We start from the raw sequence: 70,067 nt of genomic DNA on the forward strand, positions 1-70,067 counted from the left end.
TGTTATTTGACTGGCAGAATGTTTTTAAAAACTTTGAATCCCTGCCAGCTTTCAAAAATCAAGATATTTCACACACAAATGCAGACCTTTGGCTTCTTTTGAGAAATCCAGACCCGGGACACTGGACTTACCTGTCCACATGACACCACTTGGCTGGAGCCATTAGTATCAGCCCCTTTAGAAAAAACCCAGCCCCTGCAAGCGTTTAAGCTTGTGAAAGTTGGTTGGGAAGAAACAAGAATTAGATGGTCAGAGGCAGGGGACAGAGGCGCACATCCAAGGGGAGCTGAGCAGGGCGACCTGGCCCAACGCCAGGACTGGGGTGCGTCCTCATGGGCAGGCAAGCCTGGCACGGCACCACCAACAGCTAGCTCATCACCAGGACTCTGTCCAGACCTCTGGGGAAAAGATTTCATCAAGACAAGTGTGTTCATGCTTCATGATCTGGTAAAAGGAAACTGGGGGAGAAAAGGGTACACATTTTGTGGAAGAAAAAGTTAACAGAAAAAAAAAAATTAAGTCTTTTTTTGCATTTGGATTTGTGGGTAAGGGAAGTGATAACTGATGTTTTATGTACATTTTAAAGCTTATAGTCTCTGAATGTACAGGACACCTTTAAAGAAAAGCTGCTAAGCTTGGCTGTGCTTTGTTTACATCAGTGCATTCCAATTTTGAGCCATCTGTCGTATTTCCTCATAACAACCACTGTTATAGAGCTTACAAGATTTAAAGTCTTTCACTCACACGTGAACCAGCCAAATCTTTTCACGTGTCTCTATACGTGTAAAGAAGACGTAACCAGCTAGGTTTTTTTCCCTAACATGAGAATTCTTATTGTCTTCTCTCCTGTTTTCAGAGTCAGGGTTTTTCCAAAGAAATAGTTGTTTCAGTCAAAGAAAGAAATGCCCTTGTCTTGAAACATTTTCTCAGCTTCAGATCCATCATGCAAGCCCCAACTGATCGGAATCAATCAGTCCCTTCTTAAAAGGGCAAAGGCACATGGCTCAGCCATGGTTAGATTCTTTCCATTCACTACTCCACGGATGTTCCACCTGCATTAGGGAAACTAAGTCCAGCTCAAGTGGGGGAATGGTGTATGTTCTCACCTTGTACACTTGGCTGCTGTACCCTGGGCCTGCCCCCTGGTAGGCCTTGGTCACTGTTCACCAAATGGCGAGTGCAATCACGTGAAGGCACATCAGCTTTGAGTATTATGCTGCTGTTGAAATGCACCATTTTGACAATTACATAGCAAGTGTGTAGAGTACTTTTTTTTTTTTTTTTAAGATTTATTTATTTTTATTGATTAATTGATTGATTGATTGATTGCTATGTTGGGTCTTCGTTTCTGTGCTAGGGCTTTCTCTAGTCGCGGCAAGCGGGGGCCACTCTTCATCGCGGTGCGCGGGCCTCTCACTGTCACGGCCTCTCTTGTTGCGGAGCACAGGCTCCAGACGCGCAGGCTCAGTAATTGTGGCTCACGGGCCCAGCCGCTCCGCGGCATGTGGGATCTTCCCAGACCAGGGCTCGAACCCGTGTCCCCTGCATTAGCAGGCAGATTCTCAACCACTGCGCCACCAGGGAAGCCCTGTGTAGAGTACTTTTAAAATGTTCAAGTGTCTAGCCTGTGATGTTTCTTACTACCATGCACTAAATACTGGCAACTGTTCAAGCCTGGGTCAGTGTGGCAAAATGTAAACTGCTCTTGTGTTTGAAGTTTTTGTGAATTTTTTCTGTTCTTTTTTTTTTTTTTTTTTTTTTTTTACTTTTTGGCCACGCCACACAGCATGTGGGATCCTAGTTCCCCAACCAGGGATCAAACCCACGCTCCCTGCAATGGAAGCGTGGAGTCTTAACCACTGGACCGCCAGGGAAGTCTCTCATTTCCATTTTTAACGTATTTTTAAACACGGGTTTGTTTTACAACAATAAAGTTTACAGTATTGTTACCAAACTGAACTCGTGTCTACTTGCCCTACGTGCCAATCTAATGACACCAGGTGTGGTGAAGAAAAGTGTAGTGTTTATTGCAGGGCGCCAAGCAAGGAGAACAGGCAGCTCATGCTCAAAAGACCTGAACTCCCCCTTGGCTTTCAGGGAAGGGTTTTTAAAGGCAACATTGGGGTAAGGGTTGCAGCTCATGGACTTTCTTCTGATTGGTTGGTGGCGAGGTAACAGGATGATGTTTTTGGAGTCAACATCATCAACCTTCTGGTTCCAACTGGCCTGGAGTCTATGTGCTTATGGTCAGCAGTTTCCATCTGATGGGAGTCTGGTTTCTCTAAAAACCACTTAGGAATGTAAGTCTGACATTGTTATCTATGTCCTTCAGGGAGGAACTAAAGGTCCTATGACTCTGCTATACGGCTGATTCATTATTTAAATTGTTACAAGTTCTCCAGCTGGACTTCTGTTCTTTGTCTCTGCTTGCTTTCACTCCTCTGATCATTAACCTTCAAGCCAGACTTTTTGAAGCCCCGGTAAGGTTCAGTGGACTAAAGTTTTTCTTTAAGCAAGAAATAGAGAACACAAAGGAGCCTGTTACCAAGAGAGCCCATCCAGGGATTGCTCCCTTTCACTCCTGAACCCTCTGCCAAAATTAGTCCCCCAGCCAATCACCCGCTGAGCGCCGGCGCCACGGTCATGAGGCTCCTCACACATCAGCGGGTAGGGAATACTTTTGACGGTGACACAGGTACAGGCGTCAGGACTCGAACTCCCGTCCTAGATGAATCCAACGGGAGGGGACAGATGTGCAGGGAGGCCGCGCGTGGCCCTCTGAGAGATGTAGTTCAGCGCCCTCCGCGCAGATGCGGTCCCGGCCCTTGGCGGTACAGCCTTCCTCCTCCATTCCATGGAGCGCAGCAAAAGGACGGCTCCGAGCCGCTCAGTCTCGCCCCGGGCGGGAGCGGGGCGACCAGGGAGATGACCGGAAGTGCACGCGGCGCCCTCTGGGAGATGTAGTTCGGCGCCCGCCCACCCAGGCGCAGTAGCGGCCCGTGGCGGGCGTGGCCTTCGTCCTCCATTCCAAGAAGGAGCTCGGCGTGGGAGGGTCCCAGGGTGGGAGAAAAGGCAGAGCTCAGTATTCGAACCCCTCAGCCTAGGCCCTGGGCGGGGGCGGGGCGCGCCAGAAGACGACCGGAAGGGCACGTGCTGCCTTCTGGGAGATGTAGTTAGGCGTCCCTGCGCAGGCGCAGGTTGGTTGGTGGCTGCCGTGGCCTTTGTCCTACAGTCCGGCGGGTAAGTGAGATTGGGGGTGGCCAGGGCGGCGGAGGCCGAGCCGGGAGCGGGTCCAAGGTCTTCTATGGGGCCCCGGCCCGGGTGTGTACCTAACGGCGCGCGTCTGTGTCTTGTCTCTTCTGCTGCTTTGGGCCCAGGGCGGGTCGCTGGGGGTAGTATGGGCGGGGCCGAGTGGGCGGGGCCCGGTTTGGGTAGTGGATTTGGGGGTGGTCTCAGGGTCCGAGAGGAGGGCTTGGGGCAGGGGTTGGGTACTGGCTTTGGTGCAAGGCATTGGGGTCTCTGGCTTCGAGAGCATAGTAAGAGATTGGCTGGCCGGACCCTTCAGAGCCTGGAGCCAGCCTGACCTGCATCCCTTCCCTATTTCGGTGGGACGTCCAGGGTTTGGAGAGTGGGTAAGGTCAAGGCCCCACCACAATGTCATCTCTGGAGCTTCACCTTCCTGAGGGACTTCTGTCTAAAGAATGAAGGTGAGGGAGAGCCAAAGCACCAGAGTTTGATCCTAGCCACCTGGGACCCAGGAAACAGACTCATTGTATTAAAATCTTATTGAGCACCGACTGCATGCCATGCACCATCCAGGCTCCTTCATTAATTCAACAAGCAGGTATTTATATGTCCTGGGTGCGAGGCCCATCTTATATCCTAGAGCCCCCCAATATTGTCTCCACACTGGATGCCGCAGGAGAGTCAGGGAGATGTTGATAAGCCCATAGAACATCACTAAACAAGATAACTCCCATCCAGGAAACTGCAACGAAGACAACGGAGCACAAGCTGGATGGGGCAGAATCAGGGGTGCATAGGTAGGGTCGTCAAGGGACAGTACAGAGAGAAGGGAAACACGTCCTACCTTTGGCCTGAGTTTCATTTTGGGCAATCAGCCAGGGAACGGCTTGTAAATCACTGGGAATTGGGCCGTGCATGTAGTAGATGCTACACAGATGCTGACTGAAGCAAGAGACTTCCCTCCCAGCAACAGTCGCCTTCCTGTGTATTCTGCTGCCTGCTGGGCTCCATTGCCAGCCGTTTTCACATTTTAATTCCCATAAGCTCTGTGCTGGGTCACCACCCTCATTTTATGAGAGGGAAGCTGCCGCACACCATACAGTGCCCAAGACCCCCGTACTGTCTGGCTTTCTGTCACAGTAAGTCATCACCCTGGAAATCATCTGGAGCACACCAGACTGTGCTCCTTGCCCACCTGGCGGTCAGTTTTCCTGTCTGGAATGGGTAAGGAAAATTTGAGCTCATACTTCTACAGTGCCTGGAATAGCACCTGGGTGCACAGCAGGAGCTCGGGAAATGCCAAGCTGAGGTTGCACTGCTGTTGAGTTTGGCCTGGGTGCTGAGCTCCTTCCACCTGCACACAGGGCTTCCAGGGCCTGGGGTTACTGGTCCAGTCTCTCACATCCCCTTTCCCCCTAGAACTGCCTGCCGAGGAGCTGGCTGTTCCTGCAAGAGGCCCGAGGAGGAGGGAATGACCGCCGGGCTCCTCACTGCCAGGGACCCGGTGAGTACACCACCACCTCACTCTCAGGCCTCCCAGGCTCTACCTGTGGTCCCCACCAGGCTCGTTCTGCCCTCAGGGCCTCTGCCCTCACCAGGAATGTGCTTTAATCAGCTCCATGTCCTCCTCCACATCTCACCTCACCACCTCCGAGAAGACCTCCTGGATTCCCCCCCGCCCCGTGCCACCCTGGCAGACATGGTTCATCCATCCACTGATGTGTCTGGCACTTTCTCAACACAGGGCTCTAGGTCTGTTCTCCCAGCTCACTCTCTTCATCCAGTCACTTGGCCAACCTGTACTGAGCACTGCCAATGAGCAGGCACCATTCCAGGCACCGTTCCAGGTACTCCAGGTAGAGGAACAGACAAAATGAGCAGAAATCTCCATCCCCGGGGGCTCACAGACCACATGAGGAATATAAACATGCCAAGTGTTGGGCAGGGAAATGAGGCCCAGAAGAGGGTGGGCTTGGGGACCAGGCATTAACCAGTACAGCCCAGGAGGCCTCTCTGAGGAAGTGGCCCCCAAACAGACCTGCAGGAAAGGAGAGGGTGAGGCCAGGGCCCACAGGGAGAATGTTCCAGGTGGAGGGAACAGCATGAGCAAAGGCCTGGAGGTGGGACCACGCCAGGCACCTAACATGAAGACCAGGCACACGTGTGGCAGGAGGACCGGGAACGAGGGCTCCTAGGCCGGCTGCAGGGGCCTGGGGCCTTGGGAAGCAGTTCTGGCCATTTTGGCCACGTGCAAAGGCCCGGCACACAGTAGGTGCACAGTGAATGGGTGAACAATGAATGTTCGGAACTCTGGTCAGTGCTGGACACATGTCACTCTGTTCAGCCCCCACATCAGTCCCACGAGGTGGGATGAGGAGGAGATCAAGGCACAGGGGCAAGTCACGCAACTGGGAGTGGCTGAGGCAGGCGTGAGCTCAGGACCCCTGGCCTGGCTCAGACCACCTGCCCCCTGAGGTCCCCAGTGCCCAGCACACATCCTGCTGCCTTCATGGCTCCTCCTCCAGATCCCTGTGTGGTTGCCCAACAACGTCCCCCCATTTTCTCCAGAGCACTGGCCTCTCCTGGGGTTTTCATTTTTGCCAGCTCCCCAACCCTGCAGCTAGCATACAAGCACCAGGAGGCGGGCTGTGTTTGTCCTGTTTCCACGGCCTCTGCAGTGCCTAGAACGGTGACTTGCACTCGGTAGGACTCCGCACATAACCACTGAGCGAGACCTAATGAGTCTGGAAGGTGTGGAGCAAGCAGGGAGGGTTGGTGAGAGAAAATAAAACCTCCCCGGGCCCCCCAGCACAGCTGTTTGAACGGTGGGTCCTCAGGTAAACCACCCACTATGCACCGGGCCAAGGGTACACACTTCCTGTGAATTCCCTCACTCCTCCCAACAGCCCTCAGGGAGCTCCCAGTAACTTACAGATGAGGGCAGGGAGGCCCAGCGCAGTTAAAAGAGAGCTGGTGCTGGAGTCTGAATCTCCATCATGTGGATCCAGGGCTGGGTCTTCACAGCGTCACCTCCCAGATGCCCAGTTCTGGTGGGAGAAATTCTAGCAGAGGCGGATTCTGCCTGGTAGACCAGGGTCCAGGATGTGGGCCACCTTGTGTCCCTGACTCCCGCCCACATGGCCAAAGTCTATAGACCTTGCATCTCCCCCACTAGCCATCCATAGCACTTGCTTCTGTGAGATGAAAATCCCTTTGTGGAGGATGTCTGCCCAAACCTCACGGGCCTTAAGGGAAATCATAAACTCCCCACTTGATCGCGGAAGAAACTGGCCTTGTTCTCTATATCTATGAGTCTGCTTTTGTTTTATTATATTCATTCATTTCATTATTTTTTTAGATTCCACATATAAGAGATAATACTCAGTATTTGTCTTTCTCTGTCTCACTTATTTCACTAAACATAGTATCCTGCAGGTCCATCCATGCCGTCACAAATGGCAAAATTTCATTTTTTTATGGCTGAGTAGTATTCCATTATATGTGTGTGTGTGTACATATATATATATATATATATATATATATATATATAGCACATCTTCTTTATCCATTCATCTGTTGATGGACACTTAGCTGCTATGAACACTGGGGTGCATGTGTCTTTTGGAATTACTGCTTTTGTTTTCTTCAGATATATACCCAGGAGTGGGATTGCTGGATCATATGGTAGTTCTGTTAACCCATTATCTAAATGTCCAAAGTTGAAGACTAGGAAACAGTCCTCAGGGGTCCTGCCACTGGAGACCCCCACCCATTTCATTTTCCTGGCCACTCTCCATTGGCTCTTTGTCTCCGCAGCCCCTCTTCTGTGTATTCAGGCGTCATTTATGCACAGCGTAGATTTATCTGAGTGTGCAGCCTGGCAACTACATGTATGGACACCAGTGGATGGTGCAGCTGAGGCACAGGAAGTTCCCAGCCTCCCTGGGGCTCCCTCGTGCCCCTCTCTCAGTTGCTGCTGCTGTGACATCTCAGGGGTCCTTGTTTGTCCAAGGAGGAACTGATAGGAGGGTGCGAGTTCCTTGCCGGCCCAGAACTTCCATTCTGACCCCCAGGGTGTGTTTTTCTCTCGCTTGTCTTTCAGGGAGGTGGTTCAGCCACATGGCCGGTAGGCGGACGCGCTGGACCCAGACTACCCAAGTTCAAATCCTGGCTCAGCCCTTTCTCCCTGGGTGATTTTGGGTGACTTCGTTGGCGTCCCCCCTGGGTGAACAGTGGTTGGATGTGGTCACCCGTGGCCTGGGGTTATTAAGTGAGCAATCCACGTGCATCTTTCAGCACCGTCTATGTGTTTGCTCTGAATTTTTTTTTTAAGGTTCACAAATGTAAAGTTCTTAATGTATCAAAACCCTGATATCTTTCATAGTGATTTCTAGGTTGATGAATTGGCTTATTTATTTTGTTAAGGCCACACAATCCCATAATGATAGTCTCATTATAAAAATGTCAAGCAGCACTTATAAAGTCCCCCTTGCACCGCAGCCCCGTCTCCCAGGCTTCCATCTAAAGTCGCCGCTGCTGTCACTTCCACGCGCCTCATTTTCCTGTGTTTATGTACACATTTTCAGACAAATATTAGAATTAGAGCTTTGTTTCCTTTTACACAAATAGCACTGGGCTGGCAACGTCCCACCATCCAGGATTTTTCCATCTGGAAGGTTATTCCCCAGCTGTGCGTATCAGTGCCCCCCGTCTTGTGCTTGGCTGCAGATTTTCCAGAACCTGACTTTGGCTGCTCTGCCACGATGGGCATCGAGGCCATTACCAGTTGCCTGTTATGACATTGCAGCAGGGGAGCAAGGTTCTTGGGGGAAGGGGGAGATGGAGGGGAAGTGGAATTGCTGGCGTAACAAGTGTATATATTTTTAAAAACCTGCCAATTGTGAAAGCAATCCATGCCTTGGAGCTAAGCCATCCTCTTCTCAGAAGGACCAGACTCTCTGTCCTCTTGTTTGCCTTTTACTTACTGATTTGTCAGCTCTTTGCATGTGCTGGCCACTAATCCTTTTCCTTCCATTTATGTTGCAAATATTCATTCTGCTGTCATGGGTCCTTGAAGTGGCTTGTAAAGACTTTGTCATCTAGAAGTCATGAATTTTGGTTGCTGAATGTATTATTTTCCTGTCGATTCTGTAACAAATCCTAACAAACTTAGTGGCTTAAAACCACACAATTTATTATTTTATGGTTCTGGAGGTCAGAAGTCTGTAGTACATTTCATTGGGCTAAAATCAATGTGTCAGCAGGGCTGTGTTCCTTCTGGCAGCTCTAAGAGAGAATCCACTTCCTTACCTTTTCCAGCTTCTAGAGGCCTCCCACATTCCTTGGCTCCTGACCTGCTTCTATCTTCAAAGCCAGCTTTGGCCATTTGAGTCTTCCTCACATACTGTTACTGTGAGGCTGACTTTTCTGCCTCTTCCCCATTGAAAGACCCTTGTGATTATATTGGGCTCACCAGGATATTCCAGGATAATCTCCTTATTTTAAGATCAGTGGACTAGCAACCTTAATACCATCTACCATCTTTTTTTTTTTTTTTTGGCCACACCATGGCATGTGGGATCTTAGTTCCCCGACCAGGGATCAAACCCATACCTCCTGCAGTGGAAGCACAGAGTCTTAACCACTGGACCGCTAGGGAAGTCCCGTCCATCTGCCATCTTAATTCCTCCTTGCCATGTAATCCAGGGATGGTAGTGACACAATTCTGCCTACCACACTCATTTTTCTTCTTTCTGACTTTTAGTGTTTTATATTTTATTTGTGAAGACTTTCTCTACCACCCATTTATTAAATTCATGGCCTATACTTTTCCAACTTTTTCCTTTTTTATATTCATCTCTTTAAGATTTCTGGAATTTATTTTTATTTATGGTGAGGTAGGGATCTACTGATTTTTCCCCCTAACAGAGGGCCAGTTGCCCTGGTGTGTCCATTGCTTTGAAATACTCCCACTACCACACTGATTTTCCACGTATACATGGATCTTCATGTACTTGAATTTAATTTACACATGAACAGATTCTTAATAAAGTCACCCAAATTCAATCCTTGGATTTGCTGCTTACTAGCTTTATAACTTTGGGCAAGACACTTAAGCTTTCCCAGTCTCCGTAAAATGTGCTCGTGGCAGCATGGACCCTCTCATCTCTTAAAGAGGGCTTTGTTTCATTCATTATGTATGCATCTTGGACCCATCAGGATGTTATTTTGGCCAAAGGGTGAGGCAGGGAGCCAACCTGACAGTTTTCAGATGCTCCTTCCTCGCTGCCCAGACCCAGCTGCTTCTCAGAGGGGCCACCCACTCAAGCACACTTCCTGTGAACCCAACACGCCAGGACCATCCTCCCCTTCATTGATGACGCATCAGCAGCATTTCTCATTTCAAGAGACTCTTCTCCAGCAGGGTCCCAGGCCCCACAGTAAAAACCTGATCCAAATCCCCAGACCCTCCCACCCACTTGGCCAAGGCCCCCGTTCACCAGATGCTGCCACTGGCAGCCACGCCGGGGACACTGAGGACGCTCATGTGTGACGTTTCAGGAGCAAGTGACTTTTGAGGACGTGGTCGTGGAGTTCACCTGGGAGGAGTGGGGGCAGCTGGAGCCGGCCCAGAGGACCCTGTACCGAGATGTGATGCTGGAGACCTTTGGGCTCCTTGCCTCTGTGGGTGAGGCCACCCCCGTGCCCCTGATGGTCTGCCTACAGTACAGATTCTAATTTTCCTGGGATAAAAGTGGGAGTAGATCTAGGCCAAAAAGCAAATACCTTAAAAGCAAATACTTGGCCTTCAGGGACCTGTTTCAGTGCAAGGAATGTAAATTAGGATGTTTTGGTTGCGAATGACAGACCCTAGCTAACAATGCCAGAAGCAGAAAGTCAAGGGGTAAGAGGGACATACCGGGTCCCGTGACCACAGAACCCCGGGTAGACCTGGATCTTCCTATGGTGCTGTCAGGACCCCTCTGCTGCCCGCCCCCATACCCCTTTCTGCCTCCTTTCGCAGACGGGCCCCTCTGAAGGTGACAAGACAGCTGAGAGGGTGCCTCTCCCAGGTTTGAGACCAGCAGAAGAGGCAGGCTCTGTGTCCCGGGCACCCATAGAAGGCCCCTGGGTTGTCTTGGTTTGGCAGCCAGGTCCCCTCCAGGCCGGTCATTGTTGCAGGCACGGGACGAAGCAGAGCTCTGATTGGCCACACAGGGGCCAAGGATGGGGTTGGGGACTGAGTGAGGGGAGGAGGTCCCTAAGGAATGTCAGAGGCTGTTACCACACCATGGCCTCCTGGAACCCCAGCCACTTGGGTCCTGGGAGACTGAGGGTGGAGTGGGCAGAGGGCTGGGGAGGGTCCTGGGACACAGATGCTCACTCCATGGGTTTCTCCCTGAGCAGGACACTGGCTCCCAAAGCCGGACGTCATCTCCCTGCTGGAGCACGAGGTGGAGCTGTGGGTGGTGGACAAGGGAGCCCCCCGAGGTGTGTGCACAGGTGAGATGAAAGCCCTGCAGGTCTGGGAGGAACCCATTCACCCCCCAGGTTCTCTCTCCATTTCTGCACTCAGATTCTTCAGAGCAAATTAACTACTCAGTCTTTCAGGGAACATTCGCCAAGCATCCATTTTGCTGTGAGTGAGACCAAGTTCCCATCTTCACTGAATTTACATTTTTGGTGAGGGAGAGAGGCACACGATAAATAGCTAAAATAATAATAATAACAGTGAACAAGATGATTACAGATTATGATGAATGCTGAGAAATGGAAGCAGGGGATGAGGTAGAGACTAGGATTGGGGTGAGGACTGAGCAGAGAGATGAGGGCTAGCCTCTCCAAGGAGGTGGTGTGTGAGCTGAAGCCTAAACCATGAGAACAATGTGACCATGAAACAATCTGGGAGGACAGAACTCCAGGCAGAGGAAACAGCAAGCACAAAGCCACCAAGGCAATGCAACAGCCAGCTCTTGCCATGTAACAAACACTCCAGCCTCAGTGGTTTAAACCAAAGAATCACTTATGACTCATGCACCTGTGGGCTGGTGGATCCAGGCTGGGCCCTTCCATGTGCCTGTAGGTTGGCTGGGTAGTTCTACTCTTCATACCTCTTGTCCAGCTCCTGAGACCAGCAGGCAAGTCTGTTGGGAGTGGGAGTGTCCCGGCCCTCTGGCGACAGGCCCTGACCCTATGTAAGCAGTGGCCCATCACCAGGGCCTAAGAAGGGATGGGCCAGTGTGTAGGGGAGTTTATAACAGGGTCTCCCTAGCCTCAAATAATAACCAGTCCTTCCTTAGTACATCAGCTTCCGATTGGTGCTGTGACAAATTACCACAAACTTAGTGGCTTAAAGCAACACAAATTACCTTACAGTTCTAGAGGTCAGAAGTCCAAAATGGGTCTCCCTGGGCTACAGTACAGTGTCAGCAGGGCAGTGTTTCTTCTGGAGGGTTTGGGGAAAATCCGTTTCCTTTCATTGTCCAGCTTCTAGAGACTGCCCACATTCCTTGACACAAGGCCTTATCCATCTTCAAAGTCAGCAATAGCTGGTCAAGCCTTCTCACATCATGTCCCTCCTGCCTCTCTCTTTCACACTGAAGAACTCTTATGATTACATTGGGCCCACCCTGATAAGCCAATGAGGGTAATCACAGATGATTGCTAATGTCAAATGATGAGCGGCCTAATTCCTCCTTGACATGTAAGGTAAGCACAGATTCAAAGGTTCCAGAGATTAGGATGTGTATATATTTGGGAGCCACTGTTCTGCCAACCACATCTGGCTTGACCTTTTTTATTTTTAGCTTTTCACTAGAGTGTAACATAAATGGGAAATGTGCCCATGTCACACCTTTAGGCCAGTTCGGTGTCAGCGTGGGGACACCAAAGCTATGGCTCTGCAGAGAGGGCCAAAATGAAGGAGGAGGAGGAGCAAATGTATCTGTTTGTTTGTTCAGCATGCCCATTGAGCTCTGCTCTGGGCTGGGGGTACTCCAGGCCCGGGGCGTCTGTCAGCAGTTTCCCTGGATGCTAGCTCTCTCCTCAGCACCGTCTCCCACCCTCATTCTCTGTGCTCCCCCTGAAAACCCCATCCACACCCCTACACCAAGTCCCCCACCCTGGTTATTCTCTGTGCTTCTCCTCCCTCTCCCGTTCCTTCTCCGATTTGCAAAACTCTTATTTTTTTTAATGGACAAAGCCACCTGTGCCTTGGACCTTTCAAAACCATCAGTTTTATTCTTCCATCCACCCACCCAGCCACCACAAACTCTTCCCCCAGAACTGGGATTAAGGGACATTTCCATTTTTCTGTTTCTTTCAGACTTTGAAACTAGACAAACCAAACTATCAACTGTGAAGCAAGACATAACTGAAGAAATACCCAATAATGCCCTGGTAGAAAGTTTCTTGTGGGAAAGTCTGTGGAACTCCAAGGGTGAAAATGCTGAGGGCCACTGGGAACAGGGTCGCAAGAGGCCAGACAGCCATGTGGTGCAGACTGCCTTCATGCCTGTGAAGACACCCACTCAGGAGCAGCAGCAGGGGAATGGGTTTGGGGAAAACTTGAGTCTGAGGCCTGATCTCCCAACTCAACCAATGACTCCTAAAAGGCAAGGCCCCCCCATGTGGGGAACACATGGAAAGAGGGAGAATCCGGACTCAGATACTCAACAGAAAACCTGTGCAAAAGAGAAGCCCTACAGATGTCAGGAATGTGGAAAGGCCTTTAGTCACAGCTCAGCACTCATCGAACACCACCGAACACACACGGGAGAGAGACCTTACAAATGTCACGAATGTGGAAAAGGCTTCCGAAACAGCTCAGCACTTACCAAACACCAGAGAATCCACACTGGTGAGAAGCCTTATAAGTGCACTCAGTGCGGGAGGACCTTCAACCAAATTGCCCCACTGATCCAGCACCAGAGAACTCATACAGGTGAGAAGCCCTACGAGTGCAGTGAATGTGGAAAATCCTTCAGTTTTAGGTCCTCCTTCAGCCAACATGAGCGGACGCACACAGGTGAGAAGCCCTACACGTGCAGTCAGTGCGGGAAGGCCTTCCGGCAGAGCATCCACCTCACCCAGCACCTGCGAATCCACACTGGGGAGAAGCCCTACCAGTGTGGAGAATGCGGCAAGGCCTTCAGCCACAGCTCGTCCCTGACCAAACACCAGCGGATCCACACGGGGGAGAAGCCCTACGAGTGCCAGGCATGTGGAAAAGCCTTCACCCAGATCACACCACTGATTCAGCATCAGAGGACACACACAGGCGAGCGGCCCTACGAGTGCAGCGAGTGCGGGAAGGCCTTCAGCCAGAGCACGCTCCTGACCGAGCATCGGAGGATCCACACAGGAGAGAAGCCCTACGGGTGCAACGAGTGTGGGAAAACCTTCAGTCACAGCTCGTCGCTTAGCCAGCATGAGCGGACGCACACGGGTGAGAAGCCCTACTCGTGCAGTCAGTGCGGGAAGGCCTTCCGGCAGAGCACACACCTCACTCAGCACCAGAGAATCCACACCGGGGAGAAGCCCTATGAGTGTAGCGAGTGCGGGAAGGCCTTCAGCCACAGCTCGTCCCTGACCAAACACCAGCGGATCCACACGGGGGAGAAGCCCTACGAGTGTAACGAGTGTGGCAGAGCCTTCAGCCAGCTTGCTCCACTCATTCAACACCAGAGGATCCACACGGGAGAGAAGCCCTACGAGTGTAACGAGTGTGGCAGGGCCTTCAGCCAGAGCTCCCTCCTCATAGAACACCAGAGGATTCACACCAAGGAGAAACCCTATGGGTGCAATGAATGTGGAAAATCCTTCAGCCACAGCTCATCGCTCAGCCAGCACGAGAGGACACACACTGGGGAAAAGCCCTACGAGTGCCAGGATTGCGGAAAATCCTTCAGGCAGAGCACCCACCTCACTCAGCACCGGAGGATCCACACAGGAGAGAAGCCATATGAGTGCAGGGACTGTGGGAAAGCCTTCACACACAGCTCCTCCCTTACCAAGCACCAGAGAACTCATGCTGGGTAGACCCACTCCACATGTTCAGGGACCCAGCAAAGCCTTAAGCCATAGCGCATCACTTACTAGATTTGACCCAGTCATACTCCTGAGAAACAACACAAACATTATACACAAGACTTCATGCTCAGCAAACTCCTCACACCCCCACAGAGAGTTCACATTTACGGAAATGATTGTGGGAATACCGAGCTCTGGGTCATCCATCCTGGGATATCAGCTCATCCAGACAGTAGGGAAGTGTGGAGTTAATCACTGTTGAGGACCTTCAGCCGTGAGTGGCCGCTAATGCTTCATTATAGAACCTACAAAAGAGAAATGGAAAAAAATGTAGTGGATCTGGGGTGGCTTCTAAGGATTCACCATATTCCAAACCAGAGATTTTCAAAGTGGTGACAAACTCAGCAAATGCCTTTCATATAAAAGAACCAAACGCAGTCAGAATTTATCATTATTGTACATTACCTTCTTGGCAGGGGTTGCTTATGAATGGTGCAACTTGACTCTGATATTCCCTAAAAACAATATGGCAGAGTGTTCCAGACATGAGAGTGGCACTTTATGGAATCACCATGAATATTCAGCTGTCTCAGTACAAAATTTTCTGATTTGTGTGTAAATTCTTTGGTCAAGGCACATGGCCACCAGCCTCACAGATGTGAATGCCATATGACAAAGTATCCATGTACTATAAACAGATTTTAAAGTAGTTATATGCATTATGTTGCAATAAGTTAATCTTTATATGCAATGGAATTGAAAAGATTTGTATAGGAAGACTTGAAAGGTAAAGCCACTTCCATGGAGTCTTGCAGATTCTGAGATGGCTTTTGCTGCTCTGTTCTTGCTATAAATTTTTCTACAGGACTCACAGGCATTAGAAATGCAGATGTTGCTGTTTCACAAAAAGAGGAAGATTTTTTCTTTGTTAAGCCACCATCTTATGAGCAAGAGCACACTCACATTGGAACCTTATGTTTTGCAAGATTTATCTCTTGAGAAATGTACAAGTTAATCTTTTGAACTGTTTTTTTTTTTCATTGATTCTTTATCCTGGTGTTTAATAAGCTTTTGTTTTTATAAAATTTAACTTGAAGGCAGTGTATAGTATTTCACTGAATCCTGAATCCACTAACAGCAGTCACCCTGACAACCGTAATCCTTAAACAGTGACTTGTCACCCTCACTAGAACCCATATGTAAATTGCATTAGCTGGTTTTGGTCACTAACCATCAGTTAGGGTTATAACTATCAGTTTGACTTTTCTAATCACAATGCTAGGATATAAGCTTCCAGGTAACTTGAAATTTCTCCCTTGGGGAAACCATGTTGCAAATAGTCTTCCAATACTGTTCCTCAGTATGCTTGTGGAATGCCCCCTCTTTTTTGGACTTAATTTCAGTCATTTAAAAACCACGTGAGAGGGGCTTCCCTGGTGGCGCAGTGGTTGAGAATCTGCCTGCTAATGCAGGGGACACGGGTTCGAGCCCTGATCTGGGAAGATCCCACATGCCGCGGAGCAACTGGGCCCGTGAGCCACAATTACTGAGCCTGCGCGTCTGGAGCCTGTTCTCCGCAACGAGAGGCCGCGATAGTGAGAGGCCCGCGCACCGCGATGAGGAGTGGCCCCCACTTGCCGCAACGAGAGAAAGCCCTCACACAGAAACGAAGACCCAACACAGTCATAAATAAATAAATAAATAAATAAAAATTTAAAAAAAAAAAAACCACGTGAGAAAATCATGGCTTGCCACGCCGCTCCCCGCTCGCAGCCCCGTGCCTCGCTCCTCTCCGAACATGGCAAAAATATCCAGCCCTACATGGACTGAACAGTGTATTGAGTCTCTGATTGCTGTTTTCCAAAAGCATGCTGGAAGGGACGGTAACAACAGCAAACTCTCCAAGGCCGAGTTCCTTATCTTCATGAATACAGAGCTGGGTGCCTTCACAAAGAACCAGAAGGACCCTAGTGTCCTTGACCGCATGATGAAGAAACTGGACCTCGACTCTGATGGGCAGCTAGATTTCCAAGAATTTCTTAATCTTATTGGCGGCCTGGCCGTAGCTTGCCATGACTCCTCTATTAAGTCTACCTCTTCCCAGAAGTAAATCAGAGGAGCCTTTGGGCCTGGCCTCCAGCCCCACTCCCTTTCCTTCAGCCTCCCAATTATCATCTACCCCTCACAGCCCACAAATACCCTGAGCCAGGCACACCCACCACCCCATGCAGGCCACTCCTGCTGGTAGTAATAAAACAATATTGTTTTTTAAAGCACACACTGGAGAGTCAAATTTGTGCCAGGGAGGGAGATGACTGGGAGGAATATAAATTAGATTGATGGAAACAGTAACCAGAAGTTGCAAAGTAAATAGTAAAAATGCATCTTGGGTGTATACATAATCATGACTAATGATACCAACATAATCATCTCTAAATTACTCAAACTGATGGAGAGACGTCACTTATTGTTCACTCATTAAATGTCTATACACCCCTACTACAGGCACTGTCATAGGCTCTGAGGATACAGTCAGCAAGACAGACAAGGTCCTGCCTTCTCTGAGGTTACCTTCTAGTGTGGGGGGGGGGACAATAAGTGAATAAACAAAGAACTATGAGAGTGAAAAAAAAAAACACCACAAGAAAATCAGTAAATAGTGCATAGCAGCACTCTCCAATAGACACAACGTAAGCCCCATTGGTAAATTTTAAATATATTGTAATAGTCCCATTTAAAAAGAAGAAACAGGTGAAATTAATTTACTATTTGTCCCTATATATCCCAAATGTTACCACCTTGATATGTTGTTTATATAAAAAAATCACAAGTGAGATATTTTGCTTTCTTTTTATACTATGCCTTTGAAATCCAGTGTGTGTTTTACATTTACAGTACATTTTAATTTGCTGTAGCCACATTTCAAGTGCTCATTTGCCACATGTAGCCAGTGAGCAGCTGCACAGGACAGGGCAGCTCAATAGCCTTGGTCCTTTGGTCAGGTGTTCTGTCCTCCCTCCCTTTATTACATGTATCCTCTTCCCTTTGCCTGTGCTTCTATCCTTGTGTAGCTTTTTGTCCTCAAGGAAATTAGATGTGCTGGGAAGAGCAGCATCAAAGTCAGTCAGAATAGAGAGAAGGAGACAAGGTGAAGGTTGGCCAGAGATAATAACACCTGCATTATTGTGTGGTGGATTGGGAGGTGGGAGGGGTCTCATGTTAGGAGCCTCTGCACTTGTGGTTTGTTGGCTTTTTCAGAGGGGCTTGCCCTGATGCCTTTATGAACACCTGCTTTATGACTTACTGCTGTCCTTAGGTTTTTTGGTGCTCATGTTGTCCCAGATATGGCCAATAATAGTCCCTTCAGGAAAGTTCCTGCCATCCCTGTGACATGCCTTCATCATTTTCAGTATAAGATGTTATAAGCTCATCTTGTTTCTACCCTGAAATCAGCCCCGAAATCAGTCATATTTCTGCAGGTCCAAAGAACTGGTTCATTTTAGTAGGGGATGCTATTCAGGACCAAATCTGAGTGCCAGGTGTGCTCATTGCTACTAGGTTGTCTACTGCTGAGCTAGGAAATAAAGGCGCATGTATAAACACTTATATAGATACACACAAAAAGGTATATGGGTGCATATACATACACAGAAATACCTCCCATTCCAATCTGACTCCCCGTATTTTTATGTCCCTCTTCAATAGCGAGAATGCTGAGACCCCTAAAATAAACATACTTACTAATTTGCTGAATTCTAAAATACTTGTAAAATAGTTTCAGAGTTGCTTTTCTCAAACCACTACAAAAAACAAACCTACTAAAAGAAATGTAGAATTTGTTTGCTGTTCTTCTTCCATCACCACCCTGCCCAACACATGGTAAAGCACACAAATGGATGATTTATTCTACAGAGAGACAAAAATATCGCCAGATGTCCCCACTTGTTAACCTCAGGGGAAGCTGGGTTGGGTCAGGCATTAGGGAAAATGGGTCTGTGCTGAGGGTCTTAACTCCCATCCAAAGGTGCAGGGACATGAACCATTGAGAAGAAACTTGGTAAGAACCTGGGGAGGATTAGATTTATCTGTCCCATAGTCTCCCTCTCAGAGCAGTCTCCACTACAGGAAACTAGACCCTCCTACTGCAGAAGCCACGCTCCTTTCCCCACACTTCTGGGAAGTCTGGGAGGGTTTCCCTAAGAGCTGCCTCAGTTTGTGTGTGGTCTCTCAGGAGCCCAACTCTCAAGAGACAGTCTTTGTCGGCCAGAGGCTGGAGCTGGACAGCTGGTTGTTTCACTGAGACTTCTGGAAACTGTCCTTTCTATAAACTCAGGTGCTCACTGGTTGAGAGAGGCCTGAGTTACATTATGTTTTGAGGATCGGGTTTCATGGAGTGGCCATGAAGTAAATGAAGCTGAAACTCCAAGGTCCTTCACTCTATTGCACCCCTTCCAAAGCCTAACACCTCATTTTATCTTAGTAATTTTAAATTCTTCCTCCCAAAGAGGGACTTCTCAGTCGTGTGAGCAACAGGCCCAGTGAATCTGGACTGATCCCTCACTCAGGATACGCAAGAAACACACACACATTTATAATGAAGATGCTCACAAATTTTATACATGCACTGAACACATACATACCAAATCTTGTACACAGAAAAATGACTGGAAGGACGGATACTGAGATGTCAAAAGTTCCTATGAGCTGGGAACATGAGAAAATATTTTTTTCTCCTTCATTTCTTTTTTTTTTTTTTTTTAAGTTTTCCATGATTGGGAGAATTTTTTTCAAAATGGTGAAAAATGAATTTTATTATAGAAGTGCTGTAAATAAAGAATTTTCAAGGGAATTCAAAAAGCAAAAACAAATGCAGCCAAAATTCCACCATGTTTTATAGTTACAATATAACAAATATTTGTATTCTACTTCTTGAGCTACACTTAGAAATTTTTCTTCCATATTGCTACATAGTCTTCTTAATTATCATTATGCTTCATTATTCCTTTGAATGGCTCTACCAAAATTTAAGTCATCATTCCTCTGTAATTGGGTATTTAACTCCATGTAAACAGGCATCCTAGTCACTTGTATATATTTTACTTTTAGTATTCCACCTAGATCCAGAAAGGATTTCAGCCTCTCAATGTATGTAGCTTTCTCCTTTTTTCCCCCACTAATTCTTTAGGAAAAATCACCACACCTGAAATTGAAAGTTCAAGGAACACAAATGTCAAAGTAGTTCTTAAGCAACTGGGCTGTTTTGTGTTCCAGATAGTTGCACTGGTTGACACTGATTTACAAAACTCATCAACCCAAATAATAATGGGGGTCATGTATTAGTCTGCTCGGGTTGCCATAAGAAACAAAAAACAAAACACACAGACTAGGTGGCTTAAAACAGCACAAATTTATTTTCTCACAGTTATGGAGGCTGGAAGTCCAAGATCAAGGTGCTGTCGGGGTTGGTTTCTGGTGAGACCTTTTTTCCTAGCTTCCTCTGTGCACACTTGGCAAGAGAGAGCAATCTCTGCTCTTTTTATAAGGACACCAGTCCCATGGGATTAGGGCCCACCCGTATGACCTCATTTAACCTTAATTATCTCCCTAAGGCCCTATCTCTAAATTAGGGGTTAGGGCTTCCACATATGAGCTGGGGACAGGGGGAAGGAGGGGAGGGGGGCACGGTGGCACGCAACTCAGTCCATTACAGAAGGTATTTAAGCATCTCCTTCCCATTGGAACTCATTCCTATCTTGCCAGGTTTCCGTTTATGTGGTTTACCTTCCCCCTATCCTTATGAACACAGCTACCCTCTGACACTCTGTGTGAACCCACTAACACTCAAGCAGCAGCAACCACCACAAGACTGTGATGTGAGTGAGGAAATAAATCCTTTATTATGTTAAGCCCCCGTGATTCGGGCACCACTACAACAGACTGCCTGCCCAAACACAGTGACAGAAAGAGGCACCAGTTTCTCTATCCACAGAGAGCAGTTAAATTTTTGCTCGGGCAACAAAAACAATGCTGCAACCTGAGATTAAATGCAAAACTCAAAAGATCGCCTTATGTAGCCCAAGCAGTTAAGTTCCCCTTGCCCACGCAGACGGATCTCATCAACCTTTACTGGTGTTTTCAACTGGTTTTGATCACAGTACCCCCCCCCTCCCTGCCTAGTAAGATATACATTTTACATTGCAACCAGTTCTCATATTTAGATGTATGGCTGAAAAGTTTCACAAAACAATATTTGCCTTTACTACATTATGAATTTTGACCTATTTTATTCTATTTCATTGCTCTGTAATGCCGGTGGCCACCCACTAATTTGATTTTGCAACTCACTAATGGGCTGAAACATGGTTTGAAAACACTGCATTACTAGGCTCCCAGTGTTTTTGTGATCTTTGTAAGCCACCCCATACCCATGTGAGTTAAAATGGAGAACGGTACGCTACTGAGGACTCAGAAGTAAACCTGCCATCACATATTTATGAAAAAAACAAAACAGCAGGCAAGATTTCTGCTTGAACAGCAGCCCTGGGAAGTTCTAACAAGAGGAACAGACAAGGCTGACTTCAAGAAAGAGCTGGCAAATCACACAACTTAAGGCAACGCTACACTTGGCACAAAGACCAATGTTCCAATGTGTGGGTGGTGCTGAAATGGTCAGAGAAGAAAGCAGAGTCTTCTTTCACTCCTGGCGGCTTGTGCTCACAGGTTAAGCATCTTTACACCTGTGTTTGCAAGGTGAGGGCTTCATGTGGGCCCTTCCTGGGTTCTAAGTGCTTCAGCCACCTTAGCTCGTTTAGAAAACAAGCAGACTTACATCCACACAGACACCGCAGGAAGCCACACAAGGGTTTCGAAGGAGCCCAATGTGTTACTCTGAAATTTCAGGCAGGTAGTTGTCCTTCTCTGGGGGCACTTACAGCAAAGTGGCTCATCTCTGTGCCTCAGAGTGCACAGGGAAAACATCACCTTCCACGTTCTCCAGGAGCTTGCCAATCCTCCACTGGCATGGGCTCCACATGCAGCACAGAGGTGCCCAGGGCACTCTCCAATGCACTGACTTTCTCCTTCTCATGGGAATTCCGGTGCTCGGCCAGGGCCAGGCTGAAAGGGAAGTTTTCCAACAGCTCTGGCACGTGTAGAGGTTCCTGGCGTGGCTCTTGAGATGATCCATGAATGGGAGATCCACATAAAGGTCTCCCCGCAAGTGCTGCGCACCTAGGGCTTCCCTTGGGACACCCCCCAGGCTCATGTACTCCAGGGCAGCACAAGGCTAGAGGTGGCCCACGTGGCCAGGGACCCTGCACTCTGCCCAGCCCAGGAGGTCTGAGGGACCTGTGAGGCCCAAGGGCAACAAAACCTGAGTCTCGATGCAGAAGAGCAAGGTGCACAAGGGTGGGGAGGCGGCTGCTGGGTGGGGGGCCGGGCGAGGCCAGGAGTCCTGGTTGGTGGGAGGTGGGACTTGGGGACAGCAGACGCAGCAGGAAGGGTGAGGAGGGGAGCTGCCGCTGGCAGCCACAGTGCACCCTCGGGGGGACGAAGGGTGCACCAGACACAGCCAGAGGGACAGGGAAGAGGCCATGGAGTCACCACAAAGTGGGTTGGGGGGGAGCCTGCAGTCAGGGGCCACCTGGCCAGCACTCCCCAGGAGGCAGTGGGACGGCTCGAGTCAGAGCCCTCCCCCTGGTCTCAGAGAACTCCCCCACCCTCACCCACCGCTCAGGGCCAGGCTCGTCCCTTAGCTTCCCGGGGAGGCAGCAGCCTGGGTGCCCAGGCCTGGAACCTCAGCCCACCCTGGTTCCTCGTCCTCTGGCCTCCCTAGGGCAGCTGGCAGCACACTGATAAGGGAGGGAGGCAGGTTGATAAGACAGGGTGGGACAGGCCCTGTGAGCTGCTGGGCAAGTGGGCCCCCACCCACCCACCTCTGGCTCAGCCTTTGTGGGCCTGGCCTCTCTGGTCTTCTCCTCCCTGATGCTCTCCTGTTCCAGAAGCACGGGGTCTGGAGCAGAAGAGACTGGGGAGAAGGGAAGGCAAAGCTGAGAAGACTAGATCTCACAGCTGGGCACCCCCAAGCCAGTCAGGGAGGCCCCAGCATGGTCACATCACAGAAGGTCCCAGGGTTCCACTGACCCCACATGTGTCCTCAACTGACAGAGCAGAACAGCCAAGAAGAAAGCAAAAAGCAGCTCAAGCTCAGCAGTGGCCCTAGATATTCAAAGAAAAGCCAAAAAGAGATAACACACTTTTCTACCCATCAGGATGGTAGAGATCTTAAAAAGCAACAACATGCAGTGCTGGCACAGATGTGGGAACATAGGCACCCTTGCATGCTGGCACTGTACATATATGCTATAGAACTTTTGGAAAACCACGTGGAAATGCCCTTTGTCCAACGGTCCTGAGGATCCCACCCTACCCAAACAGAACTAACTTCCCACACCCAGGCACGTGTCTGAGGACGTTTCACTGCAGATTTACAGGAAGAGGCAGAAACCTTAACGGCAGCAAAATTCCCACTCTAGGACAACGAACGGTGGATCCTGTGAAACGCCATGGAGGTGAGGAGGAGATGGCACTGGATAACGAGCCACTGCCTGGAGGGGCCTGGGTGGGTGAGGGGTTGCTCCATGCAAACAGCCAGTGCTACAGGCATCACTTCCAGGGAAACGGGCTGCCAACCTCTGCACGGGCCCGTGGGTGAGATGTGTGCGCACTCAGGTGAGATGTACAAAAGAACACGAAGGGGCAAACGCCAGGGTGCGCACCTTGGCTTGATTTGCAGAGGGTGTGAGGGAGTGGGGAGATTGTTACTTTCTTCTTTATACCTCGATGCTTTTCACTGTTTCTGATAAGCACGTACAATTTGAATCATCTCAAGAGGAATTTAATTAAAAATAACACTCGTGACATTCACAGAGCCTGTGGGGAGAAGGCGAAATTACAGCACAGACTTCCAGGCCTCAGCTACCTGGCTTCCCTCGGGCTCCCTCAAGAACCAGCACGATGGCTCTCTCCTGGCCTTTCCCAACCACAGACCCTGGCCCACCACACGTACCCAAGAGCTGGTTGGTCACTCACAGGTCTCGGGGGTGCCTGGGTCTTACTGGGTTCCACGTCTTCGCTGGCTCTCGCCGGCCCACCTGGAAATGGCAGACAGGAAAGACTCAAGCGTGCTTCCCTGTGACACATCGCCTTGCTCAAAGCTGTGGGTGGACCCCAAGGGAGATCTTGATGGCATCGCCGTTTACACCCAAGGGTAGAGTGAGCCCAAGAGGTTCACAGTAAGCTCACAGGGCTGGGGGTGGGGGACAAACATGGACCCAGGCTTCTGACCCCGAGCCCAAGGCTCCAGGGCCCCATTACCACCAGTCCATAGGCCTTGCCCTCAGATGTGGTGGAGACTGCCCACCCAGCCCCAGTGCTCCCCTTCTTCCCGTAATAAGGAGACGGAAGTGTGCCGAGAATACTTACTTAGTTTTTAAGGGGCTGCTTCCTCCTGCTTCCTTACATCTGGAAGGCAGATGTGAGGGCAGAAACCCAAGCAGCCTTCCTGGCCCATGAGGGTGATGCCCCTGGGCAGGGTGGTGGGGGCCAGATCCCTGCTGACTGAGGAGCTGCCCCACCAGCTCAGAGTGTTTAGCTTCTGTGCCTCTTATACATGAGGGAACTGAACTCTCTCAGGTAACCCGCTGGCTGGGGTCTGGGCTCCATGCTGTCAATGTCACTCCTTCCAGGGCTGATCCCCTCCCATTCCTCAAAGGCATACTCTCCTCTGGGGAGGTGGCCTCACCTGGCTCCGCCAGGGCCTTGGTGAGGTCCTCCACCAGGAAGGCTGCCTTCTTGCAGCTCGTGGGCTGCTCTGCCACCACCCTGGGCTGGAGCTTGTGGAGTAGGATGCCCAAGAACTGCTCCATCACCAGCAGCTCCATCATGTGTTCCTTGGAGTGCACCTCAGGCTGCAGCCACTCTCAACACAGGTCCCGGAGCCGGGCCAGGGCCTGGTGGGACCGAGCCACCTCCTGGTAGACAAAGTTCCGGAAGTGGAGGCAGGAGAACTCGAGGTCAGCAGGAGCCCTTCCAGGGTTGGTCTTGGGCCCCTCCTACTGGTCCCCAGCTGTTGACTCCAGTGTGGGCAGTTCCAGGGGAGTTGGGGAGTTCCTGGGGGTGGCAAACGCTTTCCCCAAAGGCAGCATCTTTCCAAACATGCAAAGCGCCTGTTGTGAAGGGTGAGTTCACGGGATTGAGGCTCCGAGGGAGACAGACCAGGGATGACAATATGCTCTGGGATCTTAGCCAGACTCCACACCTGCAGAGGGACAAAGAGGTACCGACACAGTGAGAGGCACGGGCCTGTGAGTCGGACTTCAGGTCCTGGCCAGCCCTCTCCCCATCCCCAGCTGATCCTGAAGGGTGGAGGCAAATCCCCTTCACACAGGGCTGTGCAGAGCTCAAGCTTCGCTCCCACCTCCAGGCCCAGCCCTGCCCCCATGTCGCCTTCTCCCCACATTTCCACATCAGATGACTCGGTATTCACAGCGTCTCCTGGCCTCATGCAGAGATTACTCACTCATTATAAAGAGGGAAAAAGTGCCTTTAGAATGAAAAACACGTGGAGTAAGGAGCGTCTTTAGTATCTCAGCTGCCTTCCTCAGTCCCTGCCAAGAACGCGCACACTGGACCCGCTCACGAGAGACAGACAACCAAGAGACATCCTGCGTGACCGGCCTGGGCGCCCCAAAAGCCTCAAGACCAGGAATTTAAGGAAGTCACAGTCCCCAGGAGCAAGCAGAGGAAAAGCAACAATGTGTCACGCCGGGCCCTGAACTGGCTGGGGAGCAGGAGAAGACACGACTACAGGAGGTTGTTGGGGTGACTGGGGGAACAGGGACCAGACCCTGGTATGGAGTCGAGGATGGTGGAACTGTCCAACTTGGCCTCCGATGAGTCAGCTAAGAGGCAGGTCTGTGTATGATGGGATTGGGGAGGGGGCGGAGGAAATGGAGAGAGAGAGAGGGGTCAGGGAGAGAGACAGAGGTGTGCAAAACATAAAACACCAACAGGTGAATGTGAACAAAGGGTATGCAGAAGTCCTATCTGACACTATTTTAAAAAGGTCCAAAAGCAATCCTCTGTGGTCCTCAATGCCCGTTGCCGGCTGACCCATTCTTGCCCTTTCCCCGATAGGGTTTCCCTCGCCCACCTAAGAGGTCCCAGAGCAGAGGCAGGCACCTCACTCAAACCGAATCCACGTCCGGGTGACGGGGTAGAGACGCAGGGCGACCGGCCGGCAGAGACGACCCCGCGCTCCAGGCCGCAGCCCAGGGCGGCTTGGCACCGTCCCCTGCTCCCACCTGAGCGCCCACCACAGACACCCTCAGCCGTCAAGCCCCCTCCGGTCACCTCGGAACGCAGCTGCGTGCGTACACGAGCCGGGCCGCTACAACTCGCCTGTCAGGAACGGTACGTCGCGGCCCCCAGCCTGCGTTCCTTCGGCGCAGCGGCCCCAGGAGCCCGGCGCGATGGCGTCGGGCCAGACTGCGCGTGCGCGGAACCTGCGACGCCCAGAAGGTAGCAGGTCATCGGCGCGGACGTGGGCAGAGCGAAGACGCGACGGCAGACCAGACAGCCAATCAGAGGCCGAGCTAGCCTAGCCTGGCGTCCGACCTCCCTTGCGCCTGCGCCGTCCTTGATGCCATGGCAACGGCATAAACAAGAGAAGACCAGAGAGACAGACGGAGAAAGGAAGAGAAGAGAGACATACGCAGAGACAGAGAGCGGGGCATAGAAGAGGAGACACGGACGCAGAGACGAGGAGGGAGAGAAAGGTGAGGACAAGAGGCGCGCACACCCAAAGATGGAGAGACCAGAAGGCCCAGAGTTCCCAAGATAGCGAGATACTGAGGATCACAGACACAAGGAGACCAACAGATGAAGACACAGAGAATGAGAGGAAGACAGACTCAGAGAAGGGGAGATCCAGAGCTTGGGAGACTCTGATGTGGAGAAAGACCCAAGACAGGGACAGGTAGAAATGGGCAGGCCTCGAATGGGGAAAACAGAGACCCTGAGATAAGAAGACCTAGAGATGGAGACAGAGAAGGTGAGAAGCAGAAACGGGGAGACAACAGAGACAGAGAGACCCACAGCCTTAGAAATAGAGGTGAGGGACTTCCCTGGTGGTGCAGTGGTTAAGAATCCGCCTGCCAATGCAGGGGACACGGGTTCGAGCCCTGGTCTGGGAAGATCCCACATGCCAAGGAGCAACTAAGCCTGTGCACCACAACTACTGAAGCCCGTGCGCCTAGAGCCTGTGCTCCACCACAAGAGAAGCCACTGCAATGAGAAGCCCGCGAGCCGCAACTAGAGAAAGCCCGCGCACAGCAACGAAGACCCAATGCTGCCAAAAATAAATAAATAAAAATAAATAAATTTATTAAAAAGAAAAAGAAATAGAGGTGGGGACACTGAGAGACAGGGATGTGGGGTCAAAAAAAGGGTTCTGCATATGCAGGGAATTGACAGAATTTGAAGACTAGCCATGCTGGGGGCTTCAGGAGCCGCTGAAATGGAGGAAAACGTAAAAGAAGCGACTGGGGTGAGTGATGTCCTCCAAAACCCCAAATAGGTGTCGCCACTCCGGTAGACAGGGCCAGGGTCAGAATGCTGCTTCCCATTCCAGAATTTTCTAGAGGGCAGTTTATGAGGCTGTCATTTTGTGCAAGCTGATTTTTTTAAAAATGTTTCTCTGAACAGTTTATTTTGCATATTTATTTACAACAATACTCCCATTTTCCGGTATTCGGTTCCATGACTTTTAACTTATATAACCGCCAACACAATCAGAATAAAGAATAGATCCATTGCACCAAAAACTCCTTCCTGAAGACATACAGATAGCCAAAAAGCACATGAAAAGAGGCTCAACATCACTAATTACTAGAGAAATGCAAATCAAAACTACAATGAGGTATCACCTCACACCAGTTAGAATGTCCATCATCAAAAAGTCTACAAACTATAAATGCTGGAGAGGGTGTGGAGAAAAGGGAACCCTCCCACACGGTTGGTGGGGATGTACATTGGTACAGCCACTACGGAGAACAGCATGGAGGTTGCTTAAAAAACTAAAAACAGTGCTACCATATGATCCAGCAATCCCACTCCTAGGCATATATCCAGAGAAAAATATGGTTCGAAAGGATACATGCACCACAATGTTCACTGCAGCGCTGTTTACAATAGCCAAGACATGGAATCAACCTAAATGTACATCGACAGAGGAATGGATAAAGATCTGGTACATATATTCAATGGAATATTAGTCAGCCACGAAAAAGAATGAAATAACGCCATTTGCAGCAACGTGGATGGACCTGGAGATTATCATACTAAGTGAAGTAAGTCAGAGAAAGACAAATTTCATATGATACCACTTATACGTGGAATCTAAAAAAAATTATACAGGGACTTTCCTGGTGGCACAGTGGTTAAGACTCCACACTCCCAATGCAGGAGGCCCGGGTTTGATCCCTGATCAGGGAACTAGACCCCACATGCATGCCGCAACTAAGAGTTCGCATGCCACAACTAAGGAGCCCACGTGTCACAACTAAGGAGCCCGCCTGCCACAACTAAGACCTGGCAAACCAAATAAGTAAATATTTTAAAATAAATAAATAAATAAAATGATACAAATGAACTTATTTACAAAACAAACAGATTCACAGAGTTCGAAACAAACTTGTGGTTACCAAAGGGGAAACGTTGGGGGGAAGGGATAAATTCGGAGTTTGGGGATTAACATATATACACTACTATATATAAAATAGATAAGCAACAAGGATCTACTGTATAGCACAAGGAACTATACTCAATATTCTGTAATAACCTATATGGGAAAAGGATGGATAGGACTTCCCTGGTGGCGCAGTGGTTAAGAATCCACCTGCCAATGCAGGGGACACGGGTTTGATCCCTGGTCCGGGAAGATCCCACATGCCGTGGAGCAACTAAGTCCACGAGCCACAACTACTGAGCCCACGCGCCACAACTACTGAAGCCCGTGTGCCTAGAGCCTGTGCTCCGCAACAAGAGAAGCCACTGCAATGAGAAGCCCGCGCACCACAACGAAGAGTAGCCCCTGCTCACCACAACTAGAGAAAGCCTGCTCACAGCAACGAAGACCCAACACAGCCAAAAATAAATAAATAAGATTTTTTAAATAAATAAATAAATAAATAAATAAAATAAAAATAAAAAAGAATGGATATATGTATAACTGAATCACTTAGCTGTACACACAACATTGTAAATCAACTATATGCCAATAAAAAATACAAAATAAATTTTTAAAAAAACCTCCTTTCTGGTGACCTTCTCCCCCACCCATAACCCTGGCAACCACTGATCTGTTTTCCCCAGTATAGTTTTGCATTTTCCAGAATGTCATATAAACACAATCATAGAGTATGTGGACTTTAGAGATTGGCTTTTTTTCACCAAACATAGTTCTTTTAAGATCCATTCAGTTCATTCCTTTTTATTGCTAAGTAGCATTGATGCTAAGGATATACCACAGTTTGTTTAAACATTCATCACTGAAGGACATTTGGGTTGTTTCTAAAATTTTGCTATTACACATAAGGCTGCTGTAAACATTTGTGTACAGGTTTTTGTGTGAACCTTCGTTAGTCTTCATTTTTCTGGGATAAATGCCCAAGAGTGCAATTGCTGTGTTACATGGTAAGCACATGTTTAGTATTAAAAGAAACTGCCACTCTTTTCCAGAGTAGTTGGACCATTTTACACTTCCACCAGCAATGTATGTGTGCACCTGTTTCTCCACATCCTTACCAGTGTTCAGTGTTATTGTTTTTTATTTTAGCCTTTCTGATAGATGTGTAGTGACATTTCACTGTGCTTTTAATTTGCATTTCCCTAACAGTTAATAACTTTTTAAAAAATGTCATTGAAGTATATTTCATTTACAATGTTGTGTTAATTTCTGCTGTACAGCAAAGTGACTCAGTTATACATATATATTTTTTCCCTTTCATATTCCTTTCCATATTATGGTCTATCACAGGATATTGAATATAGTTCCCCGTGCTATACAGTAGGACCTTGCTGTTTATCCATTCTATATATGCTAGTTTGCATCTGCTAATCCCAAACTCCCAGTCCTTTCCTCCCCACTCCCCTCCCCCTTGGCAACCACAAGTCTGTTCTCTTAACAGTTAATAATGTTGAGCATATTTTCAGGTTTATTTGCCATCTGTATATCCTCTTCAATGAAATGTCTGTTCATGTCTTTTGCCCATATTCTAGTTTTCAAAAACTGTTGAGTTTGGAGAGATCTTTTTATATTCTAAATATAAGTACTTTGTCAGATATATGGTTTGTGAACCTTTTCTCCCAGTCTGTAGTTGTATTCCCTTAACATAGCCTTTAGCAGAACAAAGTATTTTAATTCAGAAGATGTCCAATTTATCAATTTTTCTTTTATGGATCATGCTTTTTATGTCAAGTTTAAGAACTCTTTGTTTATAAGTCCCAAGGACTTCCATTTTACTTTTTACATGTAAGTCAACCATCAATTTTGAGTTAATTTTTGTATAAGATGTGAGGTTTATGTTGAGGTTCGTTTTTTCCCCCTATTGATGTTGGGCGTCTTTTTTCTGACACTAATTCCGACACCGTATGTGTAGTTTTTTTTCAACACCAACCAATTCTCTAACACAAAAGGTGCCCAACAATTCAATTCTGAGACTGACTGCTTACAATTAGCGCAGACTCCACAGGTCAAGGGCTCAGTCCCACAAGACTGTCCCCACTTCAGATGCCTGCCACGGGCTACGCACACTTCTGCTCAGCAGACTTCAAAATCAGTGGTTCCCACAACACGCAGGCCCCTCAGGTTGAAATTCACTAGAACTCAGGAAAACACTTTACTTAATGTTTACCAGTTTTATATAAAGGATGTAACTCAGGAACAACCAAATGAAAATAGGGCAGCGTTTGGAAGGGGGCAGTGTGCAGAGCTCCCACGCTTCCTCCCGGCATGCCACCCTCTCAGCACGACGATGTGTTCAACAGCCCAGAATCTCTCTCTCAGTCGTTAAAAAGACTGGGGCAGACACACATGCACACACGGAATGGCCTCCAGAACACACCGTGAAGAGAACAATCAAGGTAGAACACAAAAACCTACAACCTAGGTGTCCAGAGATCGCCCTTTCCCCCGCCCCCATTAAATGCCTCTAGAAGGATACACAAGAACACATCAACAACTGTGGTCTCCAAGGAGGGGCCTCAGGTGAGAAAGAGGCTCATTTTTCATTCATCTGCTTCCCTCCTTTTTAATTCTTTACCACATGCATGGGTTGCTTTTTCAACTAAAGTAAAAATATTTGGTCCCAAACAGAGAACTACAAAAGCTAGATTGAGGGACAGTTAAGGCTCTCTCCAATGACAAGCAGTGAGAACACACCTGGATGAGCATAGTGATACAGGAGAGCCCACTGGCTGTCTATCAGGGCATCTCACAATGTGAGTGCAGCCTGACCCCCGGCGGGGAAGTACCAGCCCTCCACCCCGTTTGTCTCAGCCACTCCTCTCTATGAGGCCTCACACTCCTGTCTCTGCCCCCACCGTCTGCTCTATTCTTATCCCTGCCCACACCAGGGAATGGCAGCCCCAGCCTCCAAGATGGCCTGTTCTCACCAGTCCAGCAGTCTCAGCTCACTGCTCAGAATCCTGGAGTCCAATCACACATGTATAAGGGAAGTGCCCACACTGGGGACCCCAGCTCCACTGGAAGGAAGTTAGGACACCAACTTGCTGCTCTTCCAGCACAGCAATCCAACTGAGGCCCTGGTCCTGACTGCCAAGAGGCACACAAAGCCAACCTTGTTCAAGCGGAGCAGGTCTCAGTCTTCACGTGAGCCCCAGGGAGGCACCATCTCATGAGAAGTCTTGCTCCAGACTGGACGGCACATGTGTGGCTCAGTTACCCTGGGAGCGGCAGTTACCATCTGACTGTGGTTCAGCCGCTGGGGCAGGGCCTGTGAGGAGTCTTGGGTGAGTGGGAGAAGCTGTGATTTGGGGCAGAAGTCCTTGTGATACTGAGTCCAGGAGCTTGAGGCCCAAACAGGACCAGGCTCTTGCAACTGCTGTGGGATGGATGTGTACCACAGCAGAGTGAGCGCTGGGCAACATCTTCCTTCTCAGCACAGTATGCGCCATCACTCTGGGGCACGCGTGCCAGAGAGCTCGTCTTCACAGCGCCTGGAGCCCCACCTCCACTCCGGTCAGGCCTCCGCACACAGCCCAGCTGCCATCATCCACATCCCGGAGACTCTAGCCCTCTCCCACGTAGCTCCTTCAGAGGCTTCCAGCCAATCACGTGCACCAGGGTTTGGGAAGCAGTGCCAGCTGTGAAGTACTGGCGACAGGGGCCCAGGGTCTACAGAGGTTGGGAAGGCTGCTGATGTCCCTTCTCTTTCAGTCTCCTGAGTCAGAGAGGAGTAACATCAACATCAGCAGCGGCAGCAACAACAAAAACATGGGGCGTTCCCTGGCGGCTTAGTGGTTAGGACTCCGGGCTTTCACTGACGTGGCCTAGGTTCAATCCCTGATCGGGGAACTGAGATCCTGCAAGCCGCATGGCTCGGCCAAAACAAAGCAAAAACATCAATAACAAGGGCAGCAGTAATGGCAGGAGATGCAGTAATAGCAACAGGGGTGGGAGCCGGAGCAGCTAATCCATACTGAGCACTGTCACGTCCCAAGCACTCTGCATACCTCACTTCTCCTACTCCTAATGAGGTAGGGCTTATCCACATTTTATAAGTGAAGAACTAAGGCACACAGAGATTCAATAATTCACCTGAGATCACACAGCTACTGAGATGTAATCCCATGAGAAACCCAAGTCTGACTGAAGTCAAGAGATGTACTCCTAACCATGACACTAACATTCACGTGGTGCGGTCCAATGTTTTCATGCAATTTCGTACAATTTTTCTTTAACTGGGATTAACTTTCCTGTATAGGGCTTCTGAGCAGCCAAGGAATTGCCACTTGAATGAGCATCTACTGACCATCAGGCACAGCGTTTTCTTTTATAACTAAAAGGCCCAAAGTGTGCACACACATATATACACACAATACTAAACATAAAGATATTTTGATATATGAGCTAGAATAGAAGCCCCACGAGCTCAGGAACTCTTTCCTGTTTAACCAGCTTAAGAGCCTATGCACACTTCTGTGTTTTGCTTCCCTCCACCTTAAGAGAATTTTCAACCTTGTAATAAAACAATTACAGGTGATACAGGCCACAGGAAAGGAATAACACTTAATATGCAGCAACACGACAGGGACTACATCACCACCTTTTGTTCCAGCAGGTAGGTCATTAATCATTATCTCAGCAACAGTCTCTTCCTTGAAAGTTCTAGTTTCCTCAAATGAATGAACCTCACTAGTCATTTAATTCCTCCTCCTGATATTAGTTATTTTATTAGACCTAAGACACAACTGATGGTAAGATGCACATTTTGTGAAGACAAAATGCAAACGAGAAGACAAAAGGCTACCAATTAAACTGATTTCTGAGATGTTATAATGTGAAAAGAACGTGCATATTAGAAAAAATGGAATAGAGTTGAGTCCTTAGGGTTCTATGTCAGGACTAACTTCCAGGCACACACTTTTTCTAGAAATGTGTTAAAAACCTGACTGTGGGTTTGTAATGGGACAATTGCTCTATAGGGGGCTCCTCTCCAGAATTCATTCTCTGATACACTAGAGTCGTGCTGTCCGATGAAGTAGCAACTAGATGTGCAGTTACAGCGGATCTGAAATGAGTGAGTGTCATATGTTTAAATTATTAGTATTTGGAATATAGGTGGTAAAATAAAATGTTATTGACATTAATTTCACCTCTTTCTTACTACTTTTAAAAACACGTGGCCACTAAAGAATTTGAAATTATACATGTGGCTCACATTATATTTCCAGCAGACAGCATTACCCTGGAAGATCAGATCTCCAGGTGGAAGCTTTCCCACATCAAGTGTACATTTTCTGTCCATCTCTAGTATGAGCTTTCTTTCACAATAAACTTAGTATCACCTTAAGGGACTTTCCTGTATTATCACTCCATATTGGCTAATTCAAAAATACGTTCCCTTTTACCTAAGAGTTTCAGCAAGGGTTCTTTTTGTTTGTTTAATATTTTATTTATTTATTTATTTGGTTGTGCCAGGTCTTAGTTGTGGCAGGCAGGCTCCTTAGTTGAGGCACGTTGGCTCCTTAGTTGCAGCAGTCGGGCTCCTTAGTTGTGGCATGCGTGTGGGATCTAGTTCCCTGACCAGGGATTAAACCCAGGCCCCCTGCATTGAGAGCACAGAGTCTTAACCTCTGTGCCACCAGGGAAGTCCCTCGGCAAGGGTTCTTACTGAAACCTCAAACTCATCACATTAACCAAATCTTCTTTCTAATGCAAATAAAAGCAAGAGTTCCAGTTTAAACGTTTCCCACGTTAATTCCATTCCTAGATTTTGATTTGCATATCATATAACAACAGAGAGAAACGCCACGAGAAGTTTCCCCCTGCCATCCTGGTCCCCTCTCTCAACTGTGTCACCATCCTTCAAAAGGTTTCATTGTGAGGTGTCACAGTCTCATGTATGTTTAGCACAATCCCTGAAGGTTTTAACACATTTGTTATGTTTCTAGAGTTTCTTTCCAATAAGTTCAGCAAAGTGGCAGAAGAATTCTCCCAGCTTATTACACAAACACAACGTCTCAGGATTTCTGTTCCGAGGAGTAAGGGATGAGTTATACTATTTTCAAAGAACTGCTGTTCAATATGAAGTCTCTGACATGGAATAAGTAAAGAGAATCAGACAGAGCCATCTTCCCATTCGCTGACTCTCCACAGGTGTCTCTCCAGTGGACTCTGATGTCCAGTAAGAGCATGGCTGCTCTGGAACCCTGTCCCACAGGGCTTGACACACAGGTACAGGGGCTCTTGACCCTATATCCTCTGATGCTTAGTCAGACAGGAGCTGCCCCTGAAAGCTTTGCCACACTGATTACACTTGTAGGGTTTCTCACCAGTATGAATCCTCTGGTGACGGACGAGGCCAAGGATGTTCCTGCAAAGTTTCTGACACTGGTCACGCCCATAGGGCTTCTCTGGGGCCTGATGAGGTAAGCACTCTCAATGAAAGTTTTCCCACATTCTTTACACTCACAGGGTTTCTCCCCAGAATGGATTTTGTGATGCACAATGGGGCGACCATTGCAGGTGAAGGATTTTCCACAATCCGTACACTTAACAGGGTTACTCTCCAGTATGAATTCTCCTATATTCATAGGTGGAATCTAAAATATGACACAAATGAACTTATCTATGAAACAGAAACAGACTCAGATACAGAGAACAGACTTGGGGGTACCAAGGAGGAGAGGGGGTGAGGGAGGGATCCACTGGGAGTTCGGGGTTAGTAGATACAAACTATTACATATACAATGGATAAACAACAAGGTCCTACTGTATAGCACAGTGAACTATATTCAATATCCTGGGATAAACTGTAATGGAAAAGAATATAAAAAACAATGTATATATGTGTATAACTGAGTCACTTTGCTGTAGAGCAGAAATTAACATAACATTGTAAATCAACTATAGTTCAAAAAAAATAAATTTAAGAAAAAGGCATTAGGGACAACTGGGAAAATTTGAATACGGATGGATTATCAGATGATACAGAGAATTTATTGCTAGTTTTCTTAGCAATAACAGTATTATGGTTGCACAGAAGAATGCCCTTATTCTTGGAATTTATGTCCTGACATATTTAAGGGTAAAGTGTCATATCTGCACTTACATTCAAATGGTTATACATACACACATAAAGAAATACACATATTATACACACAGTAAATATACATGCACACACATAAATATACATAGACACACATACACTCATAAACATACATACATACACATATACCAATATACACATATGCACATATAAACACGTGTACATACATATATACACACATGCATGCAAATACACAGATTAAAATACATATACACAAATATGCAAAAATATGCATTCACATATACACATATTATAAATACATACTATATAACTGTTATATATTGCATACATATAAATCTAGGTGATGGGTGATGGGTGTTCATTATACTCTTTTTTCAACTTTTCTGTTAATATTTTAGAAACTTGTTAAAATAGAAAATAGGGGAAACGTTAATGCCCTACTTCCTCAGGATCGGCATTCATTAATACCCAGGTGAGAATAAATTTATAACAGTTTTCCCAAAAGGTGTTCAAGAGATGGTTACAGGCATTCTAACGGGGAAAATATAATACTAGCTGGGACCTGTATGAAAACCATGGAGTTACCACCCTAGCAAAATGCTGACTTGTAAAATCCTTTCTACACAGTAGATTTTGATGCAGGAGAAAACAGGAAGGCTGGGGTGGTATGGACATCTCCACTCTGCCTCGAAGAACTGGGGTCGAGGCAGGGTAGAGCTGTCCAAACCACTCAGTTCCCTCCAGCCAGCTCCAGAATCGCCTGGCCCTCCAGCTGTTTGCAACAGCTGGCAGCTGATCCAAATTGAAAGCTATTTTATCTCTTTGTTCTATGAGTTAACTATGTTTCTGAAAAGTTGCAAGTAAATGAAGTAGGGCAAACAATTCTATTTTTTTTTTTTTTTTACAATTCTATTTTAGATTCAACAGGGGAGCATCCTATTTAAATAAAACCTGTATCAAATTCCATTTAAATATTTTACTATTAAAAATGTCACTATAAAATTAATATAATGAATTAATATAATACACACTCAATATGGAAAACTTGGAAAACATAAAATACAAAGAAAATTGTCTTGGGTGCATTTACTTCCTGTTTTCTTCCTGCAGAATCTTTTACACATACTTAAAGTCAAACTGTACAGACAATTTTGGGCCTTCTTTTTGTTTTTCCCTGTTAACATTATATTATTGGTAGTGTCCATATCATTAATGTGTCTTTATTAGCATAAAAAAATGACACAGCCTCTTTGGATGATAATTTTGAGTTTAAATCAAAATTTAAACCACACAGCAGGGAATTCCCTGGCGGTCCAGTGGTTAGGACTCAGTGCTTTCACTGCTGTGGCTCAGGTTCAAAATGTAAACCACACAGCAATGTAGTGAATCGACACTGGCATTCTTTTTAACATGATGTAAATTAAAATTCAAAACTAACATAAGAGGACCTCACACATAGTGTTGTTTCATCAAACTTTTCCTCCAGTTACGTATGTATGGGGGTCGTGATGTAAATGTGTTTCTTACAATGCCTGGGTTAAAAAACCTTGAGAACCACCAGGCTGAAGAAATCCTTACTCATTTCACAAGGACACATGTTCAAGATGCCCCCTAAGGCACTCTTGGGAATGTTGAAAAACCGTAAATTTACAAGATATCCATCAACAGGTGGTGGGAAGGAACAAATAAATTGTGGCAGCCTCACAAGGTGGAATACTGTCCGGCAGTGAAAACAGTATGTGCAGAAAGCTCCACTTAGTACACAATAGGTTGGTGAGAGAAGCAGGTAGCAGAATTTCACACACTGAACATATCAATTTCAAACACACACACCATATTGTTCGAAGCTACGGATATTATAAACGGAAAAGCTGTAACGACAGCCTGGAGACAACAGATGAGTGTTTGCTAGATGTATACCACACCCCCTCTATGATCTCAAGTCTCTTGGACAAGGACTAGCTCCTTCCCATGGTCGCACAGGAATGGCCCTTTTCCACTCACTCATTAAATGTTTACGGAACACCTACTGTGTGCCAGGCCCTGTTTACGCAGGGATGATTCATCAATGGATGAGACAGATGAAGACCGCCACCTAGGGACATTTCCCTGGTGGCGCGGTAGTTAAGAATCCACCTGCCAATGCAGAGGACACGGGTTCGAGCCCTGCTCTGGGAAGATCCCACATGCCACGGAGCAACTAAGCCCATGCGCCACAACTACTGAGCCTGTGCTCTAGAGCCCGTGCGCCACAACTACTGAGCCTGCGTGCCACAACTACTGAAGCCCTCGTGCTTAGAGTCTGTGCTCTGCAACAAGTGAAGCCACTGCAGTGAGAAGCCCGCACACCCCAACGAAGAGTAGCTCCCGCTCACTGCAACTAGAGAAAGCCCGCGGGCAGCAACAAAGACCCAACGCAGCCATAAATTAATTAATTAAAATAAATAAATAAATAATAAATAACAATAAATAAATAATAAATAAATAAATGACAAAAAAGAGAGAGACCTCAACCTGGTGAAGCTAGCATTCTGGTGGGGAAGATGCAGACAAAGGACAAAATGCAAAATCTGTCGCTATCAAACACTCACTGCAAACTCAGGAAGCGCACAGACCTGGGTCAGTTTTTGGAGTTACGGCTGGTGGCCCTGACTGCTGCAACCTCCAGCACTATCCACAACTCAGAAACCAAACAGATTCAGGGAACACGCTGCCCAAGGAAGCAGGCAGGGCTCTGATTTTCACTGTGATGCAAGCTCCTTACCACCCGGAGTCCAGGAGCGAAGAGCTCCTGGCCAGCAGCCCCAGCCCCTGAAGGATTCCGGCTGTTACCGAGCAAGGGGAGCCGTGGGGGACTTGGAGCAGAGATGGAACATGATGTGACACATGAGCTGACGGGCTCCTGCTGGGGAACTGACGGGGGGGGGGGAGGGCAGAGGCAGGGGAGCAGGGAGCAGTCCCGTTACAGGGAGCAGGGGTGGTGCAGGGGCTGAACTCTGGAACTATATTGGAGGTACAGGCACGGGACTTTCAGGCAGAGATGATGTGGGGGTTGGTGAAAGGGAAACATCAAGGCGGACGGTGAGGAACGTGGGCAGAAGGCGGAGACGCTATTCACAGAGAGTGGAAGGACTGGCTTTGGGGCCCAGAGGTTCTGCTGAGGACCCCCACAGTCTGAGGTGTCTGTCCCAGGGGACCGGGGTGGGGGCGGTGAGGGTGGATGACAGCTTCAGGGGATTAGGGGCCTGTGGGTAAGGGCAACTCAGTCCACGACCGGGGTTTGGGGGTGAGGGAGAGTTCCCCGTGGGCAGGGGGGAATCGGTCTTTGCAAGAGCAAAGGGGGGCGGGCAGGAACAAGGCTGTTGGGTGAGGAAGACGAAAAGAGGGGAAAGCATCCCTGGGGGTGCGACACAGGAAACTGAACAGGTTGTGCAAGCCCAAACCTTGTGAGGCGGGGGTGGAGGCGTTTGCACCCAGGCAGGGGCGCGGAGGGCTGCGCACCTGAGAGGGTGAAGACAGGCAAGGACCGGGAGGAGGTTAGGGAGTCGTGCCCAGGGGGAGGGAGAAAGAAGGGGAATCCGCCCACGGTGGGGGGAGAAAGGACGAAGGGAGAGGAGGGGGATCTAGGGGTCCGCGCTCCATGGGAAGAGGCGAATGGGGGTCTGCACATCACGGGGACGAGCGAACAGGGGGTCCGTACCTCACGGGTATGGGGGAAGACAAGGGGGTCTGCGCGCCATGGGAGGAGGGAATACGGGGTCCGCGCCCCATGGGGAGAACGGGAGATAAGGGGGTCCGTGCCACTCAGGCAAAGGTGTCCCCCCACTCCCGGGCACCTGCGCCCACCCCGCTCCCGCCCCGCCCGGAGGTGGCCGCCGCGCAGCTCCCAGTCGCCTTGGACGCCCTGACGCTCCCCACAGCCAGGCCTAGGGCTCTCTCCCCGCCCTGGGGTTGAAAACCGAGGCCCAAGAACCACCTGAAGGGAACTCACAGTGCCGGACACCAGACCGTCGACTTCCTCGTCCCTGTCAGCGCGCCACCTGGCTGTGCGCATGCGCAGGTTCCGAGCTGCGGCTTCGCCGGGCGCCGGGGGCGGGGCCGGGCGGCCGGGGTTCTTTCCCAACTCTGTAGGGGGTCGTGGTGACTCACTGCTCACATTGTCTGTGCTTACCTGGACTATGTGTCTTTGATGAACTTTATGTACAATATCAGTGTATCATTTTGATGTACGTTCCTTCGTCCCGAAAATGTGTATGAATGTATCTTTGACTTCTAGTAGGTGGAACAGTTCTCAGAGCTTTTTGAGAGTCTGTCTCCTGGGTTATAATTCTCAGTTTGGCTCAAATAAAATCCTCCTCTTTCTCTTCTTAGTTTGATTGTTCATTGAATTTTCATCCACAGGTTAAACAGAGTTGCCAGGTAACCCAGCAATTCCACTCCAAGGCATCTACTCAAGAGTACTGAAAGCATATATTCACAAAAAAAATTTGTACATGAACAATTATAGTAGCCTTATGCATAAGAGCCCCAAAGCGGAAACAACCCAAAGGTCCATCAACTGATAAACAAAATGTGGTATAGCCATATGATGAAATATTATTCAGCCATAAAAAGGAATGAAGTACTGACACTTGCTACAACACGGATGAACCCTGACAACATTATGCTGAGTGAAGTCACAGCACCTGTCGTATGATACCATTTATATGAAATGTCCAGCGTAGTGAAATCTATAGAGACAGGAAGTATATTAGTGGTTGCCAGGGGCTGGAGGAAGGAGGGAATGGGGAGTGACTGCTAATTAGGGGGGAAGGAGGTAATGAAATGTACTGGAATTAAAGAATGGTGATGACTGCATGACCTCATGAAAATACTAAAATCCATTGATTTGTACACCTACAAATTTTTTCTACTTAAAAATTGTTTAATCTATTTTACCAGAAAGGATTCGGTTGAATTCCTTTGGTCACTCCAAGCCTAGACATCCTAGACTTACGTATTTGCTATTTTCTTCTGGGTTAAACACACTCTCAACCCATTCATCTCTTGGGGTCTTAAGTGCTGCCCTTGTAAATGTGGGTTTTTTTAATTTGGCAAAGGCAACCTTGAACCCTATACCCACCTCTTCTCCAGTGAAGCCATTTCACCAACTGCTGTTCACGAAGGGATTTCACCTATGGCCTTTTGCCCCTCCCACGGTGGAGGGGGTCTTTCCTCCCTAAATCCCATTCTCTCTTGGTCCATAACATCACCCACCCTTAGCTTCCTTCCTCCCTTCTTGGCCATTTCGTCTTCATCTGGCTGCCTCGTTTCCCTGTTTTTCCCATGGTTGCTTGCTTCCTGGGTCTCCTCCCTGAGTGTTCCCCTAACATAATCTGAGGTCTACAAGGCTCTACCTACCTCATCCTGCCCACTCCCCTCACCCCTTTCTCCCTGATGCCCCTACTGCCCCTCCCACATCAGCACACACCACACCCTGTATGGGTAGTCTTCCTTCTCTACCCCTTGGTTAATCACTCCTCACAGCTCTCTGCTGTTATTTTGTTTCTTTTTCCTATTCAAGTTCACGTCGATGCTTTTTTTTTTTTCATGTCGATGCTTTTGTGATAGTTTGATAAATGCCCATCTTGCTAACTAGCCAGTTCCACAAGGCTGGACACACTGTCTGTCGTGCTCCTAGTTAGACTCTACAGGGACCAACGTGCTGACATACATCGGAGATGCTCATCAAGTGTTTGTGGATTGAATGAACTGGAAGATGTTTTCCAAAACATGAATCATGATTGCTGGTGACAGCTGAGACTCTGGATGTGATTTCTTATTTTCATATTTTTCTGGACATTGCAAGCCTTGGCTTTCAGTGAGCAAGGATTACTTTAGAATCAGAAAACGACAAAGACATGCACCCAAGGTGTGGCTGCCCACTGTTCATTTGTGCTGGTGTACCTCCATCTAGCTCTTTCAGTTCAACAAACACTTATCGAGTACTTGTTGCAGTATTCCAGCAGCCAGGGATAAAGCAGAAAGCAGAACAAGGTGTTTACAGTCCAGCAGGGAAAGTAAACAAGCACAATGCATCATGTATCAGTCGGATGGGTTGATGCCTTGGAGAGACATAAAGCAGGGAAAGAGGACAGAGTGTGACTGTTGGGCAGGGGCAGTTGCAGTTTTAAATAGAGAATTCGGGGAAGGCCTCACTGAGTAGGTGCTGTGTGACTGATGAATTGCAGGAGGTGAGGACCTGAGCCAGAAGGTGTTGGGGGAAGAGGATCCCCATGGAGAGAACAAGGATTGCAGAGGCCCTGACATGAGAACATGCCTGGCGTGTATGAGGAAGAGCAGGGAGGCCACTGAAACTTGAACAGTGTGACCAAGGGGGAGATGGGAGAAGAGGGAACAGGGAGGTGACAGGGGCTATCAATTAAAACATTATGGGGCTTCCCTGGTGGCGCAGTGGTTAAGAATCTGCCTGCCAATGCAGGGTACATGGGTTCCAGCCCTGGTCCAGGAAGATCCCACATGCCAAGGAGCAACTAAGTCCGTGTGCCACGACTACTGAGTCTGCGCTCTACAGCCCGCGAGCCACAGCTACTGAAGCCCGCAAGCCACAACTATTGAAGCCTGCGCGCCTAGAGCCCGTGCTCTGCAACAAGAGAAGCCACTGCAGTGAGAAGCCCACGCACCGCAACGAAGAGTAGACCCTGCTCGTCGCAACTAGAGAAAGACCGAGCACAGTAATGAAAACCCAACGCAGCCAAAAATAAAATATAAATTAATTAATTTATAAAAAATAAATTAATTAAAAAATTGAAATTTCAAAGGCTGGCCAGGATGCAAAGCATCACAAAGTCTCATTTGTTGCTGGTGGGAAAGCAATATGGTACAACCGCTTTGGACAGGAGCTTTGCAGTTTCTTACAAAGCTCAACATAGACTTACTGTAATGACCCATAATCGCACTCCTAGGTATTTAACTAAGAGGAATGAAAACCTACGTACTGTTATGGACTGAATGCTTGTGGTCCCCCAACCCATCCTATTCATGTTGAACTCCTAATCTCTAATATGCTGGTATGTGAAGCTGGGGTCTTCGGGAGGTGATTATGTCTGAGGATGCAGTCCTCGTGAATGGAATCAGTGCCCTCATAAACAAGACCCCAGAGAACTCTCCTGCCCCTTCCACCATGTGAGGACACTGCGAGAAGATGGCCATCTATGAACCAAGAGCACATCTGGAACTTCCACACATTCTTAGGAGATGGACTTCTATTAGGATGCTGAAAGGTGCCTTCCCCTCAGCCAGTGAAGGGGGCGGAAGCTGGGAGTACAGGTACAGGGTTATCTCTTCCTTAACTTTTCTGAGATCTCTTTTCACTAATGGCTGTTCATTAATAGGACTTAATTTTCAAGACTAGTTCTGGAATTCCCCAAAGGGCACTTGGCTAAGCAGGCCACGCCTACTCTCAAAGCAGCAAACAGACACCACCAGAGGGTTTTTTTGGTTTGTTTTTTGGCCTCGTGGTAAGGCCTGTGAGATCTTAGTTCCCCGACCAGGGATTGAACCCAGGCCCCCAGCAGTGGAAGCACAGAGTCCTAACCACTGGACTGCCAGGGAATTCCTTTTTTTTTTTTTTTTTTTTCAAGCTGAGTTTTTTAACTTGCTGGGCAAGGGAATGCACACCGAATACTTCTCCAGGTAGGAGCAGGGAAGGTTAAAGTTCTAAAAGAACTAGAAAGGGCAATGTATTCATTTCCTATGGCTGCTGTAACAAACTGCCATAAACTTTGTGGCTTAAAACTACACAAATGGGATAGCGGGGGTGAGGCTTGCTGCGAACGCGCCAGCCCTCTGCTGTCCCCTGTGTGAGGCTGGGGCGGGGGCGCCGGCGTCTTTCCCCTTCTGTTGGGCGTCCATGTTGGTGTCTTCGGGAGCTTCGCCCAGCCCCTCCTCCTCCTCCCCCCTTGACATCCGGGTAAAATTGCGCCATTTTCTAAGAACCACAGAATAAGAGAACTCCAGACTTGCCTGAAGAAGAATTTGAAAAGGAAGAGATCAAGGAGAATGAAGAAGCAGTCAAAAAGATGCTTGTAGAAGCCACCCGGGAGTTTGAGGAGATTGTGGTGGATGAGAGCCCTGATTTTGAAATACATATAACAATGTGTGATGATGATCCACCCACACCTGAGGAAGACTCAGAAACACAGCCTGATGAAGAAGAAGAAGAAGAAGAAAAAGTTTCCGCACCAGAGGTGGGAGCTGCCATTAAGATCATCCGGCAATTAATGGAAAAGTTTAACTTGGATCTGTCAACAGTTACACAGGCCTTCCTAAAAAATAGTGGTGAGCTGGAGGCTACTTCCTCCTTTTTAGAGTCTGGTCAGAGGGCTGATGGGTATCCCATTTGGTCCCGACAGGATGACTTAGATTTGCAAAAAGATGATGAGGGTACCCGAGATGCACTGGTCAAAAAATTTGGTGCTCAGAATGTAGCTCGGAGGATTGAATTCCGAAAGAAATAATTGGCAAGATGATGAAAAAAAAGGGTTTGGTAGATAAGGCATTAAAAAAATTTTTTGTGACTATTGAACTTCAGAGATTTTTACATTGGAACTGACACTCATCTTTTGACCAATGCTGTTGTTGCTCTGTGAGTCCTAGATTTTATAGCCAAGTAAAGTTGGAGGATGAAAATAAAAGAAATTGGATATATTTAGAGCTGTTCCTGGCAGTATCAATGTGTTTGTAAAAGGAAAATCAAAAACAGAGAGGTTCGTTTACATAGTAATAACCGCTTTCTGGAATGGAATCCCTGCTGTATTGATGAGAGGAGCTAGTGACCAAGTCAAAGGCAGAAAATTAGATGGGTCTTTTCAGAAAGCATAAATAAAGAGCCTCCTATCCTTTGGCAGAAGCTTCTCTAGGTTATGATAGATTCCAAATCAGGAATCTAGGAATGTGGAAAGATTTAATTACAAGGCCTTTGAACATGGACTGTCCCAAACCCTTGCATCCCCCAGTGAACTCTGATTTCTGGGCTGCTTTGAAAACCCCATATTCCTTTTGCCAACTTATATTTGGGGAGCCTGTTTGTTGGCTGTTCTTTTCTTCAGGTCTGTGTCAGTTAAGTCTCTAGCATGTGTTTCTTTACCTACCATCCAGTTTTGTTTAAAACACAAACAAAAATTTAGAGAGTCTTGAGAAAAGTCTTACTTGGTTACTCGTAATGTGTTTTTATTTATTGAGGATAGTTTTGTGCAAAGAATAGTGTTAGATTTAAAAATTAGAGGATTAATTCCTCTTTGTTGTGTTGATTTCATTACTGAAAATAAATAGAACTTTGTAAAAAAAAAAAAAAAAAAAAAAAAACTACACAAATGGACTTCCCTGGTGGCGCAGTGGTTAAGAATCTGCCTGCCAATGCAGGGGACACGAGTTCGAGCCCTGGTCTGGTAAGATCCCACATGCTGCGGAGCAACTAAGCCCAGGCGCCACAACTACTGAGCCTGTGCTCTAGAGCCCGTGAGCTGCAACTACTGAGCCCACGTGTCACAACTACTGAAGCCTGCGTGCCTAGAGCCTGTGCTCCGCAACAACAGAGGCCACCACAATGAGAAGCCCGAGCATCTCAACAAAGAGTAGCCCCCGCCCACCGCAACTAGAGAAAGCCTGCGTGCAGCAAGGAAGACCCAATGTAGCCAAAAATAAATAAATAAATTTATATATATTTTTAAAAAAAACTACACAAATGTATTCTGGAGGCCAGAAATCTGAAATGAGTCATATGGGGCTAAAATCAAGGTGTCAGCAGGGCTGGTTCCTTCTGGAGGCTCCAGGGGGGATACCAGTGTCCCTCCCTTTCCCAGCTTCTAGAAGCTGCTTCCATCATCAAATCCCCTTCTGACTCTGATCCTCTTGCTTCCCTCTTGTAAGAACCCCTGTGATGACACTGGGCCCACCCAGATAACCCAGGATAATCTCCCCGTCTCAGATCTTTCACTTAATTACTGCTTCCAAGTCCCTTGGCCATATAAACCATCAGAGGTTCCAGTGATTAGGATGTAGACCTATGTGGGAGGCCATTATTCAGCCTACCAATGAGGGTTCCTGACTGCTGTGTTTGATTTTTATTTTTTGGCTGCGCCACGCAGCATGTGGGATCTTAGTTCCCCAACCAGGGATCAAACCCTCCTGACTGCTGTGTTAATCAAGTATTGCAAGCCAGCCTGTGGGAGAACAGAAGAGGGCCTGGGTCTGGACAGGAATGGTTAAAACTAGCCATACTGGCCACCAGTCAGTCAAGGCTTGTAAGAGGCTATGCCCTGGGGCTTCCATGGTGGTGCAGTGGTTAAGAGTCCACTTGCCAATGCAGGGGACATGGGTTCGAGCCCTGGTCCGGGAAGATCCCACATGCCGCGGAGCAACCAAGCCCATGTGCCACAACTACTGAAGCCCGCACGCCCTACAGCCCGTGCTCTGCAACAAGAGAAGTCACCGCAATGAGAAGCCTGAGCACCACAACGAAGAGTAGCCCCTGCTCGCCACAACTAGAGAAAGCCCGCGCACAGCAACGAAGACCCAACGCAGCCAAAAATAAATTAATTAATTAAAAAAAAGAAAAAAAGAGGCTATGTCCTGGGTCTCTCTCAGATTCAGCTGTTAGCCCTGGTGTAGAGAAGCCCAACATCCAGTTGCAGCATCTCCAAAGCAAGAGCTGCTCCAAGGAGAGAGTTTTCCTCTTGCATTGCCCTGCGGGGGGTGGGGGTGGGGTTGGTGTTCCTAATTTGTATGAAGGTGAGGTGTAGACTATCAGCGGCCCTGCTGCAGTCTCAACCAGGAGCAGGCTGAAAGAGTGCAAGGAGGACCAGAAGAAAGGGAAAGGGCAAGCATCAGTTTTCTTTAATGCTGTGCTAGTTTTCTATTGTTGCCATAACCAAGTACCACAAACATAGCTTAAAACAACGCAGATTTATTATCTCATAGCCTTAATTAGCTCAGTGACCTTCCCTCTGACTCTGCCTCCATAGGAACAAGTCAAACTTCCAAGGGGAGCCACCCCGGGGCTCCGAGGCTATGCCAACCAGTGTGAGCAGCTCTCAGCCAGCCAGCACTGCAGGGCCTCAGGAGGGATGCTCCCAGGTCCTCCCAGACCTCTCTGTAGCCTCCTACTCCCCATTCCCGGAGACCCACCCTCTTCTTCACAATAACACCCTCTCATTATCCAAGTCCCAAAGAAAGAAGTTATTCTTAGTCCCTGAGCTGTGGGATGCTGATTCAGAGAAGTCTCTGCCAAGATGCCCCCATCCATGCTTACAACTGCCCTGTGACCCTGACTTAGCCACTTCTGGTTTTAAAAAGGTCCAAAGAAAACCCAAACTCACCTCTTTTTATCTCCAGCTCTTTATTACTCATCAAATGATTATAACAATGTATGATTTGTGATAGAGGAAAAATCACACACAAGTAACAGTCACTTAGGAGACCCCATGTTTATTTCTCCATGATCAACTCCCAACCTACATCCGTATGTGTGCACACTTTACATGGCAAATCTTCTATTTTATGCTTTTGGTTGCCAGCCATATCATAAGCGTTTTCAATATGGCAACAAAACCTTTATCATCATGGTTTGGCAAGGTTGCATGGAACAAATCACAAGTGTCCGAAATGAACAATGAGGGGTGACAACGTAAACATAACAACTCAGTGTTTTTCTGTTTGTTTGTCTCAACAACTAAAGCAACGCATCATATTTCTCAGCAGCAGCCCTTTCCTTCGTAGGAGAACCTGCTTTGGTCTCCACATTAAGAGGGATAACATCACTGTTCATTCACAAGCGACTTCCTCACCCAGGTGCCCCTGCTGAAACGAGTCCTCAGCACCTGGCAGGAATGTAACGCGGAAATACATTCAAATGTCAATCCGCTGTAATTCTGTGGTTGCTGTGAGCTGGAGCACTGTGTGGGGTTTCTCACCAGCATGCCTTTGCTGACACAGCTAAGACAGCAAGGGCTCCCGCCGATAGCTTCCCTCCTGGATTCCAGTAAGAGTTTGCTTACGTACAGTAAGGCAGACACTCCCTCTTAAAGGATTCCTCTTCCCGATTACACAGGCTCTTTCCAGTTTAAGGACTTGGATGTACGGATAGGTGAGTTCTCCAGGGAAGTATCTACCTGACTTTCTCAGGTTTTATTCCAGTGTATGCACTATCATGTTTGGTACAGGCTGAATCATCCCTGAAGCCTTTGCCACATTTATTACCATCCTGTATCCTCTGCAAGAGTTCCCTAATGTATAGACTTAACAGGATGGCTAAGGAATGTCTCACATCCACCAGTTCGCTGGACAGCTCAGAGCAGTCTTTTCCACTGACAGGGAGGAGCCACCCCTGAAGACACTTCTCCCTCACATAGGTTTTTGAGAGTCAGTCGGAAGATGAGTGTGGCCCACGTTCATTAAATATCCACGGGTTGTTCTCCAGGGTGTGATCTTTGGTGTCGGATGAGGGAAGAGCTCCTTCTGAATGTTTTCCCACACTGAGGACAATGACTGGGACCCTCCCTGCTGTGGAGCCTCTGATGTACTGCCAGGTGAGAGTTCTGCTTGAAGGACTTTCCACAATCTGGACACTGGTACGGGGTCTCCTTAGTGTGAATTCTCTGGTGTTTGGTCAGACAGGAGCTGTCCCTGAAAGCTTTACCACACTGATTACACTCATAGGGCTTCTCGCCAGTATGAGTCCTCTGGTGACGTATGAGGCCGGCGATGTTCCTGAAAAGTTTCTGACACTGATCACAGCCATAGGGCTTCTCACCAGTATGAATCCTCTGGTGCCTGATGAGGTAAGCACTCTCAATGAAAGTTTTCCCACATTCTTTACACTCATAGGGTTTCTCCCCAGAATGGATTTTCTGATGCACAATGAGGTGAGAGTTACGGTTGAAGGATTTCCCGCATTCCACACATTCAAAGGGCTTCTCTCCAGTGTGAGTCCTCTCGTGCTGGGTGAGGTATGAGCCATCTCGGAAGGCCTTTCCGCATTTGCTACATTCATAAGGCTTCTCCCCAGTGTGTATTCTGAGATGCACAGTGAGGTGGGAGATGTCGGTGAAAGGTTTCCCACACTCATTACATCTATATGGTTTTTCCCCTGTATGAGTTCTTTGATGCAGAATCAGGGACGAATTTCGGTTGAAGGTTTTCCCACATTCTAGACATTCGTAAGGTTTCTCCCCAGTGTGAATTCTCTGGTGTTGCGTCAGAGCTGACCCATCACTGAAGGCTTTCCCGCATTTACTGCATTTATAGGGCTTCTCTCCTGTATGGATTCTTTGATGCACAATTAGGTTATAGTTCTTGGAGAAGGATTTTCCACACTCATTACAGGTATAAGGTTTCTCTCCAGTGTGAGTTCGGTGATGCAAAACAAGAGAAGAGTTCCGTTTGAAGCACTTGCCACATTCAGTACATGTGTACAGTTTTTCTCCAGGGCTGTTTCTCCTGTTTTCATTAAAAGATGAACTCAGGGTAAAGATGTCCCCAAAGTCCTTACCTTCATACAGTTTCTTCCCTCTTTTCATTATTTTTTGTTCACCAAGAGGGGTAAAATGGTTGAAAGACTTAACACTTTCAGGGTATTTATAGGGTTTCTCTCTAGTTTGAGTTCTTCCAAATTGAATAACCTCCATGGAATGGTTGAAGGCTTTCCCACAGGTGTCACTGTCACCCGTTCTCTTAGCTACATAACTTTTCTGACAATTGTGTAAAGCTGGGTCACAATCCAGGCTTTTAACACCTGAGCCACGTACATGGAAACCGTTTCTTGTGGAAACTCTCTGACGTCGTGGAAGGTCTGGGCTCATGCTCAAATGCTCCCCAAATCCGGGATATTCACGAATTGCTTCCTGAGCTCCTGGTTCCTCCTGAGTTAAGGCTGATTGCCTCAAATGTCTCTCCTGGTTCTCACAGTCCCAACTGTTACCTAGAATGGAGAAATGAGGACCCTCTCGTGTAAATCCTTCCATCTCCATGTCACAGGACAGTTCTTCCTCAGGAATGTTCTCAGCTGTCATTTTCAATCTTCTGTCCCAGGCTGGAAAGCAAAGAATGAAAAAGACAGACTTAAGTACATGAAGCCATGTGTGGAAGAGGAATGAAAGATGGTGACAGGCCAAGTGTGTGGGTGTGTCTTTTTACTTGTTTTCTTTTTGAAATTCAGATCTATATGAGGGGGAGATACAGTGAGAGTCGAGGGATGGAGCCAAGAACAGGTTCAAGAAGAGCCACATGGCATTTCCACCCTCCTAGAGAACAGACAGGGGGAATGGTGTTGGGTGTAAATATCACCAAAAGGATTAGCCTGAGACGTGGGAGATCAGAGGCCAGGTGTCACTCTGATCACACAGGAACACATCTCAGCCACTGTGTGCTTGTCCCCACCACCCACTTCCCCTACCAACAATCAGTACACACTCCAGATCCTCCACTTCACAATGGGCTTACAATAGCATTGAACGAGCAGTTTTCACCCCACTTTTGTGGTCAGAGTTCTGCCTTCGTGGATGGGACACAACACAGGCCTGGTGACCTGAAAGTTCTGAAATTCCTAGATCTGTCAACGACCTTCCTGCAGGGTTATTATGAGAATTACATCATGTGTGAGGCTGGCTCTGAGCTGGGGAACAGACAGTACTGTAAGTGGCTGCCAGCGTCTTCACTGTTATGGATCTTTCTCTAACCATGCTCCCGCCCCTTTGACTTGAAGATACCAAGAAAACTGGCTCTTGGGCTTCCCTGGTGGCACAGTAGTTAAGAATCTGCCTGCCAATGAAGGGGACACAGGTTTGAGCCCTGGTCCGGGAAGATCCCACATGCCATGGAGCAACTAAGCCCGTGTGCCACAACTACTGAGCCTGTGCTCTAGAGCCCACAAGCCACAACTACTGAGCCTGCGTGCCACAACTACTGAAGCCCGTGCTCTGCAACAAGAGAAGCCACCACAGTGAGAAGCCCGCACACCACAATGAAGAGTAGCCCCTGCTGGCCACAACTAGAGAAAGCCCACGCGCACCAACAAAGACCCAGTACAGCCAAAAATAAAATTAATTAATTAGTTAAAAAAAATTTCCAAACAACAAAAAACACAGTAAGAGTCAAAATACAAGTGGCAGGTGGAGAGATGATACTATAAAGTATAAAAGAGACGAAGGAATAGTGCCGGAGATCTATAAAAAAATTCTTACAGAACAGCACATAAAAGGGAAAAAAATGGGTAACGGATACAAGGAGGAACTTGATAGAGAGAAAACAGAAATGTCCTGAATACATGAATTCTTGCTCATTTGCACCTAAAGGCATTTACAAACTGTAACTTTAAGAATACAAAATATGCACATTTCACACAAGTAAAAGTAAAACAAGGCATGATAATATAATGCTTGAGCAGGTCATGCAAGAAGAGAGTTGGTGGGCACGTAAAGAGGTCAGTCCACTTGGCGGTGTAACTTGGTAGTGGCCATCAAAACATAAAACAGGCACATTCCGCCACCTTGCAATTCCACTTGGTGGTGTCTTAGATTCAGAAAGCCTGAGTCCCAAGCATAACTGGACATCAAGCTATACCTAAGGAGATGGTCTTAAAGGCCACCAGGAAAAAGACCAGTGAAGGAATGAACAGTATTGTGATTAACTTGGTAACAAAAATAGAAACCTGATAGTAATGGAAGATTACCATCAAAGTGCTGAGGGAAAAAACTGTCAGATACATGATTGTTCAAGAGTGAAAGTAAGGGACTTCCCTGGTGGCACAGTGGTTGGGGATCCGCCTGCCAATGCAGGGGACATGGGTTCGAGCCCTGGTCCGGGAAGATCCCATATGCTGCAGAGCAACTAAGCCCGTGCGCCACAACTACTAAGCCTGCACTCTAGAGCCCACAAGCCACAACTACTGAGCCCTCATGCCACAGCTATTGAAGCCCATGCACCTAGAGCCCGTGCTCTGCAACAAGAGAAGCCACCGCTTCTCACTGCCCGCGCACCACAACAAAGAGTAGCCCCCGCTCACCACAACTAGAGAAAGCCTACATGCAGCAACGAAGACCCAACGCAGCCAAAATTAAATAAATAAATAAAATTTTTAAAAAAAAGAGTGAGGGTTTCCCTGGTGGCGCAGTGGTTGAGAATCTGCCTGCCAATGCAGGGGACACGGGTTCGAGCCCTGGTCTGGGAAGATCCCACATGCCGTGGAGCAACTGGGCCCGTGAGCCACAACTACTGAGCCTGAGCGTCTGGAGCCTCTGCTCCGCAACAAGAGAGGCCGCGATAGTGACAGGCCCGCGCACCGCGATGAAGAGTGGCCCCCACTCGCCGCAACTGGAGAAAGCCCTCACACAGAAACGAAGACCCAACACAGCCAAAAATAAATAAATAATAAATAAATAATAAATAAAAATTAAAAAAAAAAAGAGTGAAAGTAAGATAAAGGCAGCTTCAGAAAAGCAAAAGCAGGGTTTATCTCCAAGGACACTTGCCAAAAGAATTAGAAAAAAACTGTTCTTCAGGGAAAAAAGAAACCCAGAAGGAAGGAATGGAGAGAACACGTATTTAAATAAAATCCAGCGCTGACCACATAAAATGAAGCAATAACAATGACTCAGGGGTTAACAATGGGATGGACTAAAATACTGAATGGCAGTGGCCTGTGAGATGAAAACAGGGTAGCAAAATTAAGTGTCCTGACATTCTTATATTGTTCATGATTCATGTTAGACCTGGTAAAGTCAGGAATAAAAGAATAAATGTCATGTAAAACTTCCAAGCCCACAGAGCAGTGGTTCTCAACCAGAGACGGTTTTACCCTCAAAAGACACTTGGCGGGCTTCCCTGGTGGCGCAGTGGTTGAGAATCTGCCTGCTAATGCAGGGGACACGGGTTCGAGCCCTGGTCTGGGAAGATCCCACATGCCACGGAGCAGCTGGGCCCGTGAGCCACAACTACTGAGCCTGCGCGTCTGGAGCCTGTGCCCCGCAACGGGAGGGGCCGCGATAGTGAAAGGCCCGCGCACCGCGATGAAGAGCGGTCCCCGCACCGCGATGAAGAGTGGCCCCCACTTGCCGTAACCAGAGAAAGCCCTCGCACGAACCGAAGACCCAACACAGCCAAAAATAAATAAATAAATAATAAAAGTACAATTCAAAGGTTTAAAAAAAAAAAATTATATAAAAAAAGACACTTGGCAACATTTGGGAACATTTTTGGCTGTCATGACTTGGGGTCAGATGCTACTGGAATCTAGGGATGCTGTGAAATACCTTTAAAACACAAGACAGCCTCTCATACATAGAATGACCAGCCTCAAAACTCAAATGTAAATAGTGCTGAAGTGGAAAAACCCTGTTACAGGAGAAAAGAATAATAAAGAAAAGGAAAAAAAACAGATCAATCCAGAAGAAGGTGCTAAGGGGGAAAGCTCAAAAAGGACAGGTTAGGATAGAAAGTATAAAATAGGACATCACCAATAACAATAAATGTAAGTGGCTTTGATGGGCAAGATAAACACTGTGTCAGACTGCATTAAAAAATGTGTTTGTAACAGACACCAAAAGCAAAAGGACACAGAAGACAAAAGCAAAAGTTTGGAACAGACAAATGCTAACCAAACAAAGATTGAATGGTGCTTTGCTAACCAACAATAAACTTCAAGGATGATAACAGGGCAATGTAACAATGGCAAAGATGTCTACATTAACAGCATGCCTCCAAACACAGAGCAAAGACAGCAAATCCAACCATACTGGGAGGGTTTATGAACCTCTATCGGAAATGGAAATGTAGAAAGACTGAATAGAGACAAGCATAAGAGAATGTAATTAGCCAGCCTGGTCACACAGCTGAATGAAGACCCACTACCAACAATTAGAGCCAAAGGCTTTCCAAGCACAAGTGGAACATTTGTTAACACTGGTCACAAACCAGGCCAAAGAATAAGTTCAACAAAGACCAGACTACAGTCTCTTGACTACAAATGTGGTCACGTTAAAAACCAGTAACAGTAAGAACGCTGAATACAAAAAATAATAGTAAGTTTTTTTTTTAAACCCTATTTATTTGGAAAAATGAAAACCTGTTTCTCACAGATCAGAGAAATCTTGATGAAAATTAGAAAGCATCTACTTAGAAAACACGGAGAACTGAACAACTGATGATGATGGCACATCTCAAAACATGTAGCAAAGGAGGATGCAGCTAAAGAAGTTCCTAGGCGAAAAATGTTGGTCTTTAATGCATGGGGGGTTTTTTTGGTTTGGGTTTTTTTTTGTTATTGTTTTTCGTTTTTGTTTTGTTTTGTTTTTGTTTTTTGTGGCCATGCCATGTGGCTTGCAGGACCTTAGTTCCCCAACCAGGGATTGAACCTGCGCCCTCAGCAGTGAAAGCGCAGAGTCCTAACCACTGGACTGCCAGGGAAGTCCCTAATGCTTGTATTTTAAAGAGAAGACTGAAAGTTAGTGAGATCACTGTTCGACTTAAGAAGTAAGGGAAAGAGCCACAGAGAAAACCAACAGGAGGTGAAAGGAAGGTGATAATAAAGGTAAGATCAAAAATTACAGAAACCGAAAACAAGGAAACAGCCAAGAACATGAAGAAAACCAAAAGTCTGTTATTTGAAAAGACTAATGAAATTACCTTTGGCAAGAGTAATCATAAAATAAAGAACAAGAAGGCATACATAGGTGATATTCGTCATAAAAAGAGGATTTAATTAAGAAACAGAAGAAAGTTATCAAAATGGCAACATTGGATTTATCCTACAAAAGAAGGCCTATGAAACATTAGAACATCTACTGATACGATTCCCGACATTTTCAGATTAAAGTAGAAGACAGCCCCCTACATCCTATCTCAATAAATTCAGAAAGTAATTTGAACAAATCTCACCCAGACTCTTGATCAAAATGCTCTCAGATTAAAGTAGTAGACCCCTTTACCCTACGTCAATAAATTGATAAGGTATTTTAAGGAAAGTTCCAACTCATGATGAAAATTCTTATCAACTACGAACACAGGGAATTAAGGTAAACATCACACGTGAGGAAACATGAGAATTGTTCAGTCTGAAGCCAAGGCCAAGACCCCAGATGCCTGCTAGGTCCACAGCACTCAACAGTGATGCGGAGGGGCCAGTTGGCCAGGAGGACCATATCCCCAGCTGTCACTCCTGGCTGCTCCTACTTTTCAGACCTCCTGAGGCTGCCTTATTGCCATGCTGCATGTTTCCTCTACTGAGTCTTCTTAGTAGACTGGGGCCTGGGTGGCCTACAGTTGTCCTGTGGAAACTAGAGATGGAGAGCACCTCCCTACAAGTCTGTAAGGGGAGGATGTATGTGTGCACTTAAAAGATATGAGGTAAGTCAGACACATATAGGATGATACCACTTAGTGAAAATTTTTAGACACACAAAGTATTCTCTAAGTAAAAATATTAAAATGCCCTGGCAACACATCTACCAAAGCTGTGATCATGACTGTCTTGGGAGTGTGGAAGGGAACAGCCCTAGAGGAGCAAAGGGAATGTCCATTTCATAACAGATACTTCCTTTATTGAAATAAGACTTACATACCACTAAGAAAGTGAAAAGACAACCTACCAAACAGGAGAAAATATTTACAAAGCATGTATCTGATAAAGGACTTGCAGAAGATATAAAAAACTCTTATAGGGCTTCCCTGGTGGCGCAGTGGTTGGGAGTCTGCCTGCTGATGCGGGGGACACGGGTTCGAGCCCTGGTCTGGGAGGATCCCACATGCCACGGAGCAGCTGGGTCCGTGAGCCACGGCTGCTGAGCCTGCGCGTCTGGAGCCTGTGCCCCGCGACGGGAGGGGCCGCGGTGGTGAGGGGCCCGCGCACCGCGGTGAGGAGCGGTCCCCGTACCGCGATGAAGAGTGGCCCCCACTTGCCGTAGCCGGAGGGAGCCCTCGCGCGAACTGAGGACCCAACACAGCCAAGGATAAATAAATAAATAAATAAAGTAGCTATAAAATTAAAAAAAAAAAAAAAAAAAAAAAACTCTTATAGCCCAATACTTACAGGACAACCCGAATTTTAAAAATAGGCAAAGGATCTGAATAAACATTTCTCCAAAGAAGACATACAGATGGCCAATAAGCGCATGAAAAGATGATCAACATCATTAGTCATTAGGGAAATGTTAATCAAAACCCAGGCTTTCACTGCCATGGGCCTGGGTTCAATCTGTGGTCGGGGAACTAAGATCCCACAAGCCGCACAGCACGGCAAAAAAAAAAAAAAAAAAGACTATAACAAGTGTTGTGAGCATGTGGAGAAACTGAAACCCTCACACACTGTTGGCGGGAATGTAAAATGGTACAGCTGGGACCTCCCTGGTGGCGCAGTGGTTAAGAATCCACCTGCCAATGCAGGGGACACGGGTTTGATCCCTGGTCCGGGAAGATCCCACATACCATGGAGCAACCAAGCCCATGTGCCACAACTACTGAAGCCCACGCACCTAGAGCCCGTGCTCTAGCCCCTGCTCACCACAACTAGAGAAAGCCCGCGAGCAGCAACGAAGACCCAACGCAGCCAAAAAATAAATAAATAAATAAAATGGTGCAGCTGCTTTGGAAAACAGTCTGATAGTTTCTCAAAAAGTTAAACAGAGTTATCATATGACCCTGCAATTCCACTCCTAGGTATCTACTCAAGAAAAATGTAAACGTATGTCTACACATAAACTTCTCCATGAATTATGAGTACATAACAGCACTATTCATGATAAACAAAAGCAGAAACAACCCAAATAAATGTCTACCAACCGATGAATGGATAAACAAAATGTGGAAATACACACAATGGAATATTCTTCAGCCTTAAGAAGGAGTGAAATACTGATAAATGCTTCAATAACACAGATGAATCCTAAAAACATTATACGCAGTAAAAGAACTCAGACACAAAAGACTCCATATTGTATGATCACATTTAAGTGAAACATCCGGAAGAGGCAATTCCATACACACTGAAAGTCAATTAGTGGCTGCCAGGAGCTGGGAGAAGGCAGTATGGGGAGTGATTCCTAATTGGTATGGGGTTTCTTCTTGGATTGATGAAAACGTTTTGGAAATATATAGTGGTGATGGCTGCACAACTTCGTGCATATACTAAAAAACCACCGAGTTGTGCACTTTGAATGAATGAATGATATGATATATGAATTATATCTCAATAAAGCTGTGATAAGTAATTTTACACCTATAAGGGAACAAGTTTCACCTAGCCTGACCTGCAGTACTTGACCTTTGCAGTACTTCCCCTGGGGGCATCCAGAAATCTGTGGAGGTGTCAGGTTGTCACAAAGATGGAAGCAGGGGGAACTGCTAGCATCTGATGGGCCTGGACCAGGGGTGCATATTTGCTAACACACTTGGGACCGCTCCACGTGATGTTTGACCAACCTGTGGACCAAGGTCCCTGCTGGGGTACTGAACTACAGAACAATATTACATGTGTTACAAGACATCAGGGAAAAGGTGCCTTCATTTAGGGGAAGGAAGTTGAAAGGAAGTCCAGATACAGCCCTGAATTCATGAACTCATTTCCTATTTTGCATCTCTCTCCTTGACCAAAACTGGCCATTCCAACTCTATGCTCAATCAATGAGGGCCTGAGTGTCATAGTGGTTACTGCAGAAAGAACAAACAATCACAAGCATACAGGAGGACATTAGGACAGACATCAGGGAAATAGTATTAAATTAGGGTATTTAATGCAGGAACTACGCATAATTAATGAATTTCATTAATTAAGGTTGTTTTAAAAATCTCGTATTATTGCCCTCATACATATCTGTGTAGTTATTTTTGGCAGTACAATGATACCAAAACTATGTTGTAAAAAATTCACCTTGATGCTGTTCACAGATTTGGGGGGGGGGTCTCTATTCCCCCCCACCCCACTCGTCCTCTGACCTCAGATATTCACAACACCACCTCTCTGGAGCCCCAGTATGACTCATTTTCCCCAGCCTGTCCTTCTCTACCCCATGGCCGCCAAAGAAGGTGGTCTCTAAGGCTTTCTATACACTGAATGTTGCCCCAGCACATGCTGAGACTTCAGGTCTGTTTGGAGAACTGTTTTCTGTGATAAATTGTCCTGATGTTGTTCCAGGTCATAGCAGAGGGGGTGACTGACCCTTCACCTGTTACCCCAGACCATTCAGACAGCCTGGGTTGCCTTAACTAAGTAAGTGCTTAGAACCTGCTTCCACCAAGGTACTTTCTTCCGTTCCTATTTAATACACCTGGTCTGGATCCACCCACAACACTCACTGTTCCAGCAGTATCCAGCCATACCTCACCTCATTCAACTTCACTGAAGACAATGAATTCTGACTGTCCTATTTCTCTTAACCCAAACCTACAATCTCCAGCAGCAGACTGCTTCGTATGTTTTCAAGGTAGCTGTGCCAAACATTTAAATATAGAAATAATTTTTTTAATACAAATGCCTTTCCTTTTATTGATTCTTTACATTTAATTTTTAAAGTTATATGGATATTTAATATTATCTATAAAATTCTTTTCAGGACAGTAAAAGGCATATTGCAACTATTGATCATAAAGATTGAGCATTGGGCTTCCCTGTTGGCACAGTTGTTAAGAATCTGCCTGTCAATGCAAGGGACACAGGTTCCAGCCCTGGTCCGGGAAGATCCTACATGCCGCAGAGCAACTAAGCTCACGAGCAACAACTACTGAGCCTGCGCTCGAGAGCCCGCGAGCTACAACTACTGAAACCCGTGCGCCTAGAGCCTGTGCTCCGCAACGAGAAGCCACCGCAGTGAGAAGCCCATGCACCGCAACGAAGAGTAGTCCCCGCTTGCCACAACTAGAGAAAGCCCGTGCACAGCAACAAAGACCCAACACAGACAAAAATAAATAAAATAAAATAAATAAATTTTTTTAAAAAGTAGAACTCCTCCTGTGGAAAGAGCAGAGACAGAATGGCTTCAGATAATCCACCTTTAAAAAAAAAAAAAGACTGAGCATTACACAAAAAATAACTCAAAATGCATCACAAGCTTAAATATATAGGCTAAAGCTATAAAACTCTTAAATGAAAAACATAGGCATAATTCTTCAGAAACCTAATACAACACCAAAAGCACAAGTGACAGTAGATAAACTGGACTAATCAAAATTAAAACCTCTTGTGCTTCAAAGAATGTTACTAAGAAAGTAAAATGACAATCCACAGGATAGGATAAAATATTTGCAAATCATGTATCTGATAAGGCACTGGTATCCAGAATAAATAAACAACTCTTAGAGTTCAATAATTAAAAGACCAATAACCCATTTCATAAATGGGCAAAGGATCTGAATAGACAATTCTCCAAAGAAGATACAGAAAAGGCCAATAAGCACAATGAAAAGAAGCTCAATATCATTAACCATCAGGGAACTGCAAATCAAAAACACATCGAGATACCATTTCACACCCCCTAGGGTGGCTACAATCAGTTCCATTCCTAGGTTATCCAAGAGAAATGAAGACATATTTCCACAAAAAAAACCCCACAAAACTTGTATGTGAATGTTCACAGAAGCATTATTTGTAATACTCCCAAAATGGAAGCAACTCAAATGGCTATCAACTGATGAATGGATAAACATATTAATATATTCATACAAAGGAATATTATTCATCCATAAAAATGAACCAAGTACTGATACACTGTAACGTGGATGAACCTTGAAAACATTTTTAAGTGAAAGAAGCCAAAACAAAGGACTACATATTGTATGGCCATTTATATGAAATGCCTATAATAGGCAAATGCAGAGACAGAAAGTAGATTAGTAATTGCCTGGGGCTAAGAAGGATGGAGGAAATGGGAAGTGAGTGCTAATGGGCAGGGGTTTTCTTTTGGGGGATGATGAAAATATTCTAAAACTGATCTGGGTGATGGATGCACCACCTGGTGAATATACTAAAAAGCACTGAATGGTATACCTTAGAGGGTGAATTATATGGTATATAAATTATACCTCGATACAGCTATTTAAACAATTAAGCAGGTGTTGAATCTGTTGGAGTCAGAACTACTGGTCTAGACTCCACTTGGCATGTTTCTGGTATCTTGGGATTAAAGCTTGCGGAGAGGGCTTCCCTAGTGGCACAGTGGTTAGGAACATGCCTGCTGACACAGGGGACACGGGTTCCAGCCCTGGCCCGGGAAGATCCCACATGCCATGTAGCAACTAAGTCCATGCACCACAACTACTGAGCCTGAGCTCTAGAGCCCACGGGCCACAACTACTGAGCCCGCGGGCCACAACTACTGAGCCTGCGGGCCACAACTACTGAGCCTGTGTGCCACACTGAGCCCACAAGCCACAACTACTGAACCCGCGTGCCACAACTACTGAGCCCACGAGCCACAACTACTGAGCCTACGTGCCACAACTACTGAGCCCGTGTGCCACAACTACTGAGCCTGCGTGCCACAACTACTGAGCCTGTGCTCTAGAGCCCACAGGCCACAACTACTGAGCCTGCACTCTAGAGCCCGCGAGCCACAACTACTGAGCCCGCGTGCCACAACTACTGAGCCCACGAGCCATGACTACTGAGCCTGTGGGCCACAACTACTGAGACTGCTCTCTAAAGCTTGCAAGCCACAACCACTGAGCCCATGTGCCACAACTACTGAGCCCATGTGCCACAACCACTGAGCCCACGAGCCACAACTACTGAGCCCACGCGCCTAGAGCCCATGCTCCGCAACAAGAGACGCCACCACAATGAGAAGCCTGTGCACCAAAATGAAGAGCAGCCCCCGCTCGCCACAACTAGAGAAAGCCCACGTGCAGCAACAAAGACCCAACGCAGCCAAAAATAAAAATAAATAAATAAATAGATAAATAAATAAAATGAAGCTTGTGGAGAATTCCATTCCCAGGCACTCACCTCTGAAGGGCTTTATACCCAGTCTCTATGACCCTGCAGAGGGATCCACTTAAGCCCAATGACTGGATGTTTGACATCAATGGTTGCCAGACCTCAGATGCCTGACCCCATCTGCATGGTTCTTGCCATCTCTGTGGACTACACATGATAATGTTTACTTCTTCAAATGATACATTCTTTAACAAAAATAAATTGTTTGCCACTAACTTTAGTCCTGTCCAAATAAAGTTACCCACCTCATTACCAATTGTGATTAACAGCCTGACTTCATTTTTGATGACTGACTGCTGACAGCTTTCAACCACCCCCCCATCCTCACCACCACCTACTGCCCCTTCTCCTTCTGCAAACGAGGCAAACTAACAAGAAAGCCTGAGTGTTTTCTCCTTGTTGGCAGGACGTTCAAACCATGCAAGCCCCAACCAGTGCAAGGCCACCCTCATCCCACTCCATTAATCACTATAAAAGCCCAGCGAGCCTCCTTTTCCTGCTGTCTCACGATTTTTGTTTGTTTATTTGGTTTTTGGCCGCACCACATGGCATTCGGGATCTTAGTTCCCCAACCAGGGATTGAACCCACACCCCCTGCAGTGGAAGGGAGAAGACTTAACCATTGGACCACCAGGGAAGTCCCACTCACACTTTTTTGGATCATCATGGGAAGTCTGCCCTGCTCTCCAAGACAGTCTCATTACGTGAGTAATAAACCTTTTGTCTTCTTGTGGGAGGGTGTGTAAGATATAAAAAGATGTGTGTTTGAGGCAGGGAGAAAAGAAGGGTAAATCTAATGAGGCAAAGTATTAATAACTTGATAATCTGGATGGTTTTACAAGTGTTTATTGAACTATTCCTGCAACATTTCTGTAGGTGTAAAACTTCAAAATAAAAAGTCGGGTGCTAAGGGAGAGAAACAATCAATAGAAGGGAGAAAAGTTACTTGCTGTGGGTGGAAAAAATAACAAAGTCTTAGTGTTCAAAACATATTTTTACAAGCCCAAGTCGCTGACAAGCAATTTTTTTAAATTGGCAAATGATAAGGGATCTTTCTGGGGTGATGGTAATTTTGATAAAGGTTTGGACTGCATTTGTCAAAACTCATCCAGTGATACAATGAATATCTGTGCATTTCAATGTAAGTCAGTTTTCCCTCAAAAATTTAAAAAGCAATATTGAACTCTGATGTTAAGCGTAGTAAGGTGTTTGAGGGGGGAGTGGAGTGATATCTGCCATTTACTTTGTATCTCAAAAAGGTTGGTGGGTGTCTAAAAGGGTGGACAAAGGGAACAAATATAGGGCATACAGCAAGTATAGCAGAGAGTTAATGAGTTGGTATAAGGACGCACAAGTGTCTCAACTTTTCTATATGTAGAAAAACTTTTATCATGAACTATTGGGGGAAGAGGAGTTAAGGAAACGAACCCACTAAACCAAGGAAGAGGAAAGCGAAGTGGCCACTAACAGTTGGAAAAACGCAGCCCTCATTGAGAACTGCAGCAAGATCTGATTTTGCAGCTATTAGGTGGGGAAAAAACAGGTGATCTGACACCTCCCGGTCTGCCGAGTGGTGGGAAACGGCACAGTCTGCGGGTGCAACGCGGCCACCTCGGCCCGAGACCCACCGACGCCCACACGGGCCCTCCCACCACCCAGTAGCAGAAAGGCGGCAGACCCGGGGCTCGTCCCAGCGGCCGGGCCAGGACACCCGGCAGGCAGGGGCAAAAAGGCCCCTATGGAAGGACGAGCTCAATAGGAGCGCGGAACCGCCGGGAAACGCGGAGGAAATCGCTGGGGTGTCCTCACCCGAAGAGGGAGCTTCCACACCCGCCGAGGTACGTCCACACCCGCAGCGGGCCGTCCACACTCGCCGGGGGGCGTCCTCAACTGCATGGGACGTCCACACTGCTGAAGGGGGGAGTCCACACCCGCCGGAGCACATCCACACCGCAGAAGGGGGGCGTCTACACTGGCCGGGGGCGTCCTCACTCGCTAGGGCCGCCGCGCCTCGGGCGGACCCCCGGCCCTGCGAGTCGGACGCGCCCACTGCCCGCGGGAAACCCGCCGGCAGACGCTCCGCTCCTGCGTCACCAGGACCCAGCGGACACCGCCCCCCGCGACACACACACAGCCCTCGGGGGGAAATCGGGGCACCGAAATAGCCATGGGCGCAACGGACTCACCGGCAGCGGGCCAGCGGCACCTGCGGCAGCGGCGGGGGCTGCCGCGGCCATGTTCGGTGCAAATGCGCGTGCGCGCGCCGGGACCCGGATGTGCGCGTCCCAGGAGACTCCGCGGCCACTGCTGGACCCGTGCGGTGTAGAGAACCGAGTGCCTGCCTTTCGCTTCTGCTCGGCACCGCGCCGGATCCAGTCCCCTCGCCCTGGGCGGGGGTCGGCCGCAGGGTTCCGGGCTCCCACCGCCCGCCATGCGCCCAGTCTTCGCCTTCAGCCCAGGGACTTAAGAGCGGTGGTGTCAGGAAGAGCTGTCCCTTCGCCGCATTTACTTAGTCAGTTATTTATTGATATCGATGTGGATTCGCTAACATTTATTTCCGCTTTATCCCAGGACATCATTATTCTGCAGCCTTATCTTTATGTACTGCATAGTTTGCTGAAATAATTCTATATCATCACATTTTCTTTTAAGAAAAATATGTTAAAATTCAGATAAGGGCAACTCATTATCCATTGACAGTATAGTTATTTCCTTAGAAATCTAAACAGAAGCTACACATTTTTGGAATTAATGGGAGTTAGGTAAGGATTTTAGATGGACGATTAGGAATGCAAATCAATGTATGTGTTGTGGAAAAATCACTATATAAAAATTAGCAGCAAGCAGTTAGAAAATGTGCTTTTTTTTTTTAGAAATTCATGTTCTTTTTTATTTATTTATTTATGACTGTGTTGAGTCCTCGTTTCTGTGCGAGGGCTTTCTCCAGTTGCGGCGAGTGGGGACCACTCCTCATCGCGGTGCGCGGGCCTCTCACTGTCGCGGCCTCTCTTGTTGCGGAGCACAGGCTCCAGACGCGCAGGCTCAGTAATTGTGGCTCACGGGCCCAGTTGCTCCGCGGCATGTGGGATCTTCCCAGACCGGGGATCGAACCCGTGTCCCCTGCATTGGCAGGCAGACTCTCAACCACTGCGCCACCAGGGAAGCCCAGAAAATGTGCTTTTAAAACAAATAAATGTTCTCAGTTTTATGTATGTGTATAAAATAAAACAATTCCAAAAAGAAATAATTAGTATATGTACAAAAAATAATAAATACCCACACTTCCACTATCCAGCATGAATGTGGGGGGGCAACCCCCAGAGTAGCCCAGGCAGGATGTGTGTGAGGCCTAGGGTACCAGGCACAGTTCCTACACAGCCTAAGTCAAGGTGAAGGAGACAATTCTCAAAGAATCTCGCCCAATATATACACTTTTTTGTTTTCGTATTGGTGATTGTAGGTTTTTTTTAAATTGAAGTATAGTTGATTTACAATATTGTGTTAGTTTTAGGTGTACAACAAAGTAATTCAGTTTTTTTTCAGATTCTTTTTCCACTATAGGTTATTATAAGATATTGAGTATAGTTCCCTGTGCTTACAGTAATCCTTGTTGCTTATCTATTTTATGTATCATAGTTTGTATCTGTTAATCCCATACTCCTAATTTATCCCTACCTCTCTCTCTTTCCCCTTTGGTAACCATAAGTTTGTTTTCTCTGTGAGTCTGTTTCTGTTTTGTATATAGATTCATTTGTATTATTTTTTAGATTCTACATGTAAGTGATATTTGTCTTTCTCTGTATGACTTAACGTCACTCAGTATGATATTCTCTAGGTCTACCCATGTTGCTACAAATGGCAATATTTCATTATTTTTTGTGGCTGAGTAATATTCCATTACATATATATACACATATGTGTACGTAATGTGTACATATATAATATATACATATACAATATATACATACCACATGTATATATGTAATATATACATACCATATCTTTTTTTTTAAGATTTATTATTTATTTGGTTGCACTGGGTCTTTAGTTGCGGCAGGTGGGCTCTTCAGTTGTGGCATGCAAACTCTTAGTTACAGCATACATGTGGGAGCTAATTCCCTGACCAGGGATCGAACCTGGGCCCCCTGCATTGGAAGCGCAGAGTCTTAACCACTGCGCCACCAGGGAAGTCCCTATACCTTCTTAAACCAATCATCTGCTGATGGGCACTTGGGTTATTAGGGTTTTCCTCTTAGTCCCCTCCCAGGGGCACAGGTCCCAACGTGGTCGCTTTTCTTCCCTTCCTACCAGATTACTTGTGGATCTCTCTTACAGCCTTGGATGTACAGGAGTCCTTCTGCCAACTTCCAGTTAGTTTTCAGTGAGAATTGTTCCACATGTAGATGTATTTTTCATGTGTTCATGGAGGGAGGTGCGATCCATGTCCCTCTTACTCCACCATCTTGATCTATCACCAATAATCTCCCTTTTGATTAGGTTAAGGTCAACTGATTTAAAACCTAAATTACATCTTCAAAATCCCTTCATCTTTGCTGTACAACCGAAACGAATCAGGGTGTAATACCAGGAGGTGGAAATCATGGGCGCCGTCTTAGAATTTTGCTTACCACAATGTCCACTCTAGAAGTTGAAATGCATTGATTTCACTTGCAGGCCCTTGACAACCAGCAAGTCTGCACACTTCCTGTATGTCTGTTCATTAGCTACCCAATCTTTTTCGGGACTGGTCACTTCATATTGTTTATCCATGTCTATGCTGGAGTCTATCTCACAACTGTGCATGAACTTTTATGTAGCAGCTCCCCTGCCTCCTTTTCCTCTGATGTTCCTGTCTGGCTTCTCCAGGTGTCAGAGTCAGGGTCAGCATACACTGAGATGGAGTCAGAAGTACAAAAGGTTATTGGGGAATAACACTAGTAAAAGAATGAAAAAGTGAAAAGGGGAGAAAGCAGGATTGGCCAGGAGGCACTGTGAGACCACCACGCTGCCCAGCAATAAGCTCAGGGCAGACTGCCGGTGAGAGGAGTCTTGTGTGGGGTGCAAACATCCAGGCCTGTGGACCATGGCCTTGTGTGCTTGGTGGCCAGAGGCTGCTGGGAAAAGAGTGTGACCTGGGCTCCAAAGGAGCTCACAGCTGACAGCAGGTCCCTCTTTGAAGGCAAGTCAGGGTAGCCAACCAATAGTCTATCCTTGGTGCCTTGTCCTCTGTTGGTGCACATAGTGCCCTTAAAGAAAAAGATCCTTCACTCTGGTTACAAAGCCTTGCCTGGTCGAGTCCTGCCCCCCAGCTCCATCAGGTTCTAGCCCCTTGGTTTCTGTGGCCTCTGATCCTCTTTCAATTCCTAGACTTCATCAGGAACAGAAGCCAGAGTGCTCAAGATTCCTTAAGGGTCTGCCAAAATGGTATCATTCCTTTTAAAATTAGAGGAGAAAAATGAATGTAATCCAGTCTGGCTTATGTTCATCTTTATACCAATGTAGTCATAAAATGTATTTTTTTCTATTTTTTGATGGAGGAAGGAGCCCACGAAGGCCAAAATGCCTCAGGCTTGAGAAAGAAGGTCGGGATCTGCCCCTGCCTTGCCCCTCCTCCCACCAGGTTCTCCATTATCAGACTCCTCTGCTCTGCAGAGCACTCTCCTCTGTACTCCCTCTTCTGGTCAGTGCCTCATTTTATAAGATTTTCTATTGTTGATGATCCCCAAGTACATCATACCAGCCCAGGCCCCTCCCTGTACTCCAGACTAAAACAGTCTCCTGCCTCCTTGACTCTCCACTGGAAGGCCTGATGAGCAGCTTACATGCCCCAAAGCGAAGGCCAGTGCTGCCCTCAATCCCAGCTGCTCTCACAGCGTTGCCTGTCTTGGTCACCAGCATTTCCATTCTTTCCCCGATAAAGGCCAAATCTTTTTTTTTTTTTGGTAATAAATTTATTTATTTGTTTGTTTGTTTGTTTGTTTACTTTTGGCTGCGTTGGGTCTTCGTTGCCGCGCACGGGCTTTTTCTAGTTGTGGCGAGCGGGGGCTACTCTTCGTAGTGCTGCGCGGGCTTCTCATTGCGGTGGCTTCTCTTGTTACAGAGCACGGGCTCTACGTGCGCAGGCTTCAGTAGTTGTGGCACGTGGGCTCAGTAGTTGTGGCTTGCGGGCTCAAGAGCGCAGGCTCAGTAGTTGTGGCACACGGGCTTAGTTGCTCCGCGGCATGTGGGATTTTCCCGGACCAGGGCTCGAACCTGTGTCCCCTGCATTGGCAGGCGGATTCTTAACCGCTGAGCCACCAGGGAAGTCCCAGGCCAAATCTTCTTTGGTGTCTGGACTCTGCTAATTCATATCCTACCTGTGACTGGACAGCAGGTCCTGCCAGCATCATGCTCAAACCTACCCAGAATGCAGCCAACTCTCACTGCCTGCCTGACAGCCAGCATCTCTTACAGTGATCATGTCACCAGCCCCCCTGGTTCTATCCTTCTCCCCAACTAAATTTCCCCATAGCAGCCAGAGACTTCCCATGGCACCTCCCTCCTTTGCTCAAAATTTTTGAGGGCTCCCAGCTCCCTCAGTGGGGAAAGTCCACACCACAGCCTGCAAGGCAGCCAGATCAGCCCTGAGCTCACTGTCCACAGCTTTCTTTCTCTCTGCCTTACTCAGCTCCAGCCACACTCGTCCTCTCCCTGGTGCTCACATGCATGATATGCTCCCACGTCAGGGCCTTTGCACACGCTGTTCCCCCCTTGCCTGGAATACGTTTCCGTCAGATATCTGCCCAGCTCATTCCTTACCCTCTTTAAGTCTTTATTCATACCTGGCACATACTAGGTACTTAATGAATATTCATTGACTGAAAACCAGTCAGTTGAATTGCTGGTCCCAATTTTTCACTGCCCTCCTTGAAGAAGGATTACATATCCTTACATGTTGCTAGTGACTTGCAAAGCCTCCCTGTGCAAGTGGGAAGGAGGCATATATATGTGATATATATGTATATGTATATACACACACACACACACACATATGTCTATATTTGTATAATTATTTATATTTTTTCCAGGTTTGGAAACTGGATTCTAAAACAAAGAGTTAGCCAGAAATCAGGGCATTTCTCTTAGAATCATATGCTGTCCTGAAAATAGAAAGATTCACAAAGGCTGAACTACATCCCTCCACATTTGGCAGAGACCAGGAATGTGAGGCTCACTTAAAGCAGCAGCAGGAGAACCAGAAGAGAGGGGTGGAACACTTGGCCCTTGAGGAAACACTGATTCAGGACAGAGGCGGCAAGAATAATACATTTTGGGGAAAAGTTAATTAGAACTCAGTCCTTCCTTCTTCTACTATATAATGACATCAGAGAAGTCATACTCAAGAGAGGTCATACCAATGTGTTGAGTGTACAGAAGTCTGAACAGAGCTCAACCCTTATAACCATGAGCAAATTCACTCAGGAGACAAATCTTACAAATGTGTTGAGTGTGGGAGAGTCTTTACTGAGAAAGATTGTCTTTCAGTACATTTTAGAACTCATATAGGAGAAAAATTCTATAAATGTATATGCACAAATTATCCCTTACTCAGTATGAGAATTTATACTTATGAGACACTTCATATTTGCAGTGAATTCAGGAGCTTATTTTCAAGGTGTGATTGCTTTATGTTACATCCAAGGATCTATAAAGGAAAGAAACCCTACAATGTAATCATTCAGGGAAAAGTTTCGTGCTTTTCTCAGTTACTCAACATCACAGCACACACGCTGCAGAGAAACCTATGGATATATTCATTGTGGGAAAAGCTTTAAACATAGCTCAGCACTTATGATGCTACATAAGAGAACTCATACTGGGAAAACCCTACACATGTAAATGGTGTGGAAGAGCCTTCAGGAGGTGTTCTCACTTTATCCAACACAAGAGGACTCATACTGGAGAACATTTTGAATAGAGGCAATGTTGGCAGGCTTTCGACTATGGCTTTCACATTATTTGACACCAGGAAATTCATATAGATTAGAGAAACTCATTGAACATAATATGGAAAAGCTATTGATTGGAATTCCATGTGATTTGATATCAGAAATAAACCACAAAGGAGGCAGAATCCACAAGTTATTTTTGACCCATAAACAGGTACCTGAATGTAATAAGACTCTGCACTTGTAACTCCCTGCAGTCACAGATAACGAGATATGAGCAGTTATGCTCTGCATACGCCCTTGATTTCCCATAGAACGTCATTTAATGGGACTCGGGGTCTAGGCCTGATGGACAATGTCTCATAGAAATGACTGCCATAGATAATAAAATGTAAATGTTTCAATGACAACAGCATATTTTTTACATCATATAAAAATCAGAGAACCACCAAATTTGAAGTGTCATGCAGAGATCATTTATCTTATAGTATCATAGGGATCAATATATGTACAATTTTATAGTGGTCACAGAAGAGAGCTGAAAAATATGCCAACCATTTCTTTCTTGCATAGTCCTGTCACGTCAAACAAATTACAGACTTTTATAAAAACTCACAAATGTTTCACAAGTGGCATTCCACTACTAACTTTAAGAGAGGTATCATAAAGAGTTGCCTGCATCTTCATGTTTCTAGGGACATAGTCAGTGTTCAGGCAGAACTAAAAAGACATACCACACACAAAACTATGAGAACTCATCAATGAATTCTGTAAAGTTGCAGGATACAAAATTAATATACAGAAATCTGTTGCGTTTCTATACACTAACAATGAACTATCAGAAAGATAAATTAAGAAAATAATCCCATTTACAATTGAATCAAAAAGAATAAAATAACTAGGAATAAATCTAACAAAGGAGGTAAAAGACCGCACTGGGAAAACTATAAGACACTGATGAAAGAAACTGAAGATGACATAAACAGATGGAAAGATATACTGTGCTCATGAATTGGAAGAATTTATTTTGTTAAAATGACCATATTACTCAAGGTAATCTACAGATTCAATGTGATCCCTATCAAAATACCAATGGCATTTTTCACAGAACTAGAACAAATAATTCTAAAATATGTATGGAAACACAAAAGACCCCAAATAGCCAAAACAATCTTGAGAAAGAAAAATAAATCTGGAGGTAGCATGCTCCCTAATTTAAAATTATACTGCAAAGCTACAATAATCAAAACAGTATGGTACAGGCACAAAAACAGACATATAGATCAATGGAATCGAATAGAAAGACCAGAAATGAACCCACACTTATATGGGCAATTAATCTACAACAAGGGAGGCAAGTATATACAATGGGGAAAAAGATGGCCTCTTCAATGAATTGTGTTGGGAAAACTGGACAGCTACATACAAAAGAATCAAACTGGACTACTTTCTCACACTATGCACAAAAATATATTCATAATGGATTAAAGACTTAAACGTAAGACCTGAAACCATAAAACTTATAGAAAAAACCATAAGCAGTACACATTTTGACAATGGTCTTAGTAATTTTTTTTTTTTTTTTTTTGCTATGTCTCCTCAGGCAAGGGAAACAAAAGCAAAAATAAACAAATGGGACTATGTCAAACTAAAAAGCTTTTGCACAGCAAAGGAAACTATCGACAAAATGAAAAGGCTGCCAACTGAATGGGAGAAGATATTTATAAGTGATATATATGATAAGGGGTTAATATTCAAAATATTAAAAGATCTCATAGAGCTCAACATAAAAAAAAAACCCGATTTTTAAAAGGGCAGAGGATCTGAATAGACATTTTTTCAAAGGAGACATACAGATGGTCAACAGGCACATGAAAAGATGCTCAAAATCACTAATCACCAGGGAAACGCAAATCAAAACCACAATGAGATATCACCCCACACCTGTCAGAATGACTATTATCAAAAAGACAACAAATAACAAGTGTTGGCAAGGATGTGGAGAAAAGGGAA

At 46.7% G+C, this 70,067-nt stretch overlaps 5 protein-coding genes across 7 annotated transcripts; 3 read left to right on the forward strand and 2 right to left on the reverse strand.

The window, feature by feature from the left end:
* Window positions 1–3,250: 3,250 nt before the first annotated feature.
* Window positions 3,251–14,404, forward strand: ZNF135 (zinc finger protein 135). The gene is made up of 6 exons (XM_057534536.1): window positions 3,251–3,321; window positions 4,666–4,750; window positions 7,349–7,372; window positions 9,808–9,934; window positions 10,654–10,749; window positions 12,572–14,404. Exons 1-6 carry the CDS (start codon window positions 3,305–3,307, stop codon window positions 14,284–14,286), a joined length of 2,064 nt encoding a protein of 687 aa, XP_057390519.1. The 5' UTR covers window positions 3,251–3,304; the 3' UTR covers window positions 14,287–14,404.
* Window positions 14,405–14,508: 104 nt separating this feature from the next.
* LOC103001728 (zinc finger and SCAN domain-containing protein 18) lies at window positions 14,509–25,810 on the reverse strand. Of its 2 annotated transcripts, none has more exons than XR_009006123.1 (4): window positions 25,690–25,810; window positions 23,761–24,595; window positions 23,345–23,429; window positions 14,509–14,582 (listed from the first exon to the last, which is right to left on the reverse strand). XR_009006123.1 is itself a non-coding variant. In XM_057534541.1 (4 exons), the coding sequence occupies exons 2-4, from the start codon at window positions 24,219–24,221 to the stop codon at window positions 14,546–14,548; spliced, it is 264 nt and encodes an 87-aa protein (XP_057390524.1). In that variant the 5' UTR covers window positions 24,222–24,595; window positions 25,490–25,576; the 3' UTR covers window positions 14,509–14,545. The 2 variants fall into 2 exon arrangements, 1 of the variants encoding a protein (XP_057390524.1); XM_057534541.1 differs by lacking the exon at window positions 25,690–25,810 and adding an exon at window positions 25,490–25,576 and having other exon boundaries at window positions 24,080–24,595.
* On the forward strand, window positions 16,034–16,732 carry LOC130705741 (protein S100-A11-like). Its single transcript, XM_057534540.1, has one exon. It carries the CDS (start codon window positions 16,076–16,078, stop codon window positions 16,385–16,387), a length of 312 nt encoding a protein of 103 aa, XP_057390523.1. The 5' UTR covers window positions 16,034–16,075; the 3' UTR covers window positions 16,388–16,732.
* Window positions 25,809–44,494, forward strand: LOC130705701 (telomeric repeat-binding factor 2-interacting protein 1-like). Its single transcript, XM_057533758.1, has 2 exons — window positions 25,809–25,857; window positions 43,146–44,494. Exons 1-2 carry the CDS (start codon window positions 25,809–25,811, stop codon window positions 43,667–43,669), a joined length of 573 nt encoding a protein of 190 aa, XP_057389741.1. The 3' UTR covers window positions 43,670–44,494.
* Window positions 44,495–46,544: 2,050 nt separating this feature from the next.
* Window positions 46,545–62,388, reverse strand: ZNF329 (zinc finger protein 329). 2 transcript variants are annotated; one of them, XM_007175401.2, is made up of 2 exons: window positions 62,313–62,388; window positions 46,545–49,239 (listed from the first exon to the last, which is right to left on the reverse strand). In XM_007175401.2, exon 2 carries the CDS (start codon window positions 49,217–49,219, stop codon window positions 47,603–47,605), a length of 1,617 nt encoding a protein of 538 aa, XP_007175463.2. In that variant the 5' UTR covers window positions 49,220–49,239; window positions 62,313–62,388; the 3' UTR covers window positions 46,545–47,602. The 2 variants fall into 2 exon arrangements, with proteins under 2 accessions (XP_007175463.2, XP_007175462.2); XM_007175400.2 differs by lacking the exon at window positions 62,313–62,388 and adding an exon at window positions 61,936–62,188.
* Window positions 62,389–70,067: the final 7,679 nt, after the last annotated feature.

The sequence above is a fragment of the Balaenoptera acutorostrata genome, chromosome 19, assembly GCF_949987535.1.
Source record: "Balaenoptera acutorostrata chromosome 19, mBalAcu1.1, whole genome shotgun sequence".
NCBI classification, from domain to species: domain Eukaryota; kingdom Metazoa; phylum Chordata; class Mammalia; order Artiodactyla; family Balaenopteridae; genus Balaenoptera; species Balaenoptera acutorostrata.

Bases quoted from the DNA above. Each gene is read 5' to 3' on its own strand.
- LOC103001728 (XM_057534541.1), bottom strand. From the start codon at position 24,221: ATGATGGAGCTGCTGGTGATGGAGCAGTTCTTGGGCATCCTACTCCAC. The intron at 23,430-24,079 runs GTGAGGCCACCT...TGCCATTTCCAG, and splicing joins CAAGGCCCTGGCGGAGCCAG to GTGGGCCGGCGAGAGCCAGC. The intron at 14,583-23,344 runs GTACGTGTGGTG...TCTCTTTTGTAG, and splicing joins AGTGACCAACCAGCTCTTGG to GTTCTATAATGAAGCATTAG.
- LOC130705701 (XM_057533758.1), top strand. From the start codon at position 25,809: ATGGCGTCGGGCCAGACTGCGCGTGCGCGGAACCTGCGACGCCCAGAA. The intron at 25,858-43,145 runs GTAGCAGGTCAT...CCATTTTCTAAG, and splicing joins GAACCTGCGACGCCCAGAAG to AACCACAGAATAAGAGAACT.
- LOC130705741 (XM_057534540.1), top strand. From the start codon at position 16,076: ATGGCAAAAATATCCAGCCCTACATGGACTGAACAGTGTATTGAGTCT.
- ZNF135 (XM_057534536.1), top strand. The intron at 4,751-7,348 runs GTGAGTACACCA...CTTGTCTTTCAG, and splicing joins TCCTCACTGCCAGGGACCCG to GGAGGTGGTTCAGCCACATG. The intron at 9,935-10,653 runs GTGAGGCCACCC...CTCCCTGAGCAG, and splicing joins TGGGCTCCTTGCCTCTGTGG to GACACTGGCTCCCAAAGCCG.
- ZNF329 (XM_007175400.2), bottom strand. From the start codon at position 62,071: ATGTGCTCCGGCGGGTGTGGACTCCCCCCTTCAGCAGTGTGGACGTCC. The intron at 49,240-61,935 runs GTGAGGACACCC...TTTGCTTTCCAG, and splicing joins TGTGGAAGCTCCCTCTTCGG to CCTGGGACAGAAGATTGAAA.